At 43.5% G+C, this 72,089-nt stretch overlaps 2 protein-coding genes and 1 pseudogene across 4 annotated transcripts in view; all 3 read right to left on the reverse strand.

The window, feature by feature from the left end:
- Positions 1–2,132: 2,132 nt before the first annotated feature.
- Positions 2,133–7,590, reverse strand: LOC130857464 (interleukin-36 gamma-like; annotated as a pseudogene).
- Positions 7,591–30,814: 23,224 nt separating this feature from the next.
- On the reverse strand, positions 30,815–43,961 carry LOC130857465 (interleukin-36 gamma-like). 3 transcript variants are annotated; one of them, XM_057743153.1, is made up of 6 exons: positions 43,859–43,961; positions 43,486–43,600; positions 37,039–37,100; positions 36,463–36,570; positions 35,644–35,783; positions 31,941–32,895 (listed from the first exon to the last, which is right to left on the reverse strand). In XM_057743153.1, the coding sequence occupies exons 3-6, from the start codon at positions 37,079–37,081 to the stop codon at positions 32,653–32,655; spliced, it is 534 nt and encodes a 177-aa protein (XP_057599136.1). In that variant the 5' UTR covers positions 37,082–37,100; positions 43,486–43,600; positions 43,859–43,961; the 3' UTR covers positions 31,941–32,652. The 3 variants fall into 3 exon arrangements, with proteins under 3 accessions (XP_057599137.1, XP_057599136.1, XP_057599135.1); XM_057743154.1 differs by lacking the exons at positions 31,941–32,895; positions 43,486–43,600; positions 43,859–43,961 and adding exons at positions 30,815–30,923; positions 37,619–37,690; XM_057743152.1 differs by lacking the exons at positions 43,486–43,600; positions 43,859–43,961 and adding an exon at positions 37,619–37,690.
- A 22,190-nt stretch (positions 43,962–66,151) lies between these two features.
- The window catches only part of IL37 (interleukin 37), an 8,125-nt gene continuing 2,187 nt past the window's right edge, over positions 66,152–72,089 (reverse strand). Inside the window, 2 exon segments of the mRNA XM_057743361.1 lie at positions 66,152–66,400; positions 66,644–66,786. Coding sequence (XP_057599344.1) covers positions 66,152–66,400; positions 66,644–66,786 — 392 coding nt within the window.

Here is a 72,089-nt window from a genome sequence, read left to right on the forward strand (position 1 = left end):
GTCTAAGAAGTAAAAATTGATGTTTCATTGACATGAAGAATGATCCATTACAACCATCGCTCTCAGGGTTTGGGGGCAGCATCCTTAGTCCCCATGCCCAGCCGTTCATGAGTCAAGGGACAGTGTCTTCAGGAAACAGCCTTTGCCCTTTCAGCAATGCTGGTGCCAGATGTGAGCCCCAAAGCAGCTCGACAGGAAAACATCCCACTCAACTGTGTTCTCTGTACTTGTGATTTTGGTGGCAAGGTTCTTAATTCCCCCACTGGAATCCAAAAGGCCCTCTCCCACTGCATCAAGGCCCTCTGTGGGCATTTACTTGCTAAAAAGCCAAAGGAACTCACTCCTTCAATGAACATTGGCCTGGAGCTCACGGGACTCAAATGTAAGAGTATTTGATACAGCAAACATGTGACAATCAGGAGTGCACCAGGGAATCCTCAGAAAATGAGGTTGCTACTCACAGGGGCCTTCCGTGATTTCATACCCTGTGCCATGTTGTGTATGGCAGCTGTCCCCATCCTTTTTGGCACCAGGGACCGGTTTCATGGAAGACAATTTTTCCATGGCTGGGGTGGGAGTCGGGGGGGTGATGGTTCAGGCAGTACTGTTAGGGATGAGGAGCGACAGATGAAGCTTCCCTTGCTTGCCCGCCGCTCTCCTCCCGCCGTGTGCCTGGCTCCTAACAGGCCACAGACTGGTACAGGTCCACGGCCCAGGGGCTGGGGGCCCCTGGTTTGTGATATTGCTCAAATGTGACGGGTAAATGAGGGCTGCATAGAAGTCTGCTCTCTGGGTTCCACAAGCTATGAGATAATTATGTTTTCATACTTGTTTGCTGTTGGCTTGTTTGTTTGCTTGTTTGTTTGTTTTTTGGCCATCCCACATGGCATGAGGGATCTTACTTCCACGACCAGGGGTCGAACCCGGGCCCACAGCAGTGAAATTGCTGAGTCTTAACCAGTGAACCACCAGGGAAGTCTTTGTGTTTTCATTTGGATTACATGCTAAATGAGTTATCAGAATCTCTTCTGGATGACTAGAATGACCGCCTTACCCCTGAGCCCAACCACATGGCACCAGGATGCATATTAGACCTGTGCGTGAGTTCCTATACGTGCCAAGTGACTATCCAGGGTGTCATAGTGCCTGCATGAACAAAGATTTCACAGTAGAGAAAGGAGATGGGAAACCTGAATCATTACACAGCCTGGTACGATGCAGATGCCATAGCACTCAGAACCACAATCATGTTACAAGTAATGTGTCATCAGATCCCAATAGTCACAGCAATCGATAATGTAACAATGTAAATTGGCAGATGAGGCAACCTGTCACCATGTATTAGCAGTGAGTGTAGTACTACATATCCAATCACTAATTCCTCTATGTTATATTCCAGAACTAATTAGCTTAGTGCTCACTTAAATGTTGACTTTTGTAAACTGCATGCTAAAAATATATTTCACTGAAGAAGAAAACTTTTATGAATCAAGAAACACTGCAATGAATCAATGCTTACTGACTGCTAACTAATGTGCCTAGTAGAGTATGTGGTCTCATTGTCCAAAAGCTTTTTTAAAACATTTAAGTTATCGGTGCTATTTCGTTGACTGTATTTAAGCAAACATAATTTTCTGCCTTTGTAGTATCAGAGTCAAAATAAGAAATCTATGGGATACAGAACTAGATCTGACCTACAACGTTCCACAATTATACCCACAGTCAGTTATTTCATCTCATCAGAATATATCATGTGAAGCACGGCTGGAGGGAAACTTAGGCTCTCTGTTCCGAAAAAAGGCACATTTACTACAGATGTTTAAAGGCAGGGAGAATGTCTAAAAGGAAAAGAAAGAAAGCAAGGCTATGAGACTACACAGAAAGTAGTCAAATCGGGGTGCCCTTTTACATGCACTCTCCCTCCCACCACTCTATCACCATTGATAAGGGCCCTCCTCCCCTCAGCTAAACTCCAGGGACAGGCTCACCCACTGTGGTGTCCTCACTGAATTTCTCCTGCTAATTTCAGTTTGCTACTTGTTTCCTACTTCATTTTATATCTGTTTCAGCTTTCTTAGTGTATAAATACATGCAGTTTATATTTGGTTTTTTTGTTTGTTTATTTATCTATTTGTTTTTGGCTGTGGTGGATCTTTGTAACGGTACAAGGGCTTCTCGTTGCAGTGTCTTCTCTTGTTGTGGAGAACGGGCTCTAGGCACACAGGTTTCAGTAGTTGTGGATCACAGGTTCTAGGGTGCAGGCTCAGTAGTTGTGGCACAAGGGCTTAAGGTGCTCTGTGGCATGTTGGATCTTCCCGGACCAGGAATTGAACTCATGTCCCTGGCATTGTCAGGTGGATTTGCTCTTATAGTAACAGATTAGAATTAGACAAAGTTATTTAATTAAGAATTGTTTTACTTTACAAGTTCCTAACCTTTAAAGGGATTTATTACACTCCTTGCAGTATACTAGCAATGTATAGAGATTATGGGAAATAGAATCCCATTAGTAAAGGAAACAAAGCAAAACAAAAACAAAGATCAGCTCTGTGCTAGTCCCAGGATCTTGGGTAAGATTCATGGGCCCTGAGGCTTCTTCATAACCAAACCTGGGAGAGGCTCCAACTGTTCCTTGGGTCCCAATGTCATTGCACAGATGGCTGGAGGTATGGACAATTTCAGCTGAAAGGAGAGCCCACATTCTGCTTTTGAGTCCACATTCTATGCCTTGGTTGCCACAAAGTTATTGCTTCTTCTCCAATTCGTAAAATAAGATGAGAACAGCATCGATGTACAATGACATTCAGATAATACAGATGAAAGCACGCTGAGAACTCGAAATTATAAAATGAAGCTGCCACCTCTAGGCTGAGTTAAATCCTTGAAATCTATATGGAAGGCAGTATTGTACGTTGTCCCCAGCTCCGAAGTGAGAACGAGGGGCTGGCCTCTCTCGGAGGAGGTGATGAAGTAGCCGGGAAAGGCCACAGACTCAAAGCTGGAGGTACTGCCTGTCTGGCTGTGGTAGAAAAGGAAGGGCTTCACCGGCTCAGCTTCATTGTACAGATCCATTATGTTCTGGTCCTGAAACAGGACAGAAAATGCCAGAAGGAGCAGCACAGCCTGCTTGAGTAGGTTCAGGTTACTTATACAAAAGCAATAAATGTTCCAAGTTGGAGCAACCAACCCTCTGCATCTATTAGAGCAGCCTAGAAAAACACATTCCAAAGGAACAGCAGAGAGCGCACACATGAAATCTCACCTTTCTGGCCCCCATCCTCAAGTCCAGAGATGGCATGGAGTGACACAGGCACAGGTTCAAGAACGAGTAGCCACCCTTGAATGACAAATTGGAACTCCTCACCCTAGAGGCTGCGGAGGACCCATCACCCCTCCCTCAGGAAAAGTAAGGAGATGAAATTTGCATCAGGAAGGCAAAGTCCTCCCTCACCAAAGCTGCATCCCTGAGAGCCCCGCTCCGGCAAGAACAAATGCTCTGACAAAGGACCACCAGGGTGGAGAGTACAAGGGTTTCCAATTAATTGTCAAACACATGAGAGAGGGCAAAGCCATGAAAAAGGTACAACAGGGTCTAAAAAAATCAAAGGACTGGCACTCAAGTGAAACAAAGTGTATAGAACACTCAGAAAAGGTTTTCTATATTGTACATAGAAGTATATTTGTAGATGTGTATATTCATATACTCACAAATCATTATATTACATAAGATAAGTATTTCTAAGTAAATTACATTATGTCCACGATCTCCAAGGAGACACAGGAATGGTCCATAATTCAGCCACATTCCATCCTGAGTAGCAGGCCTTCTCCCAAAAGATTCCTTTATTCAGTCAATAGCGTCCAGATAGTCTATCCAATTCTTTGGGCAGCCAAAAACCTAGGTGTCATCCTTGATACTGCTTTCTTTGATTCTTCAACATCCAACCCAGCAGCAAGGCCTATGAACCCTATTTCCAAAATCTTTCCTGAATTGAGCCACTTCTCACTCCCTCCCCCACACCTGCTCCATCCCTACCACCCATTCTCCACAAAGCAATTGAGTGAACTGTGAACTGAAATAATTGAATAAATAAGATCATGTTACCTTCCAGCTTAAATGTCTTGAGTGATTTTCTTGGAATTATGACAAAATTCAAAGTCTTTAACAAAGACTGCAGGGTCGACATCATGCAGCTCTTGCCTACAGAGCTGAAAATGTACTGTGCAGTCCTCATCTTCTTAATCACACTCCACATTCACTCTGTCAGCAAAGCCCATTGACTCACTTCAAAATATTTCCAGAATCTGACTTTTTTCTTCCTACTTGCATGCTATCTCCATATCCGTCAGACCACACTGGTTCACCTCAAAGCCTCTGATGGGACTTTCCCCCTTGTCCTTCACACTTGGCTCTCAAGTAACAGCCAAAATAATCCCTGGTGGTCCAGTGGTTAAGAATCCATCTTGCAATGAAATGCAGGGGATGTCGGTTGGATTCCTGGTTGGGGAACTAAGATCCCACGTGCCACGGGGCATCTAAGACCAATCACCACAACTACTGAGCCTGCACACAACAACTACAGAGCCCACATGCAGCAGCTACTAAACCCGGGCACTGTGGAAGCCACCAGCCACAACTAGAGAGAAGCTGGTGCATTGCAAATGGAGAGCCTGCACACTGCAATGGACAATCCCACCTGCTGCAAATAAACCCCGACACAGCCAATAACTAACCAACTAAGTAACTAACTAAGTAACTACATACATACATGCATACATAAATATCTTTTAAAAGATCTGTCCATTCATGTCACTCTTCTATTCAAAACATTCTAACAATTTGAATTGACTGAATTATTGGTTGAAGGGTTAAAGTCCTTCTGAAGGTGGCCAAGGTCTTTCACCATCTGCCTTTCTCTGAACTCCGCCTCCTCCCCAGCTCACTCCTGGTCCTTGAACTTGCCCTCACTGGACACTCTGCTGGCTCCCTCCTTTGCCTCCTCTCCTGTCTGCTAAAATCTCACCTCTGCAATAATGCCTGTTTTACCCCGCTGCCAGACTCCAGCTGTTCCTGGCACTGCCAGCCTCTTTACCCAACTCTAATCGTTCTTTCCCAGGGAACACAACACCCTTTCACATGTCACAGATTCATCCATGATGATACTTCCTGTGGACCATTTCTCTTCTCCCTCTAGAATGCAAGGCCCAGGAGGGCAGGGCTCTTTCACATCCTATGCATTGAGTCACTGCAAGTGCCCTCAACAGTGCTGGAGGCCAGTAAGAACACACACATTTGCTGACATGGAGTATATTGGGTTGAATTAAGTTGAATTGCAGCAAACTGAAGTTTCAGAAACAAGTTTTTACCAACAGGCAGTTATAAAGAAGAAAAACACAAAACCAACTAGAGAGCTTGAGAATTAACATAGTAAAGATTGAATTTTCAGAAACTACAGGTGAAGGATAATTCAGCAGACAGGGTGAGAATTAAAAGGTAATCATGACCTGGAATACTGAACTAACAACTTCTCCCAGAACGCAACATGGAACAAAAAAAGGACAGAAAGTACGAAGAATTAGGTGAGATATCGAAGTGATATCTCAAAGTTCCAGTAACTGATGTGTGAGAATTTCAAAAGGAGAGAGGAGGCAGAACTGAAGAAACAATGGCTGAGAATGTCTCAATACACAAGACAGATGAGTCCTGAACAAGTGAGGGGCAAAATAAGTCAAGTTGAAGTCTATTGCATGCACATTACTCTAAAGGAGTGAGCGATAAGTGTGCTTAAGAACAGAAGGATATTTCTTTTTTAATTATAATATTAGACTTCCTAACAAATCAACTTCTTAGAAAAGAAACTGGGATTTTTCTGCATCATTTTTCATGTCACTCACCTTCAGCTGCAATTTGTGCTGTCCTCCGATGACCTCACAATACAGACACATTTCTGGATTCTGGATTCCCAAATAAACGGGATTCCCCTTGCCTTTCTTAAAAGAGTCTTGATGCTTGCATGCGATAACAGTGACAGTGACTGTTAGATAGTAGGGGATATGGTGTCAGTGCCCTTTTGAAGTCAGAAAAGACCAGGATCTTCCAGGCAAGGCTGGAAGAGACCTTAAGAGTATGATCCCTACCACCCCAGACCCACAAAATGGCCAGCCCCATATCCATTCACTCATTCATTCATTTACTAACATGAAGCAGCAATCACTGCGCTAGGAAATGCAGCAAACACAAAGAGTTAAACAGGAGGCAGACCTCACCCTAGAGATTTCACACCTCTGCTTGAACACCTGGAGGTGAGACGCTCCGACCCCAGGCAGCCCCTCTGATCCTTGGAGAGCTCTGTTCATTGGCAAGTGTTGCCTACTGTGAATCCGCCTTCCTGTGCTATCCAACCAACTAGTCCTCTTAGGACACCAGAAGAACAAGCTACTCCTCTTCCCTAGGACAGGCCTTCAGGTCACTGAAAGCAGCTCTCCTGCTCCTCAGAATGCCGCTCCACTCTCTCTGCTCTCTTTGCCCTGGTCCCAGACACCCCTTCCCAAGCAGGTGTGGAATTCTTCCCCCTCCAACTGGGCCCTGTTATAAAGCCACAATTTTAACCAAAGTCAGGGTACCAGCATCCCAGCTGCTCTGATGCCAAGGGGCTGCCTCCAAGGATCAACCACACGATGACCTCTCACCTACCTGGAACCACATTGTTGCTCCGTGGAACTGCCACCAGGACCTGACCCTGAAGGGTCCACACCTGCTGTCTCAAGTCAGAGACTTCTGCAACCCGAGGTTTATCCATTGCTATTTAAATAGAAAAGAAATGTGATGAAATATGATTAAGGTTGCTTTGCCAGATGCTAGGAGAGAGATCATCTACTCTAGCCCTTCCGGAAGCATGGCTCAGGGTTTACACATCAAAACCAGCAGCTCTCACATGACCCAGCCGCTGAGGCTTTATTTCCAGTAAAACTGTGGGCTCTGGTGAGGAGGACAAGGGCTGTAAGTGGTCTAAGAGGGTAAACCCTCATCCCCATAAGTACACATGTGTCAAGGTCCATCTACTGTCTTTGACAGCCACATTGTGCTTGGTCCCAGACCAGATCTGGAGTTGGAGCAGTGAATAAGAAATGGTCCTCATCCTCTCGGTCCAGTGGGAGATGGACAGCATTGGATGGTAAGATCCATATGCAAGAAGGAGCAGAGAAGTCTGGGGTGTCCAAAAGAGACAGGCATAAGCATCCCCGGTCTCCTGACCCCATCCACACATCACCTAATGGATGGATTCTTCCATGGTCTTTTGGAATGCCTGCCATAGCGAGGTTGTCTCAGCACCTGTGGGGACAGTGATAGGAGATGTGAGCCTCAGGAGACATTTCAAGACCCTCCAGGGACACTGGTTCTTAAGATCCTGATTCTGGGCAGGGAGCTGGGAAGCCTGGCCTGATACAAAGCCCTTGTCAGAAGATCTAGGCCACCGCCTGGGACAAAACCTCAAGGCAACCTCAGGGAAGGGCTATCAAGCAGAATTTTCCTCCACCCAGAGATCCAGCCAGGAACAGTATCCCCTTAGAGGTTCCAAGGCCAGGCATGACTTCTGACCTTCAATACCCCACAGCTCCCTGATGTCTGTGTCTCCTCTTCCCAGCAGCCTTCCCCACCAAATTCATGTGCCTGGGAAGAGGGGAGGGACCCAGGCCAAGGCAGCTCTGCCAGGATCCTAGCAGACCCCCAGTAAGAAGCAGCTACCCACACAGCACAAGACATGGACCTAGCCTGGCATGGCTCCACCCCTCACTGAGCCCTAAAGCACAGAAAAGATGGATGTATAAGAATCAAGGGACCTTTCAGCTATCCACTGGCAAGAACCTTTATCAAAAGTGCAGGGGACTGAATCGCAGCTCCAGTGGCTCCTTAGAGCAGTGACAGGCTTTGACAGAGAGGCCAAGATTTATCTGGAGAGCACAGGGAGGTGCCAGCTTCCTCAGTGGGGCGTGAGCATCTTATGACATGAAAGAGGAAAGCCAGATCCTCCTGCCTGAAGATCCCGTGAGGCTCAGATGAAGAATTCACAGCATTGGCATTAAGATGACCTGTCTGGGCTCCCCAAGAAGTAAGCATCAAGCCAAACCCCAGCAATGGGGTTAATGATAGACCTGGGTTAACCAGAAGGGGTGGCTGAGGGACATCCCCAGACCCCAGTTCTCCTGCTGTGTCCACTTGGGAGCTAGGATTGGACATGCAGTCTCTAAGTGAAGGGAACCCATGAACCCATCACTTGGGGCCAGGAAGCTTGACCACTGCAGTCCCACAAAGAGAGTCCTGTGATGGCAAAATGAGCAGTAGGCTCAGGCATGAGCCATCTGGCATTCCTGGCCACCCAACCATTCAACCTCAGGTCACCCCTGAATGGAGGGTTAGGCTAAAAGCCCACCCCCCCCCCACTCTTTCAGACTCTCAGAGATTCACCTCCATCCTCTTGGGAGCCACAGGCATTGAACTGACTGTATTTCTATGTTTCACACACACACGCACGCGCACACACACACACACACCATCTGCTGAGGTCACACGTTAAAAGTTTCTGAGACAAGTTAACTTGACTGAAGTGAATTTCAGAAAGCATACCAGAAGCATTTACAGCTTCATATTCACCTGGGGAAAAAAAGGTGCAAAAAATAAGGTAGAACCTACTAGGCAAGCATCTCCATGAGCTCCTGTTCCCAATGCTCAATAGAGTCTCCTTGCTCAACGTCTCAAACATTTCACCCCCATTCCCTTTTTGGCCTCAGAGGGACAAGGTCCTTTCCTTTTGAGGCCTCAATACCATCTTATTTGGTTTCCAGAGTGGGGTAATGAATTTAGACACTTCTGTTCAAAGCCAAGCTCAGCCAGTGTCACCTCTTGAGTTCCCCCCACCCAGCTAAAGAGTCTCTCCGTTATGCATCAGTCAACATATCCCCTTTCTTGGGATGCTGACCACAAAACAGCAATTGAAAATGTCCCATCTCTGGCCCCAAAAATTCCTTAGGTCTCTGTTTCAATCAGGATCCAGTCTGGAAAGCAGAACCCACACAAGCATCTGCAAACAAAAGGAACTGAACACAAGAAACTGGGAACACATGTCATAAGGCTGAAGAGTAAAAAGGAGTTGCTGAGGTATCCCAGATAGCACCCAATGTGGGAAGCAATCAAGAGGAAACAAAAGAATTTAGGAGCTCAAAGGAGGAAACTTGTAGGACTGATGCTTAGACCTAGGAGGTGTTCCTCTGCCAAACTGATGCTCAGACCTCGGAAAAGAGAGTGTAGTCTGCTGGGTGCATGAACCACAAAAGTGAAGATGATAGGTCAGCCCCGGAGATGCTCAGAGGCCCAAGGGACACAATACAGAGAGCTGCATTTTCATTGATTCAAAAGCCATTGGGAGCAGGTTGGTGCCATCATTCACAAGAGAGTAGCTGTCACTTAAAGAAGATTAGGCGGAGGAATTTCCTGGCAGTCCAATGGTTAGGACTTCATGGTCTCACTGCCAAGGGCCCGTGTTCAATCCCTTGTCAGGGAAAAAGATTCCACAAGCCACACAGCCAGAAAAAAGGAAAGAAAGAAAGAAAGAAAGAAAGAAAGAAAGAAAGAAAGAAAGAAAGAAAGAAAGAAAGAAAGAAAGAAAGAGAGAGAGAGAGAGAAAGAAAGAAAGAAAGAAAAAGAAAGAAAGGAAGGAAGGAAGGAAGGAAGGGAAAGAAAGAAAGATAAAGGAAGGAAGGAAGGAAGGAAGGAAAGAAGGAAGGAAGGAAGGGAAGAAGGGAAGGAGGGAAGGAAGAAAGGCAAGATAGAGGCATATTCACAGAGACATCATATCTTGTAACTATTATGCACAGAGTTTTAAAAAACTGTTATACGCATATCTAAGAAAAAAATGACACAAATAAGAATATTTTTCTAGTACAGCAAATTTATGAAAAGTGGAAAATTTAGAAGTCAAACAGTATCTCTTGTACTGTAAAACACAATAAGCAAAATACAATAAGCCAATATGTGTATTTGGCAACAGACAGCACACAACAGAAGAATTAGAGAATGATGTCATTAAGGTGGTGGTTTAGGAATTTCTCGGGCTTGTCTCTTCCCAGAAACATCAATTTGAACAACGCTCCATGCATGAAAATACCTTCACAAAAGCTAAGGATTCCAGGTAAGGGATTACAGCACTTGGGTGGAGCACAGAAATAGGAAAAGATGCATTGAAGAAGGTAGGAAAGACAGTTTTGCATTACTCCCATCACCCCTCCCCTTTGGAGAGAGACATCCAACCTATGGGAGGAGGTGAAGTAAGGACCAGATTTCACAGTGGACTCCACCACCAGTCCACCCCGGCACCAGACCACCTCCTGTGGCCCCAGGCTCTTGGCTGACCCCAGCATCAGGCCAGTTCTCATGGCCCCAAGTTCCTGGTGGATGTGCACAAAACCAGGCTACAAGCCCACCCCAGCACCAGGCAGGCTCCCATGAACCCAGGTTCCAGGCAGGCTCCTCACCCTCCCTAGCACCAGGCTGACTCCATGGACCCAGGCTCCCAGCCTACCCCAGCACCAGGATGGCTTGTGCAAACCTAAACTCCAGATGAGTTTTCATGGAACTAAGCTCTTGGCTTGTACCAGTGCAAGTCTGGTACCATTGGCCCCAGGGTCCAGGCAGGCTCCTATGGTCCCAGATTCCTGACTCACCTCAGCACCAGGCAGCCCCCAAGGCCTCAGGCTTTAGGCAGGCTACCCTGGACTAGGTTCTAGGTAGGCTCATATGGAGGCAGGTTCCCAGCCCAGCCCAGCATTTCACTGGCCCCACAGCCCCAGCTTTCAGACTGACTCCCATAGCCTCCAGCCCAACCTCCAGGCTGGCCCCATGGATTCAAACTCCAGGTTGACTCTATGATCCCTGGAACTATAGGCTATAAAATGATTCCTTCAACCTTCAGTTTTCAGGCTCACCCAAATGCCAGGGTGACCCAGGTAGCTCCAGCTTCCAGGCCAACTCCTGTGAACACAGCTTCCAGGTCTGCCCCAGCACCAGGCCAGATCCTGTGGACCCAGATGCCAGGCCCACCCCAGTGGTGCCCAGCAAATAACTGGCCTGCACAGATCCAGGATCAGGCCCACCCACAGAGATTCATGTTCCAGGCTTACCACCACAGACTCAAGCACCTGGCCAGCCCCTGTGAACTCAAGCACAAGGATAGCCCCTGTGAATCCAAGCACTAGGTATGGACACCTGCTGGCCTAGGCACCAGAGCTACCTATCTAAGGACTCCAGCAGCAAGCCCACCCTTGGACACCACCAGATGCTTCACTCAGAATCTCTGGGCAGGCGGACCTGGGAAGGGCTTTCCCTAACAAAACCAGACTGCAAAAAGTGGAAGAGGCACCTACTTCGTTTTTCTTTTTTTAAATTAATTAATTAATTAATTGGCTGCGTTGGGACTTCATTGCTGCACGCAGGCTCTTTCTAGTTGCAGCGAGCGGGGGCTACTCTTCATTATGGTGCCTGAGCTTCTCAGTTGGGTGTTTTCTCTTGTTGTGGAGCACAGGCTCTAGGCACAGAGGCTGCAGTAGTTGTGGCATGTGGGCTCAATAGTTGTGGGTCATGGGCTCTGGAACAAAGGCTCTACAGACTTAGTTGCACTGCAACATGTGGGATCTTCCTGGACCAGGCATCGAACCCGTGTCCCCTGCACTGGCAGGCGAGATTCTTAACCACTGCACCACCAGGGAAGTCTGCCAATTCCTTCTTTAAGTGCACAGACAACAATGAAGGCCACAAGGATCACAAATAATCATGAAAATATGCCACCACAAAGGAAACTAATAAAGCTCCAATGACTGGTCCGAAAGAAGAGGAGATCAATGGACTGACAAATAATTCTGAATAATCCTCAGAAGAAATTCAGTGAACTACAAGAACACACAGAATACAAAACAAAATTAGAAAAATAATGCATTTAAAAAAAAATGAGTCCAACAAAAAAACAGAAACCATTAAATATCCATAAAAGCAAACAGAAAACCTAGAGTTGAAGGACTCTTGGCAGAAAGAGGCAGAGACTTGGTGTCACCAAAAACCACCCTTAGACATGGCAATCCACACGTGGGAGAGATCTCAAAAGAATATGGAGATTTATCCTGAAGAGTGAGGGTTTGTGATCCACATCAGATACCACAAATCCTAGGGACCTATGCTAGAGAGATGAGCTCACAAAGCTATTGGCTTTGAAAACCAACAGGGTTTATATCGAGAAGAAACACAGAGGTGTAGGAAATGGAGAAACTACTTTTTTTTTTTTTTACTTTTTTACTTTTTAATTTTTTTTTTTTTTACTTTTTTAATTTTTATTTATTTATTTTTTATTTTTTGGCTGTGTTGGGTCTTTGTTGCTCTGCATGGGCTTTCTCTAGTTGTGGCGAGTGGGGTCTACTTGTCATTGTGGTGTGTGGGCTTCTCATTGCAGTGGCTTCTCTTGTTACAGAACATGGGCTCTAGGCATGCAGGCTGCTATAGTTGCAGCACATGGGCTCAGTAGTTATATGGCATGGGATTAGTTGCTCCATGGCATGTGGGCTCTTCCTGGATAAGGGATCAAACCTTTGTCCCCTGCATTGGCAGGCAGATTTTTAACCACTGCATCACTAGGGAAGTCCCAGAGAACCTGCTCTTAAAGGGCTCGTGCACTGACTCACCTGCCCTGTGACCTCACACAGCAGTGGCAGTGTGTGTGAAGGAAATCCACTTGCTTGTCTTGGGGTGACTCCCACACAGGCAGGAACCTGCTGAGACTCTCTCTGGGGATGGAGGCACTGGTGAGCATCATCGTTATGTTCTCTTCCTACCTTGCTAGTGTCAGCACTGGTGGGTGCCATTTTGGCCCTCTCCCTCTCACCTGCTAGAGCCATTAGGCACACCACACCATACCATGCCCCAGCTGTGACCCTGCTACATCTAGCAATTTCCCACAGCACACACAGGGATGTGCCTAGCTTGATTGCCTAGCTCTGGTGGCCAGGGAAGTAGTGCATTTGGGTCCCATGGGCCATCTCTGCATGAGGCCACTCCTTAAAGACTAGGAGAGGTGGCTGTTTCACATAGAAACAAACACAGAGAGACAATCAAAATGAGGAGACAGAGGAATATGTTCCAAATGGAAAAAGAATATAAAACATCAGAAAAAACCCTAATGAAACAGAGAGAAGTAATCTACCTGATAAAAAGTTGAAAGTAATGGTCATAAAGATGCTTATGAAATTTGAGAGAAGAATAGATGAATACAGTGAGAACTCTAACAAAGAGACAGAAAATATAAGAATGTATGAAACAGAAATCACAGGGCTGAAGAATACAATAGCTTAACAGAAAAAATACACTAGAGGGGTTAAACAGCACACCAGATGAAATAGAAGAATGGATCACTGAATTCAAAGAGAAGGTACTGGAAATCACCCAAACAGAGCAGCAAAAAGCAAACAGAATTTTTTAAAGTGAATATAGCTTAAGAGACCTATGGGACAACAGCAAGCAGAATCACATCCACATTGTAGTGGTCCCAGAAGAAAAAAGAGAAAAAGGCACAGAAACTTTATTTGAAGAAATAGTGACTGAAAACCTCTAACCTGAGGAAGGAAACAGACATCCAGGACAAGGCAGCTCTTTGCTCCAAATAAGATGAACTCAAGGAGATTTACACCAGCACATGTAATAATGAAAATGTCAAAATTAAAGAGATAATCTTAAAAACAGCAAGAGAAAAAACAATTTGTTACATACAAAGGAACTCAGCTGACTATCAGCTGACTTTTCATCAGAAACTGTGTGGGGCCTAAGGGAGTGACATGATACATTCAAATTACTAAAAGAAAGAGTACTCTACCTGGCAATGTTATCATTCAGAATCGAAGGAAAGATTAAGACATTTCCAGGTAAGCAAAAGATAAGTTTGTCACCACTATAATGTCCCAAAAAGAAACATTAAAATACTTCTTTAAGCAGAAAAGAAAAAGTACTAACTTGTAACAAGAAAATATATGAAGATCAAAATCTCACTGGTAAAGGCAAATATATAGGAAAGGTAGAGGATTAACCATTATCTGTTATTATAAACTATTATAAAGCTACTATGAAGGTTAAAAGGAAAAGGAAAGTAGTACATTAACTATGACTATAACAATTGGTTGAAGGATACTCAAAATAAAATATATAAACTATAAGATCAAATATACAAAATATGACATGAAAAACATGGCATGGAGTAGGGGATACAAATGTAGAGTTTTGAGAATGTGTTCAAACGTAAGCTGCTATCACTTCAAAATATATTAAGTTCATAGCAAATTCAGTTTGAACACATTATAATTCATATATACATATATATTATATACCTGTATATACATTTATATATAAAATATATGTACATACATATATATACATATACACTATATATATACATATACACTATACACACACACACACACACACACATATATAATATTACATGTGAACTTCATGGAAACCACAAAGCAAAAATGTACAATAGATATGCAAAAAGTATATGAAAGGCATCTAAACATTACACTAAAGAAAAACCCAAACAATGGAAGAGAACACTAGAGGAAGAAAAGGGCAGAGAGGAAGTACAAAAACCATTGGAAAACAATTAACAATATGGAAATAAATAAGTACCTATCAATAATTACTTTAAATGCAAATAGACTACACTCGTCAATCAAAAGACAGAGTAGCTGAATGGAGAAAAAAGCAAGATCCCTTACATATCTTGTATGTAAAAGAGTCACTTCAGATATAAGGACACACACAGACTAAAAGTGAAGGAATAGAAAAAGATATTCTATGCAAATGGAAACAAAAGAAAGCTGGGGTAGCTATCCTTATATCTGACAAAATAGACCTCAAAATAAACACTGTGATACAGGACAAAGAAGGGCATTACATAACAATAAAGTGATCAATCCAATGATAGGATATAACATTTGTAAATATTTATACAACTGACAGGGAAATGCATAAATATATAAAGCAAATACTACCAAACCTAAAGGGAGAAATTAGCAACAATACAATAACAGTAGGAGTCTTGAAGAACCCACTTATATTAATGAATAGATCTTCTAGACAAAGTCAGTGAGGAAACGTCAGCCTTAAACAACACATTAAGTCACATAGAATTAATAGATATACATAAATTCCATCCAAAATCAACAGAATACACATTCTTCTCAAACGCACATGGCGCAATCTACAGAACATATTATGTTAGCCACAAAACAAGTCTCAGAACATTTAAGGAGGTAGAAATCATATAAACATCTTTTCCTATCACAATGGAATGAAACTAGAAATCAATTACAAGAAGAAAACTGGAAAAGAGCGTGTGTCTATCATTTAACTCTATGGTAAAGGTTAAAGAGCAAAATTATTAAAAACAACTCTAATTACAATAATTTCTTAATGGATACACAATATAAAAAGATGTAAATTGAGACATCAAAAACATAAAATATTGGAACAGGAATAAAAGGGTAGAGTTTTGTATATTATCAAAGTTGTTAGCTTCAGCTTAAAATGGGCTATTGTATGTACAAGATGCTTAAGTAAGCCTCACGGTAACCACAAAACAAAAACCTACAATCAATGCACAAATGATAAAAGGAAAGAGTTAAATCATACCAGTATGGAAAATCATCAATTGATAAAAGAAAGGAATAAGAAATTATGAAAGAGCAAGAATATAATTAATAAGATAGCATTAGTACAGTCTTACCTATCAATAATTACTTTAAGTTTAAATGGATTAAATAATCCAATTAAAAATCATAATGTGCCTGAATGGACAAAAAAGTGAGACCCAACTAAATACTGTTGACAAGACACTCACAATAGTTATAAGAACAAACATGCGCTCATGGTAAAGGAATGAAAAAAGAGATTCCATGCAAATGGAAATCAAAAAACAGCAAGGCTGGCTATAGTTATATCAAACAAAATAGATTTTAAATGAGAAACTGTAACAAGAGACAAGGAAGGTTATTATATAATAATAGAGGGGTTAATTCATCAAGAGCATAGAATAATCAGATACACACACACACACACACCCAACATCAGAGTACCAAACATATTCAGCAAATACTAACCATTCAGAGAGAAAAATAGACCATAATTCAATAATAGTAGGGCATTTCAATACCCCATTTTCACAATGGATAGATGATCCAGAGAGAAAATCGACATGGAAACAGTGGACTTCAATGACAATTTAGACCAAGTCAACTTAACAGACATATTCAGAACATTCCATCCAATAGAAGCAGAATACACATTCTTCCCAAGCACACACAGATATTCTCCAAGATAGATCATATGTTAGGTCACAAAACAATCATGAACAAATGTAGGAATATGAAAATCATACCAAGTATCTTTCCTGACCACAGTGGTCAGGAAATCAATAACAGGAGTAAAAGTGGAAAATAACAAATATGTGGATATTAAACAACATGCATCTGAATAAATAATGGGTCAAAGAAAAAAATCAAAAGGGAATCAAACAAAAATGGAAACACAATATAAAAAAACTTCTGGGATGCAGCTAAAGCAGTGCTAAGAGGAAAGTTTATACTGATAAACACATTAAGAAAAGAGAAAGATTTCAAATAAAAAACTTAGCTTTGTATCTCAAGGAACTGAAAAAAGAAGAGCAAGCTAAGCCCAATATTCACAGAAGAAAGAAAATTACAAAGATCAGAGCAGAAATAAATGAAATAGAGACCAGAAAAACAACCAAAGAGCAATGAAACTTGTCTTTTGGAAAGGTAAACATAATTGATAAATTTTTAGCAAGACTGATTAAGAAAAAAGAAAGAGGACTCAAATCAAATTAAAAATGAAAGAGAAGACATTACAACTTACATCACATAAATACAAAGGATCACAAGAGACCACTATAAACAAGTATACACCAACAAATTTAACAACTAGAAAAAACTAGAAACATACAACTTGCCAACTTACCAAATGGTTTCACTGGTGAATTCTACCAAACATTTAAAGAGTTAACTATACAAACTCTTCCAAAAATATTGATTGAAGAGGTGGAAACAATCCAAAACTCATTTTACTATGCTAGCATTATTGTGACACCCAGATAAGGACAATACAAGAAAAGAAAACTATAGGGCCCAATACAATGCATTACCAAGGATGACTGCACAACTTACTAGTGACAGAGACCAAAGCTGAGCCCCTGATGTGGCAATATTCTTCAAGGAAACCAACTAATCTCAGGGTGGAAAGTTACTACATCACATCTCTTCCATCGTGGAAGGGCAGCTGCTTGTCCTCACAGGGACTGATATATATGCCTTTCCTGCCTTCAGAGCCTCAGCCATCACCACTATTATGGGATGCCTGATCTATGAGCATGGAATCCCACAGAGAGCATTGAAGCAAAGAATTCAATTTATATTCAAGGAGGGTCTAAAATAGGACCATGACCATTGAATCCACTCTATAGGTTGCTGGTAAATTTTTAACTATTGACCTCCTAGAAAGTCAACAAGCAAAACGCAAGCCATGACTTGTAGTATTTGTCCATTTCTATGGTGTAAATATTCCCACCCTGGGCAATTTCAACCTACCAACTGGCTTTCAAAATCTGAAAATGCAACATTGGGCCTTTGCAAGCCAGGATGAACCAACTCCACTCCTTCCCTGTATCCATTGGTCCATCAGGAAGTAGTCAACTTCATGGAGCATTGGATGGCCTCCTGAAGGTACAACTAATGTACCTCTAAGTGGCAATACTCTGGGAGGATGGGAAGCCATCCTTCAGGATGCAGAATATGCACAAGGAGGTAGTGTCTTTTACACACGAAGGCAGGGAGTAATATACTTGCAATACTTGAGGAAATCAGGTGATCTGCTTGGGTACCTCTTGGTATTCCTTTGCCTACTTGTAAGTGTGAATAAATAAATACAGCAACCTCAGCTTGAGAAGAACACGATTACCAAATAGTCAGACTCCTCAGGAATGAGGGTTTTGGTTACAACACCAGGAAAGCCACTGAGACCTCCCAAGGCAGCAGTCCCAACCTTTTTGACACTAGGGACCATTTTCATGGAAGACAATCTTTCCAAGGACTGAGGGTGGGGAGGATTGTTTCAGGATGACTCAAGCCCATTACATTTACTGTGCACTTTGTTTCTGTTATTATTACATCAGCTCCACTGATGTAATATCATCAGGCATTAGATCCTGAAGGTTGGAGACCCCTGTCCCATGTTAATAGCTGAAGATAAGGGGAATCTAGAATAGGTAGTAGAGAAGGGGGGCAGTGAAAACCAGTCACAGTCCTGTGACCACATGTGGAAATAATCATTTATGATAGTTTTAAGTATAAATACTCAGTTTTACAATCCCAAAACATAGATCAGGGAAGAATGAAAACATTTTGTCCCTCTCCATAGACTTGGGCATTAATGTAGACAACCTCAGGGAGACGTCCTGCAGGCAGAGCAATGGTATATCCTCTCAGTGAGGAAAAAAAAAGGGCCACTTCCCATCCTATACCTCCAGCACACTGGAATATTTAACAATCACAATTTGTTTAAAACAGAAAGAGCCCTATTAACAAAGGAAAAGTATTTTAAATTCAAATGATAAGGGTTAGACAACTGACAACATACTTGAAAACATTTAAAAATTTGTTTTATTGAAGTATAATTGATGTACATGTGTTAATGTCTACTGCACATCAAAGTGGTTCAGTTATACATATATATATATATATATGTATATACTAGGGTGACTCAAAAAGTATCCCCACTCCAATTATTAAAACTTCTGTTGGCCACGCTGCCTTAGTGCAGATAATTTTTGACTCACCCTTGTGTGTGTGTGTGTGTGTGTGTGTGTGTGTGTGTGTCTGTGTGTGTGTGTGTGTACATTATTTTTCATATTCTTTTTCACTGTATTTTATCACAGGATATTGAATAGAGTTCCCTGTGCTATACAGCAGGACCTTGTTTTTTATCCATTCTATATATAATAGCTTTCATTGAATAATCCTAAACTTCCATTCCATCCCTCCCCCACTTCCCATCCTCCTTGGCAACCACAAGACTGTTCTCTATGTCTGTGAGTCTGTTTCTGGAAAATATCATTTTTAAAAGACCATGAACACAGCCTGAGTTTTCCACATAGAAAAATAAAATTTGTCACCAGTCCTCTTAGCTCTGATCTTTCTACTTCCCAAAACAAAATTTTCTCCAAAATGGAGCCAGTGTTTTCCCAGGCCTCACCAGCTCCTAGGAAGGGGTCACACCAACGATGGTGACCCCTCTATGAGCTGGCTTACACAAAGGTATGGGTAGGGCGCGGTTCACCACTGCAATGCTGAGAGCTGGCCTTTCCTGTCCTCCCTGCCCACTCCCACTCCACCCCCAACCCCTGCAAATGACACGTGGCTCTTCCCCTGAGCCTGGGAGGGAGATTTGGTTACAAGTCCATAGGACAGAGTGGAATTTCCGAGTGCTAAGGGAAAGGCCCATACAGGGAACCCTGCCTCCTGATATCTCATGTACTCAGTTAAATATTATTTTACCTCTCTAGGACACAGCCCAGCCAATATGGAACCATGTGTTGGGATTTGTATTAAGAAATATATATATATTTGGTCTTTGTCCCCATTTCTAGCTCAGAGCTCCAAAAACCCTTGGAATGTCCTAGTGTTGAGAGCAATAAAGATGCCTTTTGTTAGGTTAAGGAGGTGAGTTTTACTGCTTTCCACGAAAATCAACTATTTGATTAGAGGGTTTGAAACTTTCAGAGCCACCTGCCCTTGACCTCCAGGGAGGGGAGAGAGGCTGGAGGGGGAATCAATTTCCAATGGCCAATGATCTAATCAATGATACCCATGTAATGACACCTGCATAAAAACCCCAAGAGGGACTTCCCTGGTGGCACAGTGGCTAAGAATCCACCTGCCAATTCAGGGGACACGGGTTCGATCCCAGGTCCAGGAAGATCCTAGATCCCACATGTTTTAGAGCGACTAAGCCCCTGTGCCACAACTACTGAGCCTGTGCTCTAAAGCCTGCCTGCTGTAACTACTGACCCCACAACTACTGAAGCTCATGGGCCTAGAGCCCAACTCTGCAACAAGAGAAGGCACAGCACTGAGAAGCCCCAACACCGCTACAAAGTTTAGCCCCCACTAGCCACAACTAGAGAAAGCCCGCATGCAACAAGGAAGACCCAACACAGCCACAACAAAACAAATACAAAACAAATAAACCAAAAAAAAATGGGGTTTGGAGAAGTTCTGGGTTAGTGAACATGTGGAGATATTGAGAGAATGGCACCCTCAGAGGGTATGGGAGCTCGATGTTCTGTCTCCATAACTTGCCATATGCATCTCTTTCATCTTAGGCATTGCTGTAAGCCCAGTGAGTTGGAATTTTGAGGGGAATGGGTTTAACTTACCAAATCTAAATTTTGCCCAAACACAAGAGATTTTTTGTTTTTCTTTCTTTTTTTTAAGCTCTTTATTGGAATATAATCACTTTACACTGTTGTGCTAGTTTTTGCTGTACAACAAAGTGAATCAGCTGTATTTATACATATAACCCCACGTCCTCTCCATCCTGTGACTCCCTCCCACACTCCTTATCCCAGCACTCTAAGTCATCACCTGTCATCCAGTTGATCTCCCTGTGTTATGCAGGAGCTTCCCCCAGCTATTTTACATTTGGTAGTGTATATATGTCAATGCTACTCTCTCACTTCATCCCAGCTTCCCCTTTGCCTCCCAACCCATGTCCTCAAGTCAGTTCTCTGCATCTGCATCTTCATTCTTGCTCTAACACTGGGTTCATCAGTACCATTTGTGGATTCCATATATATGAGTTAGCATACGGTATTTGTTTTTCTCTTTCTGGCTTACTTTGCTCTGTATGACAGGCTCCAGGTCTATCCACCTCACTCCAAATAACTCAATTTCATTCCTTTTTTATGGCTGAGTAATATTCCATGATATATGTGTGCCACATCTTCTTTATCCTTTCATCTGTTGCTGGGCATTTAGGTTGCTTCCATGTTCTGGCTATTGTAAATAGTGCTGCAACGAACATTGTTGTACATATTTCTTTTTAGATTATGGTTTTCTCTGGGTATATGCCCAGTAGTGGGATTGCTGGGTCATATGGTAGTTCTATTTTTAGTTTTTAAGGAACCTCCCTACTGTTTTTCATAGTGGCTGTACCAATTTACATTCCCACCAACAGTGCAGGAGGGTTCCCTTTCCTCCACACCCTCTCCAGCATTTACTCTTTCTAGATTTTTGATGATGGCCATTCTGACCAGTGTGGCTTTGCCTTGCTTTTCTCTAATGATTAGTGATGTTTTGCATCTTTTCATGTGTTTCTTAGCCATCTGCATGTCTTCTTTGGAGAAATATCTATTTAGGTCTTCTGCCCATTTGTGGATTGGGTCATTAGCTTTTTTGGTATTAAGCTGCATGAGCTGCTTGTATATTTTGGAGATTAATCCTTTCTCAGTTGCTTCATTGGCAAATATTTTCTCCCATTCTAAGGGCTGTCTTCTTGTCTTGTTTATGGTTTCTTTTGCTGTGCAAAAGCTTTTAAGTTTCATTAGGTCCCATTTGTTTATTTTTGATTTTATTTCCATTATTCTAGGAGGTGGGTACAAAAGGATCTTGGTTTGATATATGTCATAGAGTGTTCTGCCTGTGTTTTCCTCTAAGAGTTTTATAGTGTTTGGCCTTACATTTAGGTCTTTAATCCATTTTGAGTTTATTTTTGTGTATGGTGTTAGGAAGTGTTCTAATCTCATTCTTTTACATGTAGCTGACCAATTTTCCCCACACCACTTATTGAACAGGCTGTCTTTTTTTCCTTTGTATATTCTTGCCTCCTTTGTTAAAGATAAGGTACCCATATGTGCATGGATTAATCTCTGGGATCTCTATTCTGTTCCATTGATCTACATGTCTGTTTTTGTGCCAGTACCATACTGTCTTGATCACTGTAGCCTTGTAGATAGTTTGAAGTCAGGAAGCCTGATTCCACCAGCTTCATCTTTCCTTCTCAAGATTGCTTTGGCTATTCAGGGTCTTTTGCATTTCCATACAAATGATAAAATTTCTTGTTCTAATTCTGTGAAAAATGCTGTTGGTAATTTGATAGGGATTGTATTGAATCTGTAAATTCCTTTGGGTAGTATAGTCATTTTCACAATGTTGATTCTTCCAATCCAAGAACATGGTATGTCCCTCCATCTGTTTGTATCATCTTTGATGTCTTTCATCAGGGTCTTATACCTTTCTGCACATAGGTCTTTTGCCTCCTTAGGCAGGTTTATTCCTAGATATTTTATTCTTTTTGTTGCAGTGGTAAATGGGAGTGTTTCCTTAATTTCTCTTTCTGCTCTTTTGTTGTTAGTGTATAGGAATGCTGGAGATTTCTGTGCTTTAATATTGTATCCTGCTACTTTACTAAGTTCATCAATTAGTGCTAGCAGTTTTCTGGTAGCATCTTTAGGGTTTTCTAAGTATAATATGTCATCTGCATAGAGGGACAATTTTACTTCTTTTCCAGTTTGGATTCTTTTTTTTTTTTTTTTTTTTCTTCTATTATTGCTGTGGCTAAAATTTTCAAAACTATGTTGAATAATAGTGGTGAGAGTGGACACCCTTGTCTTGTTCCTGTTCTTAGAGGGAATGCTTTCAGTTTTTCTGTTTAGAATGATGTTGGCTCTTGGTTTCTCATATAGGGCTTTTACTATTTTGAGGTAATTTCACCTATGCCCACTTTCCGGAGGTTTTTTATCATAAATGGATGTTGAATTTTGTCAAAAGCTTTTTCTGCGTCTATTGAGATGATCATGTGGTTTTATCCTTCAGTTTGTTAACATGATGTATCACATTGATTGATTTGCATATATGGAAGAATCCTTGCATTCCAGGGATAAACCCCACTTGATCATGGTGCATGCTCTTTTTAATGTGCTGTTGGATTCTGTTAGCCAGTATTTTGTTGAGGATTTTTGCATCTATATTCATCAGTGATATTGGCCTGTAATGTTCTTTTTTTTGTGACATCTTTGCCTGGTTTTAGAATCAGGGTGATGGCAGCCTCATAGCATGAGTTTGGGAGTATTCCTCCTTCTGCTATATTTTGGAAGAGTTTGAGAAGGATAGGTGTCATCTCTTCTCTAAATGTTTGATAGAATTCACCTGTGAATCCATCTGGCCCTGGGCTTTTGTTTTGGGAGATTTTTAGTGACAGTCTCAATTTCAGTGCTTGTGATTCATCTGTTCATATTTTCTATTTCTTCCTGATTCAGTCTTGGAGGATTGTACTTTTCTAAGAATTTACCCATTTCTTCCAGTTTATCTAATTTATTGGCATATAGTTGCTTGTAGTGGTCTCTCATGATCTTTTGTATTCCTGTGGTGTCAGCTGTTACTTCTCCTTTGTCATTTCTAATTCTGTTGATTTGCATCTTCTCCCTTTTTTTCCTGATGAGTCTGACTAATGGTTTATAAATTTGGTTTATCTTCTCAAAGGACCAGCTTTTAGTTTTATTGATCTTTGCTATTGTTTCCTTCATTTATTTCTGATCTGATCTATATGACTTCTTTCCTTCTGCTCACTTTGGGTTTTTTTGTTCTTTCTCTAATGTCTTAGGTGTAAGTTTAGGTTGTTTATTTGATATTTTTCTTGTTTCTTTAGGTTGGGTTGTATTGCTATAAACTTCCCTCTTAGAACCACTTTTGCTCCATCCCATAGGTTTTGGGTCATTGTGTTTTCATTGTCATTGGTTTCTAGGCATTTTTTTCATTTTCTCTTTGATTTCTTCAGTGATTTCTTGGTTGTTTAATAGCATATTGTTTAGCCTCCATGTGGTTGTATTTTTTACAGTTTTTTCCTGTAATTGATATCTAGTCTCATGGCGTTGTGGTTGGAGAAGATGCTTGATGTGATTTCAATTTTCTTGAATTTATCAAGGCTTGATTTGTGACCCAAGAGATGATCTATCCTGGAGAATGTTCCATGTGCATTTGAGAAGAAAGTGCATTCTGTAGTTTTAGGATGGACTGTCCTATAAATATCAATTAAGTCAAGATGGTCTAATGTGTCAAAAGCTTGTGTTTCCTTATTTATTTTCTGTTTGGATGATCTGTCCATTGGTGTAAGTGAGGTGTTAAAGTCTCCTACTATTATCATGTTACTATCGATTTCCCCTTTTATGGCTGTTAATATTTGCCATATGTATTGAGGTACTTCTATTTTAGGTACATAGATACTTAAGATTGTTATATTTTCTTTTTGAATTGATCCCTTGATCATTATGTAGTGTCCTTCCTTGTCTCTTGTAATAGTCTTTACTTTAAAGTCTAATTTGTCTGATATGTGTATTGCTACTCTGGCTTTCTTTTGACTTCCATTTGCATGGTGTATCTTTTTCCATCCCCCTTACTTTCAGTCTGTATATGTCCCTTGGTCTGAAGTGGGTTTCTTGTAGACAGCATATATAAGGGTCTTTTTTCTGTATCCATTCAGCCAGTCTGTGTCTTTTGGTTGGAGCATTTAATCCATTTACATTTAAGGTGATTATTGACATGTATGTTCCTATTACCATTTTTGTAATTGTTTTGGGTTTGTTTTTGCAGGTCTTTCCCTTCTCTTGTGTTTCCTGCCTAGAGAAGTTCCTTTAGCAATTGTTGTAAGGCTGGTTTGGTGGTGCTGAATTCTCTTAACCTTTGCTTACCTGTAAAGCTTTTGATTTCTCTGTTGAATCTGAATGAGATTCTTGCTGGGTAGAGTATTCTTGGCTGTAGGTTTTTCTCCTTTAAGACTTTAAGTATATCCTGCCACTCCCTTCTGGCCTGCAGAGTTTCTGCAGGAAGATCAGCTGTTATCCTTATGGGTTTTCCCTTAAACTTTATTTTCTCTTGCTGCTTTTAATATTTTTTGTGTGTATTTAATTTTCATTAGTTTGCTTAATATGTGCCTCTGTATGTTTCTCCTTGAATTTATTCTGCATGGGACTCTCTGTGCTTCTTGGACTTGATTGACTGTTTCCTTTCCCATGTTGGGGAAGTTTTCCATATAACCTCTTTAAATATTTTCTCAGCCCTTTCTTTTTTTTTTTTTTTTTCTTCTTCTGGGATACCTATGATTCGAATCTTGGTGCACTTGATGTTGTCCCCAAGGTCTCTGAGACTGTCTTACTTTCTTTTTATTCTTTTTTCTTTTTCTTGCTTAGTGGCAGTTATTTCCACCATTATGTCTTCCAACTCACTCATTCTTCTGCCTCAGTTATTCTGCTGTTTATACCACCTAGAGTATTTTTAATTTCAGTTATTGTGTTGTTCATTACTGTTTGCTCTTTAGTTCTTCTAGATCCTTATTAAATGTTTCTTGTATTTTCTCTATTTTCTTTTTTGAGATTTGGGATCATCTTTATTATCAATACTCTGAATTCTTTTTCAGGCAATTTTCCTATTTCCTCTTCATTTATTTGGTCTTGTGGGGTTTTATCTTGCTACTTTGCCTGCAAGGTGTTTCTTTGTTTTCTCATTTTGTTTAATTTATAGTATTTGCTGTCTCCTTTCCCTATGCTACCTAGTAGTAATTCCTCTTGTTTCTCTTCTCTGCCCCTGTGGTGGGGTTGGTCCAGTGTCTTGAGTAGGCTTCCTGATGGGAGGGTCTGGTGCCTGCTTTCTGGTGTGTGGATCTGAGTCTTTTCTCTCTGATGAGCAGGGCCATGTCAGGTTGTGTGTTTTTAGGGTATCTGTGAGCTTAATATAGCTTTAGGTAGTCTGTGTGTTGATGGGTGGGTTTCTATTCCTGTCTTGTTTATAGTTTGTTGTGAGGTATCCAGCCCTAGAAGTTGCAGGCAGTTGGGTGAAGCTGGGTCTTAGACTCTGATAGAGGCCTCTGTGAGAGTTCTCTGCAGTTAATTTTCCCTGCGGCTGAGGACTCTCTAGTGCTCTGGCATCCTGGATTCAGTGCTCCCTCCCCAGGGCCTCCAACCTGACTTCTGGTCGAGGAATGCAGACTCCAGAGGTTGCTCATCTAGGCAATAGAGGGGATTAAAAAAGACTATCCAAGCCCCAGACTAATGCTAAAAGTTTAAGTCAAACAAATACTGAATCAAGGAAACACGTATACACACAAGAGAAACAAAAACAGAACCCAGTAGAACATAAAGCACTAGAACAACCTGACAGAGGAACCCCAGAACACAATCAGACAAGTAAAAGGAAAACCAACAAAAATTCAAAACAAAACACAAAAAACAAAAAACAGGCATATTGTGAAAACAAGGATATAACAGGGACCAAATAGAAACAAGGAGCAAATATAATAAAGATCAAGAGGACAACCAGATAGACTGAAGATCCCCAAAATGATATCAAACAATTATAATTAGAACTCAGATAAAAACAAAACCTAATAACAAAAGCCAATGCATTGTGTTATCTGAAGAATAAAGCAAGGAAACAGAGCAGACAAATAATATTGATTAAAAGTATAATAACATAAAATAAAAAGGGATAAGACAGAGCAACAGAAGAGTATAGTATGAGTAGAAATATAAAAAGAAAAAGAAAATAGAAATGTATTAAATGTAAGGAAGAAAAGAAGATGGGGTGATAAACTCAGGGCTACAAAAAAGCTAGCTATAAATAGAAATATATAAAAAGGCTAAAAATAAAAGTGAAAGTAAAAAGTAGAATAAAAAAATATGTTACAAAATGTGAACATCCCTTAGGACTAAAATCATAATTAAAAAATAAAAGCAGAATGGATCAGATCAATAGAATTAACAATAATAATTCTGCTTCCTTTGGGGTCTCAGCTGTAAGTGTTCGAGGGAGCCTCCCTTTGTTCATCGCAGGTGTCAAAAGGGAGGCTACAACAGTGGCTCCTCCCCCCTGCTTGTGACTCAGCAGTAGCGCCCCGCCACCATGGCACCCAGCTTTCCATGGTAGGCATTCTCCACTGTGAATTTCTTCCCTCCTGTTCCCTCAGTCTGTCTCCCCACAGCCAATGATGTTTCTCAGCCTGAACCAGGTCTCCAGTTCCCAGGTTCCAGCTCCCAGACCCCCTGTACTGCTGTGAACCCACGTCTCTTTCTGGAACACGCAGAGCCGTGGTATGGACCCTCTGTGTGTTTCTCACTCTTTCCCATCTGCCACAGATTGGCCGCTTCACCCTCTTTGGACAGTCCCACATGCTTCCCTTCTGACCCATCAAATTCCCCATTGGAGCAGGGGTTTCCAGGTCAGATATGGGGGGAGGGAGGTTCCCCGAATTTGGTAATCTCGCCTCTGTTTCAGTTCCCCCCACCCAGTGTGTAGAACCCACCCCTTTCCTTTCATCTCCTCTTTCTCCTTTTTCCCACTCCGTCCTACCCAGTTATGTTGGGATCTTTGCAGTGTTTTCTTGTGTCCGAGGTCTTCTGCTAGTGTTCAGCTGACTGTCTGTGGGAATTATTGCATCATTTGATGTGTTCCTGATGCATCTGTGGACAGAGATGCACTCCACATCCTTCTACTTCACCGCCATCCTTTTTTCCCAACACCTGAGCTTTTAGTTTACACCCCAGGTGATTCTCATATTGCTTCAAGGTTGAGAAACAGGTGCATGATAGAGCTCAGCACTAACGTCATTGCATAATGATGCTTAGGTGGCCAGGAGTGCTCCACCTGGGGTGGGTCATCCGCTGCTAGATAAGGACAGCCCCAATGATGGGAGTGAGGTGGCTCATATTTGCTGTCTTGCTGGTTTCTCCCATAATGTTTCATAATATCCCAACTCCAGGAGACAGAAATTGAAGGACTCAAAATCAAGAGTATCATTATTTCCAGTTCAAATGCTCAATGTCAGTGCCACCCTCAGCAAGTCACAGCCACACCATGCATCTTCCTTTCTTCACCCATAAAGTGGAAAGGCTAAAGGAGATGATGTCATTAAGAAAAACTATCCAATTCTTGGGAGAGGAGGCAGGGGAAGGTGAAAAAACTATTGTGTGCCGTTTATTTTTTTAAGCTCTTTATTGGAATATAACTGCTTTACACTCTTGTACCAGTTTTTGCAGTACACTAAAGTGAATCAGCTGTATTTATACATATATCCCCATATCCCCTCCCTCCTGCTGTTTATTATTAATTGAAATAGAGTTGATTTACAATGTTTCAGGTATTGAGGAAAGTGATTCACTTATATATATATATATATATATATATATATATCAGTATATCTATATCTGTATTTGGATATAGGTATAGATATTCTGTATCAGATTCTTTTCCATTATAGGTTATTGCATGATATTGAATATAGTTCCCTGTGTATACAGTAAGTCCTTGTTGGTTATCTATTTTATATATACTAGTGTGTATCTGTTAACCCCAAATTCCCAATGTATCCATCCTCCTTTCCCAGTTGGTAACCATAAGTTTGTTTTCATTTATTTATTTATTTATTTATTTATTTATTTATTTATTTGCTGTGTTGGCTCTTCATTGCTGCATGTGGGCTTTTCTCTAATTGTGGTAAGTGGGGCTACTTTTTGTTGCAGTGTGCAGGCTTCTTGTTGCAATGGCTTCTCTTGTTGCAGAGCACTGATTCTAGGCATGCAGCCTTTAGTAGCTGCAGCACATGGGCTCAGTAGTTGTGGTTCACAAGCTCTAGAGCCCAGGGTCAGTAGTTGTGGCACACAGGCTTTGTTGCTCCTTGGCATGTGGGATCTTCCTGGACCAGGGATCAAACTTGTGTCCCCTGCATTGGTAGGTGGATTCTTAACCACTTTATTACCAGAAAAGTCTCCATAAGTTTGTTTTCTATGTCTATGAGTCTATTTCTGTTTTGTAAATAGTTTCATTTGTATCATTTTTTTAGATTCAACATATGAGTGATATATAATATTTATTTTTAATCTCTACATCCAACTATGTTGCAGGAAATGGCATTATTTCAATCCTTTCTATAGCTGAGTAAGATTCCATTGTATACATAGACCACATTGTCTTTATCCACTCATCTGTTGATGGAAATCCATGATGCTTCCATGAATTGTCTATTGTAAATAATGCTGCTATGAATATTGGAGTGGATGTTTCTTTTCAAATTAGAGTTTTTATCTGTTCTGGATGTATACCCAGGAATGGCATTACAGGATCATATGGTAACACTATTTTTAGTTTTTTAAGGAATACTCATACTGTTTTCCATAGCAGCAGCATCTATTTACAGTGCCACCAACAGTGTAGGAAGATTCTCTTTTCTCTATTGTGTGCTTTTCAATGTCATACTAGAGCATTATCTACCAGGCCCACCCAAGCTTCATCTTACTCTCGACAAACAAAACTTTCTTTGACTCACTACTTACTATTAACTGGCAGAAAATAAAAAGGATATGACTTTTGACCAATGGAGATGCAAATGACATCAGTCTGATAGAAAAGATAATGTACAAAGTTTGTACTTCAAGAAAAAGAAGTAAAACATATACCTAGACACATCCAGGAAAACAGTAAAAGAGCCGCAAAAGACTTAGTTGCCTCATAAAATAGAAAGCAGTTGGCTCAAAAATGGGATTGAGGCACTAGAATATTGCTTTTAACCATAGACATGTACTATTTTGCTAAGAATCTTCTTTTAAGTAACTTTCTAAAGTCTAAGAAGTAAAAATTGATGTTTCATTGACATGAAGAATGATCCATTACAACCATCGCTCTCAGGGTTTGGGGGCAGCATCCTTAGTCCCCATGCCCAGCCGTTCATGAGTCAAGGGACAGTGTCTTCAGGAAACAGCCTTTGCCCTTTCAGCAATGCTGGTGCCAGATGTGAGCCCCAAAGCAGCTCGACAGGAAAACATCCCACTCAACTGTGTTCTCTGTACTTGTGATTTTGGTGGCAAGGTTCTTAATTCCCCCACTGGAATCCAAAAGGCCCTCTCCCACTGCATCAAGGCCCTCTGTGGCATCCAGTTGCTAAAAATCCAAAGGAACCCAATCCTTCAATGAACATTGACTTGGAGCTCGTGGGACTCAAATGTAAGAGTATTTGATACAGCAAACACGTGACAATCAGGAGTGCACCAGGCAATCCCCTGAAAATGAGGTTGCTTCTCACAGGGGCCTTCCGTGATTTCATACCCTGCTCCATATTGTGTATGGCAGCCATCCCCATCCTTTTTGGCACCAGGGACCAGTCTCATGGACAACAATTTTTCCACAGGGCGAGGGGGGTGAATGATGGTTCAAGCGGTAATATGAGTGAGCAATGGGGGAGATGGTTGAGGCGGTAATGCTAGTGATAGCGTGCGGCAGATAAAGCTTCCCTCACTCGCCCACCACTCACCTCCTGCTGTGTGTGCAGTTCGTTACAGGCCTCAGATTGGTAACAGTCTATAGTACAGGTGTTGGGGGTCCCTGGTGTATGGCATTTCTCACATGTGATGGGTAAACCAGGGGTCCACAAGCTATGAGATTATTATGTCTTCATTTTTGATTGCTGTTGACTTGCTTCTTTGTTTGTTTGATTGATTGTTTGTTTTTTGGCCATCCCATGTGGCATGCGGAATCTTACTTCCACAACCAGGGGTCAAATCGGGGCCCACAGCAGTGAAAGCGCCGAATCTTAACCAATGGACCACCAGGGAAGTCTTTATGTTTTCATTTTGATTACACTCTAAATAACTTATCAGAATCTCTTCTGGATGATCAGAATGACCACCTTACCGCTGAGCCCAGCCACATGGCACCAGGATGAATATTACAGCTTTACGTGAGTTCCTATATAAGCCAAGTAACAATCCAGGGCATCATAGCGCCTGCAGGAACAAAGATTTCACCTTAGAGAAAGGAGATGGGAAACCTGAATCATCACACAGCCTGGTACGATGCAGATGCCATAGCACTCAGAACCACAATGATGTTACGAGCAAATGTGTCATCAGATCCCAATTGTCAGATAGAGCAATCGATAATGTAACAATGTGAACTGGCAGGTGTAACAACCTGTCACCATGTATTAGCAGTGAATGTAGTACTAAATATCCAATTACTAATTCTTCTATGTGATATTCCAGAACTAATTAGCTTAGTCCTCACTTTAATGTTGACTTTTATAAACTGCATGCTAAATATATATTTCATTAAAGAAGAAAACTGTTAAGAATCAAGAAACACTGCATTGAAGCGATGCTTACTGACTGCTAACTAACGTACCTAGTAGAGTATGTGGTCTAGGTGTCCAAAAGTTTTTTTAAAACATTTAAGCTACCAGTGCTATTTCGTTGACTGTATTTAAGCAAACATAATTTTCTGCCTTTGTGGTATCAGAGTCAAAATAAGAAATCTATGGGATAGAGAATTAGATCTGACCTACAATGTTCCACAATTATACCCACAGTCAGTTATTTCATTTCATCAGAATGTATCATGCGAAGCACGGCTGGTGGGAAACTTAGGCTCTCTGTTCCAAAGGCACATTTACTGCATATTTTTAAAGGCAGGGAGAATGTCTAAAAGGAAAAGAAAGCAAGGCTATGAGACTACACAGAAAGTAGTCAAATCGGGGTGCCCTTTTACATGCACTCTCCCTCCCACCACTCTGTCAGCATTGATAAGGGCCCTCCTCCCTCAGCTAAACTCCAAGGACAGGCTCACCCACTGCGGTGTCCTCATTCGATTTCTCTTGCTAATTTCAGGTTGCTACTTGTTTCCTACTTCATTTTATATCTGTTTCAGCTTTCTTATTGTATAAATACATGGAGTTTATATTTGGTTTTATTTTATTTTATTTATTTATCTATTTATTTTTGGCTGCAGTGAGCCTTCGTTATGGTACATGGGCTTCTCACTGCAGTGTCTTCTCTTGTTGCGGAGCTTGGGCTCTAGGCACACAGACTTCAGTAGTTGTGGATCACAGGCTTTAGAGTGCAGGCTCAGTAGTTGTGGCACAAGGGCTTAAGTTGCTCTGTGGCATGTTGGATCTTCCCGGACCAGGTTTTGAATTCATGTCCCCTGTGTTGGCAGGTGGATTCTTAGCCACTGAGCCACCACGGGAGTCCCTGTATTTGGTTTCATGGTAACAGATTACAATTAGACAAAGTTATGTAATTAAGAACTGGTTTTCTTTACAAGTTCCTAACCGTTAAAGGGATGTATTACACTCCTTGCAATATACTAGAAACGTATAGAGATTACAGGAAATGTAATCGCATTAGCAAAGGAAACAAAGCAAAACAAAAACAAAGACCAGCTCTGTGCTAGTCCCAGGATCTTGGGTAAGATTCATGAGTTCTGAGGCTTCTTCATAACCACACCCAGGAGAGACTCCTGCTGTTTTTTGGGTCCTGATGTCCTTGCACAGATGGCTGGAGGGATGGACAGTATCAGCTTGAAAGGAGAATCCAGATTCTGCTTTTGAGTCCACATTCTATTCCTTGATTGCCACGAAGTCATTGCTTTTTCTCCATTCATAAAATAATATGAGAACAGCATCGATGTACAATGATGCTGAGATAATACAGATGAAAACACGCTGAGGACTCGAAATTATAAGACCAAGCTGCCACCTCTAGGCTCAGTTAAATCCTTGAAAACTATATGGAAGACAGTAATGTAAGTTTTCCCCAGCTCCGAAGTGAGAACGAGGGGCTGGCCTCTCTCGGAAGAGGCAATGAAGCAGCCGGGAAAGACCACAGACTCAAAGCTGGAGGTACTGCCTGTCTGGCTGTGGTAGAAAAGGAAGGGCTTCACCGGCTCAGCTTTGTTGTACAGATCCATTATCTTCTGGTCCTGAAACAGAACAGAAAATGCCAGAAGAAGCACAGGCTGCTTGAGTAGTACCAAGTTTCTTGTACACAACCAACAAATGTTCCAATGTTTGAGCAACTCTCTCCATCTATTAGAGCGAGCCTAGAAAAACACATTCCAAAAGAACTGCAGAGAGGGCCCACATGAAATCTTACCTTCCTGGCCCCAGCCCTCAAGTCCAGAGATGGCATGGAGTGACACAGGCACAGGTTAATGAACAAGCCGCCAACGTTGAATGAGAAACCGGAACTCTCCTCACACTACAGGCTGCGGGGACCCCCCACCCCTTCCCAGGTAAAGGAAGCGGATGCAAAATTGCAGCAGGAAGCCAGGGTCCTCCCTCACCAAAGCTGCATCCCGGAGACCCCCCCTTCTGCAACTGCTCTGGCAAAGGACAACCACGGTGGGGGCATATGGGTTTCCAATTAACTGCGAAATATATGAGAAAGGTCAAAGCCATGAAAAAGGCACAAGAGGGTCTAACAAATCAAAGGACTTGCACTCAAATGAAACAAAGTATAAAGAACAAACAGAGAAGATTTTCTACATTATAAATAGAGGCATATTTGTAGATGTATATATTCACATATTCACATATCATTATATTTAGGTAAGATAAGTATTTCTAGGTAAATTACATTATGTCCAGGATCTCCAAAGACACACAGGAATGGACCATAATTCAGCCACATTCCACCCTGAGTAGCAGGCCTTCTCCCAAAAGATTCCTTTATTCAGTCAATAGCGTCCAGATAGTCTATCCAATGTTTTGGGCAGCCAAAAACCTAGGTGTCATCCTTGATACTGCTTTCTTTGATCCCTCAACATCCAACCCAGCAGCAAGGCCTATGAACCCTATTTCCAAAATCTTTCCTGAAATGAACCACTTCTCACTCCCTCCCCCACACCTGCTCCATCCCTACCACCCATTCTCCACAAAGCAATTGAGTGAACTGTGAACTGAAATAATTGAATAAATAAGATCATGTTACCTTCCAGCTTAAATGTCTTGAGTGATTTTCTTGGGATTATCACAGAATTCAGTCTTTAACAAAGACTGCAGGGTTGACATCATGCAGCTTTTGCCTACAGAGCTGAAAATGTACTGTGCAGTCCTCATCTTCTTAATCACACTCCACATTCACTCTGTCAGCAAAGCCCATTGACTCAATTCAAAATATTTCCAGAATCTGACCTTTTTCTTCCTACCTCCATGCTAACCCCATATCCGTCAGATCATACAGGATCGCCTCAAAGCCTCTGATGGGACTTTCCCCCTTGCCCTTCACACTCGGCTCTCAAGTAGCAGCCAAAATAATCTGTGGTGGTCCAGTGTCTTGCAATGCACGGGGATGCCTGTTCTATTCCTTGTCAAGGAAATAAGATCTCACGTGCCCCGGGGGGCAACTAAGGCCAAGCTTCGCAACTGCTGAGCCTTTGCGCCAAATTAAAGAGCCCACGCACAGCAACTACTGAGCCCAGGCACTCTGGAGCCCACCAGCCACCACTAGAGAGAAGCGGGTGCATTGTAACCCGAAAGCCCACAGGCCACAATGGACAATCCCACTTAACGCAAATAAACCCCGACACAGCCAATAATTAACTAACTAAATAAATATTCTTTAAAAAATACATACATTCATGTCACTCTTTTATTCAACACATTTTAACAATTTGAATTGACTGAATTAATTCATTGAAAGGTTAAAGTCCTTCTGAAGGTGGCCAAGGTCTTTCACCATCTGCCTTTCTCTGAACTCCACCTCCTCCCCAGCTCACTCCTGGTCCTTGAACTTGCCCTCACTGGACACTCTGCTGGCTCCCTCCTTTGCCTCCTCTCCTGTCTGCTAAAATCTCACCTCTGCAATGATGCCTGCTGTACTCTTTACCATGCAGCCAGACTCCAGCTGTTCCTGGCACTGCCAGCCTCTTTACCCAACTCTAATCATTCTTTCCCAGGGAACACAACACCCTTTCACATGTCACAGATTCATCCATGATGATACTTCCTGTGGACCATTTCTCTTCTCCCTCTAGAATGCAAGGCCCAGGAGGGCAGGGCTCTTTCACATCCTGTGCACTGAGTCACTGCAAGTGCCCTCAACAGTGCTGGAGGCCAGTAAGAACACACACATTTGCTGACATGGAGTATATTGGGTTGAATTAAGTTGAATTGCAGCAAACTGAAGTTTCAGAAACAAGCTTTTACCAACAGGCAGTTATAAAGAAGAAAAACACAAAACCAGCTAGAAAGCTTGAGAATTAACATAGTAAAGATTGAATTTTCAGAAACTACAGGTGAAGGATAATTCAGCAGACGGGGTGAGAATTAAAAGGTAATCATGACCTGGAATACTGAACTAACAACCTCTCCCAGAATGCAACATGGAACAGAAAAAGGACAGAAAGTATGAAGAATTAGGTGAGATATGGAAGTGAGATCTCAAAGTTCCAATAACAGATGAATAAGAGTTTGAAAAGGAGAGAGGAGGCAGAACTGAAGAAACAATGGCTGAGAATGTCTCAATACAGATGAGTCCTGAACAAGTGAGGGGCAAAATAAGTCAACTTGAAGTCTATTGCATCCACATTACTCTAAAGAAGTGAGGGATAAGTGTGCTTAAGAACAGAAGGATATTTCTTTTTTAATTATAATATTAGACTTCCTAACAAATCAACTTCTTAGAAAAGAAACTGGGTTTTTTCTACGTCATTTTTCATGTCACTCACCTTCAGCTGCAATTTGTGCTGTCCTCCGATGTCCTCACAACACAGACACATTTCTGGATTCTGGATTCCCAAATAAACAGGATTCCCTTTGCCTTTCTCAAAAGAGTCTGAATACTTGCATGCGATAACAGTGACCGTGACTGTTAGATAAGAGGGGATATGGTGTCAGTGCCCTTTTGAAGTCAGAAAAGACCAGGATCTTCCAGGCAAGGCTGGAAGAGACCTTAAGAGTATGATCCCTACCACCCCAGACCCACAGAATGGCCAGCCCCATATCCATTCACTCATTCATTCATTCTTTTACTAACATGAAGCAGCAATCACTGCCCTAGGAAATGCAGCAAACACAAAGAGTGAAGCAGGAGGCAGACCCCACCCTAGGGATTTCACACCTCTACTTGAACACCTGGAGGTGAGACATTCCAACCCCAAGCAGCCCCTCTGATCCTTGGAGAGCTCTGTTCATTGGCAAGTGTTGCCTAATGTGATGTTGAAATCCGCCTTCCTGTGCTATCCAACCAATTAGCCCTCTTAGGACACCAGAAGTCAGGCAGAACAAGCCACTCCTCTTCCCTAGGCCAGGCCTTCGGGTCACTGAAAGCAGCTCTCCTGCTCCCCAGAATGCCGCTCCACTCTCTCTGCTCTCTTTGCCCTGGTCCCAGACACCCCTTTCCCAAGCAGATGTGGAATTCTTCCCCCTCCAAATGGGCCCTGTTATAAAGCCACACTTTTAACCAAAGTCTGGGTACCAGCATCCCAGCTGCACTGATGTGAGGGGGCTGCCTCCAAGGATCAACCACACAATGACCTCTCACCTACCTGGAGCCACATTTTCGCTCCGGGGAACTGCCACCAGGGTCTGACCCTGAAGGGTCCACACCTGCTGACTCAAGTCAGAGACTTCTATTGGCCGAGGTATTTCCGCTGCTATTTATACAGAAAAGAATAATAAAGAAACATGATTAAGTTTGCTTTACCAGATGCTAATAGAAAGAACATCTACCTCAGCCTTTCGGGAAGGATGGCTCAGGGTTTACACATCAAAAACGGCAGTTCTCACATAACCCAGCAGCCCAGCCTTTCTTTCTAGTAAAACTGTGGGTCTGCTGAGGAGGACAAGGGCTGTAAGTGGTCTAAGAGGGTAAAGCCCCATTCCCATAAGTACACATGTGTCAAGGCCCAGCTACTCTCTTTGAGAGCCACTTCGTGCTTGGCTCAAGGCCGGGTCTGGAGCTGGAGCAGTGAATAAGAAATGGTCCTCATCCTCTCGGTCCAGTGGGAGATGGACAGCATTGGGTGGTAAGATCCATACACAGGGAGATGCAGAGAAGGCTGGGGTGTCCAGAAGAGACAGGCATGAGCATTCCCGGTCTCCAGACCCCATCCCAACATCACCTTCCGTATGCTCCTTTCCGTGGTCTTTTGGAATGCCTGCCATAGCGGGGTTGTCTCAGCACCTGTGGGGACAGTGATAGGAGATGTGAGCCTCAAGAGACATTTCAAGACCCTCCAAGGACACTGGTTCTTAAGATCCTGATTCTGGGCAGGAAGCTGGGAAGCCTGGTCTGATACCAAACCCTCATCAGAAGATCTAGGCCACCTCCTGGGACAAAACCTCAGGGCAAACTTAAGGAGGGGCTATCAAGCAGAATTTTCTTCCTCCCATTGCTCCCATTGATCCAGCCAGGGTCTGTGTCCCCCTAGCGGTTCCAAGGCCAGGCATGACTTTCCACCTTCAGTACCCCAGAGCTCCCTGATGTCTGTGTCTCTTCCTCCTAGCAACCCTCCCTACCAAATTCATCCACCTGGGAAGAAGAGAGGGAACCAAGCTAAGGCAACTCTTCCAGGATCCTAGCAGACCCCTGTAAGAAGCAGCTACCCCACACAGGACAATACACAGACCCAGCCTGGCATGGCTCCACCCCTCACTGAGGCCTAAAGCACAGAAAAGATGGATGTATAAGAGTCAAGGGACCTTTCAGCTATCCGCTGGCAAGAACCTTTATCAAAAGTGCAGAGGACTGAATCGCAGCTCCAGCGGCTCCCGAGAGCAGTGGTGGGCTCTGACAGAGCCGCCAAGATTTATCTGGAGAGCATAGGGAGGTGCCAGCTTCCTCATTGGGGCATGACCATCTTATGACAGGAAAGAGGAAAGCCAGATCCTCCTGCCTGAAGGTCCCGTGAGGCTCAGATGAAGAAATCATAGCATCAGCATGAAGATGACCTGTCTGGGCTCCCAAGAAATAAGTACCAAACCAAGTCCCACCAACAGGGTTACTGATAGACCTGGGTTACTCAGGAAGGGAGGACTGAGGGACTTTCCCACCCCAGTTCTCCTGCTGTGTCACTCGGGAGCTAGGACTGGACATGCAGGCTCTAAGTGAAGGGAACGCATCACCTGGGGCCAGGAACTTTGATCACTGCAGTCCCACTTAAAAAGTGCTGTGATGGCAAAATGAGCAGTAGGCTCAGGCATGAGCCATCTGGCATTCCTGGCCACCCAACCATTCCACCTCAGGCCACCCCTGAATGGAGGGTTAAGCTAATGGAGGGTTAGGCTACAAGACCCTCCCCCCATTCATTCAGACTCACAGAGATGCACCTCCATCCTCTTGGGAGCCACAGGCACTGAGCAACACACCCTTAACTGAGATAATCTTGGTCCCTGCTGCCCTAAAATATAGTAGACTCCAGACCAGCCTAAGGACTAATGAGGTAGGTAGTGATTTCTCCAAAAACAGAGTCCCAGATGCCAACCTATCCCTCACTCTTTGTTCTAGTAATGCAGGACATTTTTAGGGTCTATATAAATGGTAAGTTATATTTATATATGTTTGTTACACTCACACACACATTTTCTGAGACACATTAACTTGACTGAAGTGAATTTCAGAAGGCAGACTAGATGCACCTACAGCTTCATATTCACGTGGGGGAAAAAGTACTAAGAATAAGATAGAACCTTCTAGGCAAGCATCTCCATGAGCCCCTCTTCCCAACCCTGAAAAGAGTCTCCTTGCTCAACCTCTCATACATTTCACCCCCATCTCCTTTTTGGCCTTAGAGGGACATGGTCCTTTCCTGTTGAGGCCTCCATCCCATCTCATTTGGTGTCTAGAGTGGGATAATGAATTCTGTTCAAAACCAAGCTCAGCCAGTGTCACCTCTTGAGTCCCCTCCACCCAGCTAAAGAGTTTCTCCATTATACATCAGTCAACATATCCCCTTTCTTGGGATGCTGACCACAAAACAGCATTGAAAAGACCCCAAATTCCTTAGGTCTCTGTTTCAATCAGGATCCATTCTGGAAAGCAGAACCCACACATGAAAATACAAACAAAGGGAACTGAACACAAGAAACTGGGAACACATATGTCAGAAGGCTTAAGAGCAAAAAGGAGTTGCTGAGGTATCCCAGATAGCACCCAATGTGGGAAGAAATCAAGAGGAAACAAAAGAATCTAGGAGCTCAAAGGAGGAAACTTGTAGGACTGATGCTTAGACCTCAGGAGGGATTCCTCTGCCAAACTGATGCTCAGACCTTGGAAAAGAGAGTGTAGTCTGCTGGCTGCATGGACCACAAAAGTGGAGATGACGGGTCAGCCCCGGAGATGCTCAGAGGACCCAAGGGACACAACACAGAGAGCTGTATTTCCATTGATTCAAAAGCCTTTGGGAGCAGGTTGGTGCCATCACATGCAAGAAAGTAATAGTGACTTAAAGAAGACAGAGGTCATTATGGCATTTTACAACTGCTCTGTGACCCTGGGAGAGACAGTGCTTTCTCTTCATTTCTTCAGCAGGCTTTATTTGTCTGTCCTCCCAGTCTAATTAATGGCAGGGCTGGTTTTTCCTTTCAGTCCTGAGCAAGTTTTGACTACTCTCAGATTTTGACCTTTTTCAGAATGGATGGGCCTGGGGGAGAAATAAAGAAGCTGACACTAAGATCTACTATTAATAAAAAATAAAAATAATAATAAAAAATAATAATAAAAATAAAATAAAAAAAAAAGATCTACTATTAATAGTTTTGCTACTTTTCACCTGAGTTGGTAAATTATTTAATTGGAGAATACATGTAAAACTGGGGAATTCTGAATAAGGCTTGTATTTCAGTTAATAGTACAAAATCAGTGTCAATTTCCAGGTTTTGACAACATACTGTAGCTATGTAAAATAAAATAATACAATATACATTTTTTAAAGCTTTTGGTAAAAAAGGGGGCATGAAGTGGTTAGGACTCCATGCTCTCAGTGATTTCCTGGTGGTGGTCCGGTGCTTAGAACTTCACACTCTCAGTGCCGAGGGCCCAAGTTCAATCCCTGGTTGGGGAATTAAGATCCCACAAGCCACGCAGCAATAAAGGAAGGAAGGAAGGGAGGAAGGAAGGAAGGAAGGAAGGAAGGAAGGAAGGAAGGAAGGAAGAAGGAAGAAAAAGCTTTGGGTTATAGCTTGGATTTTCTATGCCCAGATAAAGATTGCAAAAACCTATGTATAATGGTGACATGTGTCTTCTTTAGCTTCAACCTCTTATCCCTCTTGATCTTGACCTTTCCCTGGCTTCTCAACATTCAGAGAAATCAGTCATCAGCATCCATTCTGAAATCCCCAGTTTCAACTTCAGTGTGAATGAGTATCAGAGAAATGAGAAGGAGTAGGAGTGATGATGGTTAGAAGTGAGAACTGAGCCACTGGGGTGGATAACTGAAGAGCAGAGAGCCCATCTACTCAAGAAATGGGTCAGAACTTTTGTCTTAGAGCAGAATGAATGATTACGTGATCCCTTAGCTATATTTGAGAGGACTGTCAATATTCATGCTGGTTATAAAAAGTAAAGAATGTGGTTCTGTTATATAAACATAACCGAGTTTGCCAGATTCTTTCTATTAATGTTTTATTGTCAGCTTAGAACAATGAAAACTATGCACTGTTAAGTGTGCCTTGAATTGAATTCAAGTAAGTACTCATAAAGCCAAAGTTCCTAGACATGCAAGTAATTTGAAGAGATCACTAAATCCAGATTCTAATTTTCAAGTTCTAAGATATCATCATCCACGCTTGCTTGGTAACAAGTCCCACCAGTCTGCTCACTTAGCGTGTCCATAATCTTCATAAATTGAGGGAACATCAATGGAAACCAGCTAGGGTAAGAGAGCTTGATCGTTCTCGGCCAGTGGAATCTCTAGATCTGTTCATAGATGCACAGTCTCCACAATGACTTATTCATGTAACCAAGTTGACAAACACAAGTAACAAAGCATGAAGCAGTAGAGGTTATCTGGCCCCCACAGTTGGCAAATACACAGAATCAAATTAATAGTATCAATAGAACTAGGCTTAATCCAGGGCTCTCTGCTACAGTCCTCACCAGCACCGCTGGGGCTCATAAGAAGACAAAAACCACTGTAGCTTAGGTGCTATCATAGGCTACATTCAAGCAGGGCTGGCAGTCTGGGCTGGGCATTGCTGCTGGCAAAAAAAAAATGGGCACTCATTGTGGTTCAACAAATGCGACAACATGATGTGTATCACGAACCACAAAGAATAGCATGGGGCCTTTGGTGCTCTAGTCAATTTGGGAAAATGCCAAGGAAATTCCCAGGGCACCCTCTGCAGTACACACTTTACCCAACATGGGTGGGATGATGTGGTTGAACTTGCCCAAACCTCTGCTCCTCCAAGCAGCCCCAATCCATTGACTTAAGACTTGCATCACTGTGGACTGAGCCATCACATCTTCCCGAAGCTAGTTTCTCCATGAAAACCCAGGTTTTAGGAGTTGGGCCAAGATGCTATTTAACAGCTTCCTCTCTCTCTTGTGAAAATGAAGGACAAATGAACAAAAATAACCTCCAAACTACTCACCAGAGTGGTAGAAATAAGGAGAAGCATTAAAAGCACTAAGACAAAAGAACCAACTGCACAGGACCAATATAAAGGGGTATTTCTCTAAATTGAAAACAGCTATTGAAGTTGTACACTTACGTGCAGCCAAAAAATAAAAAGCAAACAGTAAAACCTTAATTGGATGGCTTGTGGTACAACATTTAAGGAAAGGTTATAGGTTAAATGCCTAAGGTTTGAAATTCCCAAAGAGCCAAATGCTGGAGCACTTGTAGCCTCTGCCCAGTGATCCACATCATACAAAATGGAAAAGCCATGAAAGAAAAGATGGTAAGTTGATCGTCATCAAATTATTAGCATTTGTGGCAAACTTAGACAAAACACACCATGGGAGAAAGTTAAAAGATAAGGTACCTGGGAGAAAACATTTGCAACGCATCTAACTAGTTGATAATTAATACCCAAAGTTTTTAAATAGATCCTACTATTCAATAAGAAAAAATGCAAATAATTCTATAGGAAAAATGGGTGATGGATGTGAAAAGCATTTCACTGAGAAGGAAATGTAAATATCCAGTAAGTGGAAGTAATTATAGTTAACCATACTAGTAATTAGCAAGATGCCAATGAAAGCAATAATGAGATTCAGTTTCCACCCATCAGGAAGGCACAAATTAAATATATTATAGACAATGGTGTGAAGAAACAATGGTGTGAAGAAACAGATTCACTCACTGGCTGGATGCATGTATGAATCAGGATGGGCTTTTTGGAAAGCAATTTCCCAGAACTCTAAAAGTTATGAACCCTTTGACCCATTTATTCAACTTATGATAATCTATTGGTTAAGTTACTTTCACCTTCAAAAGCTAGAAAAATCCAATTCAAACTGTCTATGAAAACAATAAAAAATACTTACTAGAGCACATAATTGTAAGCCCAGGAATACTGTAAGATCAGAGTTGCTGACCTGATAGTTCTATGACATCAGTAAGGATCGGCATTTTTTTTTTTAATTCTCTGTGAACAGACTTTCATAACTTAGGGGCATATCCTTCAAGGCTGGAAGATAATTCCCTGTGATGATCTGAATTGCATGCTCAGTCATTTATATCCTGCAAGAAAAAGAATGTCTTTCCCACATCAAAGTCTTTCAAGAATGTTTGGGTCAACTTGGGAGCCATCCTGTGTCAATCAGGTCCTAACAAGCAACACAGGACACATTCAAATTTGGCAATTTCAGGTAAATGTAATGAAGAAGCTATTTACAAAGATATGGGCAGAGTATAGGGAAATTCCAAGGCATAGTGCAGAACCCCAGGGCTGTTAACAGTAGGATACACCCCTTACCATCCACAGGCTTAAAGGGACAAGAGGAGGAAATGATTACCAGAACCCAGAGAGAGCTTTGTGGAGAAGGCCAGTTCATAGGAGTTATGACCTTCATCAAGAAAAATCAGGTCGGGGATGTGTGTATGGAAACAGATGATTGAACCTGGTGTACCCCCAAAAAAATAAAAAAAAAGAAAAAAAGAAAAAAGAAAAATCAGGCAAATTTGCAGCAACATGGATGGACCTAGAGATTATCATACTAAGTGCAGTAAACTAGAGAAAGCGAAATATCATATGATCTCACTTATATGTAAAATCTAAAAAAAATGATACAAATGAACTTATTCACAAAACAGACCCAAAGACACAGAAAACAAACTTATGGTTACCAAAGGGGAAGGAGGAGAGGGATAAATTTGGGATTAGCAGATACGAACTACTATATATAAAATAGATAAACAAAAAGGTCCCACTGTATACACAGGGAACTGTATTGAATATTTTGTAATAACCTATAATGGAAAAGAATCTGAAAAAGAATATACATGTAAAACTGAATCACTTTTCTGTACACCTGAAATTAAGACAACATTGTCTTCAATTTAAAAAGTCAGACTGGGTGACTCCAGAAGGGAGGAACCAGGGAGTAAATACCCTGACCTCACCTCTTCCAACCACCCAATTTCTTTCCAGTGGCTCTTGAGAAGTCATCCAGCATCATCCAAGCCTTCTGTCCCTCTGGTTCACGTTCTTCCTCCAGGGATGAGAAATCTGTATTCCCTATCCCAAGCGAAGTATAAAAAAAAATCAGCTTCTGAATCATCACAGGCTAGGTCAATGTGGTCATACCCCCAATGAAAACTCTTTTTTAAGCCATTCTCAGTGTTATTCATATAAGGTGGTTAGAGGAAAAGGCAGGCGTGGGGAAGAAAAAGTTAAGCAGTCAATTGATACACTCCTTGAATCTGTAGCTACTCGCCGGGTCTAATTTGGAAACCATGCCGCCTTCTTCCACCTCTCATTCTATGCTCCCCTTACCCTCTCCCTTAACTGATGCTCTCCTTCTCCGTGAGGATGAATCAAGCCTTCATTTCTGTGGAATCAGAGTTCTTGGTATTCTTTATTGTGTGCTGCAGTTTTCCATTGACTAAAGCTACTGGGCAAGGAAGCAATAAGACATGTAACGAGACCTGCTCCAGGAAAGCCCTTAGATTACAGACATAGTCCTGTTTTCCCTCACTGAGTAGCTGCAACCCAGTTTTCCCAAGTAATCAGGCTCAGTCATCCCAACCAGTGAGGTGACTCCTCTCTACCTGTTTATTCAGTGACAAGAGGATCCTAAATGGCCAGGGGGCACTCTTGGCGTCCAATTCCTCAGATCTCGTTTCCTCAGAGCCATGCTTGTTGGAGAGCCTAACATCAGACTTTAGGTCTCCAAGATCACACAAACCTTTATTCCTTCTAAAATTGGAGACCATAATGGCCTTCCAGCCTCCTTCACAGCAACAATGTGCCAATGACATGGAGATGATTCATGCAAGTCTAAAGGCAAGAAAGGAAGTATTTAAAGTTCAAGAACATTTGCTTTAAAAGAAACAGACTCACAGACATTGAAAACAAACTTATGGTTACCAAACGGGAAGGAGGGGAGGGATAAATTAGGACTTTGTGATTAACAGATACATACTACTATATATAAAATAAATAACAAGGACACACTGTATAGCACATGAACTATATTCAATATCTTGTAATAACCTATAAGGAAAAGAATTTGAAAAGAATGTGTGTGTATGTATATATAACTGATTCACTTTGCTATACAACTGAAACTAACACGACATTATAAATCAACTATACTTCAATTTTAAAAAAAAGAACACTTGCTTTTAAAGAAGGCCAGAAGATACAAGGTTTCTACCAAATCAGCTATTATAGTGAAATAATATGGCTCACTGAGCTAAAGAATATATATTTTTAAATTACTTTCATATATTTCCGTTTCCCTTAATTAATAGACTTTCATTTAGAGCAGTTTCAGGTTTATAGGAAAACAGGGGAGGAAGTACTGGGAGTTCTCATATACCACTCCCTCCGACCACCCCCTTACACACACAGCCTACAGAGTTTCCCCATCACTGAGATCTTGCATTATTGCTACACTGGTTATAGTTGATGAACCAATATTACATATATAACCATGTATAATACTGAGACATTATTGTTAACTAAAGTACATAATTTACATTAGGCTTTACTCTGTGCTTCACAATTCTGAGTTTTGACAAACACATAATGTCACATATCTGCCACTACCATATCATAAATGACAGTTTCACTGCCTCCCAAAATCCCCTGTGCTCCACCTATTCATCCCTTCTCCCTCTCCTAACCCCTGACACCTCTGATCTTTTTACTGTCTCTATAGTTTTGCCATATTCCGAAACGTCATATAGTTGGAATCATGCAGTATACATAGCCTTTCAGACTAGCTTCCTTTATTTTGCAGTATGCATTTAAGTTTCCTCTTTTTACAGCTTGATAGCTCATTTCTTTTTATGGCTGAATAATATTCCTTTGTATGGATATACCACAGTTTTTATGTCCATTACCCTATTGAAAGACATCTTGATTGCTTCAGGGTTTTAGCAGTGATAAATAAAGCTACTATAAATTTTCATGTGCAAGATTTTGTGTGGAGTGCAATTGCTGCATGATATGGTCAGACTGTGTTTAGCTTTGTAAACAAACAAACAAAAGAAACACAAAATGCCAAAATGTCTTCCAAAGTGACTGTACCATTTTGCCTTCTCATCAGCAATGGTTGAAAGTTCCTGTTGCTCCCCACCCTCGCCAGCATTTGGTGTTGTCAGTGTTCCCAGTTTTGGCCATTCTAATACGTGTGTGATGGTATCTCCTTGTTTCAATTTGCAATTCTCTAATGACATATGACATGGCGCATCTTTTCACATGTTCATATGTCATCTGTATATCTTCTTTGGTGAGTTGTCTGTTCAGATGTGTTGCTCATTTTTAATTCAGGTGTTTGTTTTCATATTATTGAGTTATCAGCAATCTTTGTACATTTTGAGTTTCACCTATTTCTTTTCACTTTTGTTAATATGGTTACTAGTAAATTTGAAATTCCATACAGGGCTCACATGTGTGGTTTGCATTGTATTTTTTGTAATTGGAGTGTAGTTGATTTACAATATTGTGTTAGTTTCAGGTGTACCGCAAAGTGATTTAGTTACACATATACATGTATTCATTCTTTTTCAGATTCTTTTCCCATATCAGTGTTCACAGAATATTAAACAGAGTTGCCTGTGCTATACAGTAGGTCCTTGTTCTGTTATCTATTTTATATATAGTAGTGTGTGTATGTTAATCCCAAGCTCCTAATTTATCCCACCCCTCTATGTTTCCCTTTTGGTAACCATAAGTTTGTTTTCAAAATCTGTGAGTCTGTTTCTGTTTTGTAAATAAGTTCATTTATATCATTTTTTAAAAATTAGATTCCACATATGAGTGATATATTTGTCTCTCTCTGTCTGACTTACGTCACTTCGTATGATAGTCTAAGGATGCAACTGTGTTGAGAGAAAGGCCCAGGTACAGCCTCATGAAGGGGCAGCCACTTACCCAGCCCGTGTGGAAGGACCAGGGGCTGAGAGGGCAAAGCAGAACATTTTGGGGTGACATTTTCAACACACTCATTTTACAACCCTGAAACATTACATTTCCAACTTTTTTGAATGAATTATCTAGTAATACGTGCAACTCACATGTTCATCTAATGACCTGATTTCCCTCTCCCATTCTCTGACCCAACACTGCAGGCCTCGGGGGTCTCAGTTCATCACCTGGGTTCCCAGTGCTGTCTGTTCATTGTTTGTTGCTCAAAACTCTCGCTGATTCAAGCTGTCCTGCTCACTTTGGTCAGATTTCTCCAGAACATACGTCTGCTCTTGCCACTGTCCTCTCTAAAATCTTCAGTGACTCCCTATTACCTGGACAGTAAAGTTCAAATACTAGCACAGGTCAAATCCTAGCAAGGGAAAGAGGTTACACTCAAAAGATGCAACTGGAGAGAATGCAATCAAAGAGGTATTTACAAAAGTGCAGGCAGGTCTGGAGGAAGTAACAGATGATGGTTAAGCTGCTGACAGCTGGAATCCACTAAGCCTTCCAGAGGAAAAAGGTCAAGGGTACCTGGCATGACCTGACCCAGGAGTGGGGAGGTGAAGGAGGTGGTCGTGCACTAACCAAACTATTCCCCCTCCCTCTGATCTCCCATTGCCTGAGCCCAACCAGGAGACAGAGGACAAGAGACCACTGAAGCAGTCCACGGGGTCAGTTTCACAGGCATGGAACAGGTAGAGATACGGGGCACACCCACCTGAGGCTCAGGGATACCACTTACCACTGGGATTTCTGACCCAGCCCATAACTGCCCACCCACCTCATGGCACCCCTGCTGCAGGCTGCCCACTCACTCTGGCCAAGAAATCCTTCTAAAATACAGACCCGATCACACCACTCCCCTGAGTAAAACTCTCCGCCCTGTCTACCCAGCAAATCCAGACTCTACAGTGAGATCCCAAGACACTCCATGAACCCCCCTCCTCGCTCACTTTAGCTTCAGGAATGCAAAGGTTTGGTCCAGCACAAACCCCTTAAAGAGCATCCTCAGCAACTGCCCCCTCCTGGATTCCGCTACAGAGAGGGCCTGACTGCCAGCAAATCCAAAGACCGTCCTTGTGGTCGCCCTAAAACACCTTCAGGGCTTCCAGGGACCCTGGCAGAGCTACTGTCAGAGCTGTGCCTTCTCGGACCAGCAGAGGACGTGGTGACACATAAGGACGTCGAAGACACCTCCAGAGACCACACCCCGGGCCTGGGGCTGCCGGAGCTCTGAGCTCAGCACTGGGCCTGCAGGCAGCACCATTGTCCAAACTGAGAAATGCACTTTTCAAACTTTTTTTTTTAATGCAAACCACAGCTTGAAATACATTTTACCTTGCAACCTAGTTCACACACACATGTATATTTACTGTTGACTTTTAATATTAATCTGCCCAAATCTGATTGCTGATGGTATTTCACAGTGATAAATTAGTAGTTGAACACAAGCAAATTTAGTTAATTGATTAAAGTGGAGCTTTGTACCTGTAAAAGCAGAGTTTTTTTTAACAGTTTTTATGGGACTGAAGCATTCATTTTGTGAAAGATTCACATTTTTAGTTATTGAATACATGAAATTATATGGTAGTACCTCTTATTTTCTTGCTGCATGCTTAATGTTTTAAAATTTTTTCAATGAAACTTATTTTGAAATATTTTTTAAAATATAGATAACAAGAAAGAAACGGAAAGAGAAGAAAAGAAAAGGAAATTTGAAGGTGTAAAGTCATAAGGGCCTATGGTCTCCTTAAAATGAAACATTTAATTTTCATGTGCTATGTATTTTCTGGGCAACAGTGTGCAGAACATTTTAATTAAAACTAGAGAGTTATTAGATTCACAAATCATACGCAGTTGTGGGGAAAAATACTTTGTCATCAACTCTTTAATATGTTAAAAGATAAACGGAGGCTTATTAACACTTTCGAGAGTTTATTTGAGCAAAAGTCCATTCAAACTAGGCTGCATCCAGTCTGGCAGATAGAAAGGAGCTCCAGGGACATGTACAAAACAAAAGATTTTTATAGGCAGAAGAACGCTGGAACAAAGAAGTGATAGTAGGTAAAAAAAAAAGTCAGGTTTGTTGTTACAAAGTTATTTTCCTTTTAGGGTATGACAGAAGTCTACCAGGCAGATGCCCTCACTAGTGTTGGTCACGTGATCCCTGATTTGGGGTGGGATGAACTGGGAGATGGGGATTGTCATATATACATTACTAATAAGAAAGATATCAAATTGTATACTTTAAATATATGCAGGTTATTGGATGTCAATTATATCTCAATAAAAGTCCTTAAAACATTAGACTCATCTCTTAGCAGAAAATCCAGGAGGGGAGCTCAGGTATTATTAGGAAGCTGTATCACCTGATGGTGCAGACTGTTTCCGGTTAGGACCGCAACCATATAGCACAGTGATTGTCCAGCCCGGCTGCACATTAAAATCACTGGGAAGCTTTCGAAAAATACCAAAGCCTGGCCCCACCCGATACCAACTGAGTCAGCCACTGGGGAGTGGGACCCAGATCTATCATTTTTAAAGCTCCTCAGGTGACCCCAAAACACAACCAGGGTTAAGTACATGGTCCGTGGATTTACAGCATTTGGTATCACCTATGAACTTTGTCAGAAGTGCAGCCCTGGGCCCCATTAAACACCTACTGAATCAGACCGCATTTTAACAAGGTCTCCAGGTCATTCCTGTGCTCTTTAAAGTCTGGGAAGCTCCTCCAGCCACACAGAATCACAAAATCCTGGTGCTTTCTGAGATATCACTGAAGCCCTTCTGTGTACCATGTCTTTGGGGGCCCAGAAATCTTACACAACTTACTGTGTCACCCTGAAAGTTGGTGGTGGGGCTGAGATGAGCACTCCTGTCTGGTGACCTCCCACCTGGTGCTCTGTCCAAAAGGGAATGACACATGATGGAACTGCACCAGAGGCCTGGATTTGAGCTCCATGGCTCTATGACCTTGGGGACGTCTCTCAACTTGTTTCTTCATCTGTAAAAAGAGACTAAAAATACTCATCCAATGTCCTTCGAAGTTTCATGGTAAGGATCTGCCGAGTCATGCACGCAAAAGGCTTTTACGCTACAAAGTGCTGTACACATCTGAAAGAGAACTGAGGTTGTGCCCCCCGCACCCACACTAGAGGCATGATTGTAAGCCTGCTCTGCTCCAAGGCACTAGCAGTTGAGCTTCTTAGAGCCTTGGTACCCAAAGCGTGGTGTGCAAACCAGCGGTGTCCCCTGAGAACTTGTTGGACTCGTAGAAACTCAGGACCCAGCAAACCTACTGAATCAGAATCTGCCCTTTAGCAAGACCCCTGCGCCCAGTGATTCCTGGGAATCCTTCCACATGGGAAACAAAATATGGCAAGTGGCCAAAAATAGATTGTCATTTGATAGGCAAACCACCAAATTGCCTCAGAGGGCTACAATCTAAAGAGAATTCTATTATGAATTGAAATGATCTGGTCCTGCGACATTAAAGCAACATTCCCAGGTAGAGACAAGGCAAGGTCCTGTAGGCATTAGGGTACTAGGTGAGGTTTCCTAGAGTAGGGAGATTTCATAATAACTATCCCCTGATCTTTACAGGTCTCACCTTCCTTCCAATTCTCCCATTGAGTTAATTCTCAGCTTGAACAGTGTGTTGTTTGGGTGGCAGCTCAGACATGAAAACTGACCATGAGGCCCATGAAGATGAGCATGAATCCCACCCAGACCCAGAGTGTAAGCGACATCTGCAAATCCATCATGGGAGTCAGATGGTTGTTGCCAAACAGGAAATGTGTTCAGTGCTATCTATGGAAATGGTTCTTCCTCCATCCAATTTGCCAAAGAACTGGGCTCCAGGGCTTTCCCTAGCACGTTAAGTGGACAGGGACAATTATGGAAAGTAGTGGAAAGGGACAAATTGTGATTCAGGACCCCAGTCCTATCATGAGTAGATACAATTTTCATACATACGCTCAGATAAAAAAAAAAACTTTAACTGCTTCTCCAGTCAACTGGTTTGCAGCTACTAAACTCCCTACTCCACAAAAGGAAAAACCAGGCTTGAGATCCTTCTTGTTGAAAGGCTTATTGAGAGCTCCAAACCCAAACTCAGAAAGGGGATCCCCTTTTCGGACTGGAGGGGGTCTAGCTAGGTCACCATTGGCAAAATCTTTTGTGATTCCTCACAAAATATTTTGAATAAATGGCTCTGAGAAGTCCCACTACAAGGAACCAGATTTAACAGTATTCAATCCGGAATCTCCCCAAATTATTGGACACAGAACCTCCTTAAGAGCATTAATGTGTTTCTTTGTGAGTGTTTTACAGATTGTCCTTTGGAAACTGCAGAGGTTAAGAATGAAATCACCCCTAAGCCAATGAATTTAAGTCCTAGGCTAATGGCATTGCATTTGCTAACTTGTCTTTGACTCCTACCATCAGCACGAGGCGCCCTGGCATCAGACCTCAGCCTTTCTTCTGTGGCTTCTGCCCACTCAGGTGATCTTCCAGGGGGTCCTGGGAGGAGAGGGAAGGGTGGTGAGTAGCTAAGCCTCCCCCAAGAAGCGGGGAACTTTCTCTTGGGGGCATCTAAAACCAGGGGTGAGTGGGTAGGTGGAAGTGGCACCCAGCCTTTGCACTTCCTGCTTTGAGAGAATTAGCCTTTGAGGGAAGAATCAGCCCAGGAAGTTGATACACACTTGGTGCTGGTGAAGGGCAAGGAACTCACATTTCCTGTCAAGTATACACCAAACTCCAGGCTGAGCTCTTTCCACAAGGGAAGGTTTAGTTCCCATGACAACTTTACTAGGAAAGTATTATATTTCCACTTTTCCAATAAAGACAGATCATCCAAAGTGTGAGTACAAGATATGCAGCTATAAGTAGCAGAGACAGGGTGACCAGCAGGTCTGCCTGCCTCCAGGTCCAGGGGTCTTTGCATCATACACCGTGAGATGATCTGAGTCCCAGAATGTTTCCATGGGTCCCGTACTTCCTTGTCTGTAAAGTGCTGTGAAAAGTCCAATGACAGAAAGAAAGTAAAAATGAGTGTTCACTACTGGCCCAGCAAGTGGTTGGCACTCCCAGTTTAGCTGTTGCAGTGGTGGTTTGGTTGGCGTTAAAAGTGTGGACTCCTATATTGGACTAGCCCCAATTCCTCTGGCTCTGATGTCCCTCAGAGAATAGGGGAAATGATGTATTGGAAGCTCCTCCCCCCCCCACCCCCAGCAGCACCCCCCAACCGCCATTCTCTGCTGAGATGCCCTTCTCCCAACCTGCCCCTGGAACCTGGGCTCTGATGTAAGACCCCTGGACATTGACTTTGGGTGTAAATCCGGTGTGCCAGGAACACAGTGGGGCCAGGCATAGAAGTTCCGGTGAATGCACACTTGTGCTCATGCAGATGAGCCTGGGAAGACTGTCATTCATCTTTCAGCAATCACAGGCTGGTGGGGGAGGGAGGGGAGAGACAGACCTCTAACAATAATTTTGATGTACTATGTATGGAAAGGGCTGTGGTAGAAGGTAGCACAAGTTGCTATGGGAACACAGGGAACCAGCCTGTGTTGAGGGGGTTAAATTGGGAGATATATCCCAGAGGAGGTGATGCCTGCACCAAATCTCAAAGAAGCAGTTGGAATTACATGGAGAATAAAGGCAGAGAGCAATTCCTGGCAGAGGGGAGAGCATAAACAAAGGTATGGAGGAGTGTATGGAAGAGAAGGAGCTTGGGACTGAAGCATGAAGCAAGAGTGGAGGAATGGGGAGGGGGGTGATGCCAGCTGAAAGAGTGAGGTGATGGAGACCTTGTCCACCTGCCTGAATGACCACGCCCTTGTGATGCAAGAGAGGGTTGGGTCCTGGGCTGCCTCATTTGGGCAGCCCTACCTTAGTGGTATCCAACTTGGGGTGATTTTCTTCCAGTGTGTGCCAACCATGTAGTGAATCATTGATGCAAGTTATGTAAAGGACAAGTTTACAGCTGTTAGCTCCATAGGTACCAGTTACAGTTGAACTATTGATTTTTTTTTTAACTTGTTTATTTATTTATTTATTTTATTGGCTGCATTGGGTCTTCGTTGCTGTGCGCGGGCTTTCTCCAGTTGCTGCAAGCAAAACCTGCTCTTCGTTGTGGTGAGCAGGCTTCTCATTGCAGTGACTTCTCTTGTTGTGGAGCATGGGCTCTAGGTTCGAGGGCTTCAGTGGTTGTGGCACATAGGCTCAATAGTTGTGGCTCGCAGGCTCTAGAGCACAGTCTCAGTAGCTGTGGCGCAGGGGCTTCGTTGCTCCGTGGCATGTGGGATCTTCCCAAAGCAGGGCTCGAACCAGTGTCCCCTGCATTGGCAGGTGGATTCTTAACCACTGCGCCACCAGGAAAGCCCTGAACTATTTTTTTTTGTAATATTCTAGTAGTTTTTGTTCCATGTTTTGTGTAAACCTATTTTTCCCCCAAAATACAATTTGAACTTGAGGATGCACGTAGACTGTGTCTTCAGCTACTTTCAACCCTCACTGCTTTATTCCCCAACAAAAGTCATAGATGGCAGGGGTCAGAAGAGCCCTCAGAAGCACACAGATCACTTCCTCCAGATCCAGAGAAGCCAGCCCGGTAAACTCCAACCCAATGCTGGTTGCCAAAAGCCCCACCCTGGGCCCCATGAAAAATATAGAATGAGTCAGAAATTAATCCCACACAAGCATGCCATACCTGCAGTACGAGGTATTGCCATACGGCCACCCTTCCCTAAGGGCTGGGCTGCGGCAGCTCTAAGAGGAAAATGTCTCTCCCATTAAGGGATTGACGGGGGGCGGGGGGGGGGGCTTCAGGGAGGAGGTGGCACGTGAGTTAGGATTACGGGATAGGGAGGAGGCTGACCTTAGATGACATGAGGAAAGTGCTAACCATGGGTTCCAGATAAAGTCATCATGTTTATAGAGTGAGTAGGAAGCCAGACCGTGTGTGTGTGTTGTGTCTGTATATAGTTACATAGTACAATTGCTACTCTACAAGGTCATTTATCACATTATCACATCTTATATCTCTTGTTCTAGATAGACTCAATCATCAGTCCTGTATATGGGCTTGTACCCTCCCCATGCAAAGCCTGAGTTCAGTCGCTGTCGAATGGTCACCTGCCCTATCAGAGGTGGCAAAGGGACAAGTTCCCAGTCTAGGTTCCCCCCTCACTGCCCCGCCCCAAGAAGGGCTGAGCTGACTGAATGCCCAGATCCGCCCAGATTCAGGGAAATCCCTGGCCACTGATGTAGCTGGTCCTCCCCATGCAGGCTCCACAAGGGCAGACACAGCCCCTCTGCATTTTGCTCAAAACTCTTGCCATCTCCATTCCCTCCCAAAACAAAGCTGCTGTTCTTGGGTCCTTCCTGCCTCACCTCATCATCTTCACCCTTTCACCTCCTTCACTGTTGGCCCCACTGGTGCCCAACACTGGAGATATCTGTGCACCCAGGCATTGCTGATGGCATGGGCCCCCAGGGAGATGGTGCAGAAAAAACGGCCATCTGTACTACCACGAATAATAAAGATGATGTATCATTAGTACTTTTGTGGATGTATCACTTTCTCATGATGTGTTACTTTCCCTTCATTTGGTTGAATCAAAACAACTGTTACTTATAATAATGATGACCTTTCAGTGAATGTTCCCAATACCACCACTACTACTAATAATGAGCTTTCATTGACTCCATCCTATTCCCCAAATCAACCCTGTGTAAGACAGCCTTTATTAACTCCATTGTTCTGGTGGGCAAAATGAGATTTGGAGAAATTTAGTAAGTTGTTCAGCTTGTAAATGACTGAAAAGGGATTGGATCCCGACTCAGTCTGACTCCAGGGTGCAGGGGTTAATCACTAAAGTTCCTTGATGGATGGATGGATGGGTTGGGATGAAACACCATTGAGAGGAATACATCTCGCCTGAGCCCACTAGGCAAGGTGGGGGCCTGAGGTGGTGAACGGAGGCTTGTTAATTTTTCGTAAACAACTGAGGCTTGTTAATTCTTCAAAACTGTTTTTCAGGTCTCAGAGTCAAATCTGTAACCTTTGAGAAGTATAATATTCAAGACACAAACAAGCAAGTCCTGGTCCTGGAAGGCGGGGTCCTCAAAGTGGTCCCAGATAAAAGCATCAAAACCGGCAGTGACTCTCGGCCTTGCTTTACTCAGCAGAAGAGGTCTGCATTCTCTCATTGCCCATCTGGCCTAGGAAGACCCTCCTGCATGGGGCAGCTCTGCCACCTCCACCTCTGGGACAGACAAAGGGCTGCCTCCCAGAAAGAGCCTCGAGGGCAGCTGGTGGTGGGCAATGGTCAGGATGGGGACATGGGCCCGAAGGGTCCCTGACTTTAAAGAAGTCTCCCTGGAAGGCCTGGGAGGCCGAAGGAGCCAGAGGCACAAGAAGAGGGAAACTCCAAGAATAGGGTCATTCTTGGCTCCTGGGCCAACCCAGGCTTGAGTATTTGATGAAATGGCTCAGGGAAATTGGGTGGCTGTACCCAAAATGTCAACAGAAGAAAAAAAGAGATCATTTGTCTCCTCTAGGGCTGACCCAGTTTCTGGCTTTTTCCAGAGACCTTTTATGTATCAACTTCACACTTCAGAAAAGCTACTACCGAGAAAAAACATGTTTTTTGGCTGTCTCTAAAGGAGAGCTCTGTCTCGACTGTGACAGAGTCCAAGAGCCAAGCATCCCTCTTTGCAACTAAAGGTAAGAGACCTGGGAATGAAATATTCCCTGTCCTCCCATCCAGGGACATGCAAAGCCTAAATGCTAAGGCTGAAAACCTAAAATTTGGCAACGATTGCCCTGATCTTTCCTTCCTTCCTTGCCGAAGTAACCTGGCTGCCTGATAAATTCTGCTTCATATTTCAGAAAAAGAACATTAAAGAACTGAAGTCACTGGTGGATGAGGGGCATCTCCCCTTTACCTTCCTCCAAGAACAGGTGAGTTCCTGTTTCACTCTGGAGTCCGCTGCGAATCACAGATACTTTATCTACATGTCCAACACACCCAGACAACCTGTGGGAGTGACCAAAGATCTAGGCAAAGAAAAAAACACTCAAATTGAATTTCTAAAGACTAGTGTGGATCTTGATACAGTACAAGACTGAATATACAAACTGACAATGGCCAGACCATCTATGACAATAGAATGCAACCCTCAACTTCTATAGCAACTGGCCCAGAACAGTCAGGACTTGGTCAATGACTGCCAGATTCTCTCTATTTGCTCCCACTTCCAACTCAGGACCAATCAGAAAAAGGCAACCATGTGGCCCAAACCAATCGCATAGGATGCCCCTCCCCTGGCTTCCCCATAGCAACAACTCCAATCGAAATACACGTGGAGCCCTCCCTTTCTGCCTGCCCTGAATCTCTGCCGAAAGCTATTGATAGTGGCTGACTCCTTTGCTATAGTCAGCTCTAAACAAACAGCGGCTGTTTCTTCTCATTTGAGTATCATCATTTATTGCCATAAAGAACAGCAAATAAGAAAATATCTTCTCTCTGTAATATGGCAGCTTCACCCAGCAAGCTCATGGGCTTGGCTTTGAGTGTCATTTGCCCCTTTAATGTGTATGGAGTTTGGGCTATAAAAAGTAGAGTGTGGTTAATTACAAAGTTCTAGGCTGAAATAAATTTCCAGGGAGTGATGAGCTCAGTGCCTGTGGGTTTGCTGCTTTCCTAAACACATCCAACTTCACCAGGGGGGGTTCTGTTTCTCAAGAGATAGGTAGGCCATACTGGTTATCTCCTTCAGGCGGGCAGCCTGCATAATGCAAATTCTACAGTTGATGTATGTGGAGGCTGGGTGAATTCTAGGGAAGCTGATCCATCTGCAGGTGCCAACAAAAGAGGTTCAGTGGGGTTCAGTGTCAAGGGGTGTGGCAAAGCACGGTCTGTGAGTCCTCAGTGCAGGAGGGCAGGACAGTGGGTGTGAACAGGTGGGGTAAGCCAGTGACAAAGGTCCTGAGCAGGTGGCAGACAGAAGCTGGTTTGTGGGAAGGCCTGAAGGCAGACATCAGGGCCTTTGTCATTTATTTGGGTTCAATTCCAAAGCATGGCAAGATCCCGGTCCTAAAGCAGGATCGGGGGCTAGGCAGGCAAACAGAACAGGAACTTAAGACCCAGGCACAAAGTCGGGGTAGGGGAGGTTGGAGGTTTCTAGGGTTGAAGGCAAGAGATCAAATGCTTCAAGTCTGGAGTGATCCTCACTCACTCAGAAACTGCCATCTGCAACTAGGAAAGCCTGGTGAAGATTTTGGGATCTGGAAGTTGGTGCCGCCTTTGCTTCTGTTACTCATCTTCCCTCTCTGCATCCTTTGGAAAGGCAACCCTGTTTGTGTCATCGTAAGACTAAAAGCCAACCATCTATTGAAACTCTTATTGTGCCTTTCTTTCATAATTCAACAAGCTATACAATTACTTTCTAACTGAAAATCTTGATGCTTACAAAATTAGCTTAATTACTCATTTGAGTTATCTGCTGATATAGAGTCCAAACCACAAGCTTGGTATTACAATCACAAATGACTTGATGAGTAACGACCTTGAACATTTCAGTGGTCTTTTTCCCTGACGACATCCCCATGAGAACGTACAGTCAAAATCACTGTGTGTTTGCAGTGCTCTCAAGAAGTCTCCATTCTCTGGAATATTACTCAGCCATAAAAAGGAATGAAATTGGGAAATTTGTAGAGACATGGATGGACCTAGAGACTGTCATAGAGTGAAGTAAGTCAGAAAGAGAAAAGCAAATATCGCATATTAACGCATATACACAGAATCTAGCAAATGGTACAAATCAACCAGTTTGCAAGGCAGAAATAGAGACACAGATGTAGAGAACAAACATATGGACACCAAGGGGGGAAAGTGGGGCAGGGGGATTGGGGTGGGATGAATTAGAAGATTGGGATTGCCATATACACATTATTAATAAGAAAAAATATCAAATTGTACACTTTAAATATATGCAGTTTATTGTATGTCAATTGTATCTCAATAAAAGTCCCTTAAAAAAAAGTCTCCATTCTCTATGAACATGTAAGCATTTACCTAATACTTCATGTGTTCTAACTCTGCATTTATTTGCATTTTGGGAGTTCATGCTAGGCAGTGGCGTGCAGCCACTGATCTGTGTTGTGAGAGGCCCCTGAAATGAATGATGCCACCTTGAGGTAATTCAGAATGGGCTCAGATGAGATCATAAATACCCTTAGTCTGATACTGGCTGGCACTGACTTGACCTAAATTTTAAGGGACCATGCTTGATATATTGGAATAAATACATCTTCTTTTAAATTGAAGTATATTGTGTTAGCTTCAGGTGTACAGCAAAGTGATTCAAATATATATATCTATTTATAACCAAATATATATATATTCATATATATATATTCTTTTTCTCTATTCTTTTCCATTGTAGTTTATTACAAGATATTGCACATAGTTGTCTGGACTATACAGAAAATCCTTACTGTTTATCTATTTTATATATGGTAGTATGTATATTTTTTAATTTATTCTTTCTTAAAGGACCATGCTTGATAAAGATGTGAGGCCTCAATCTTCTCTATACACTGTGAAAGCTGCCACTTTGCAGCTTCCATGGCCCATGCAATAGCAGCTGGCTTTCTCAGTCCTGCAGAGCTCAAAAAAAAAAAAAAAAAAAAAAAAGGGACTTACAGTGAGCTTAGATTTCAGGCTTCAGACCAGTCCCTTCCCTTAGCTAAGCAGGGTTTCTTTCCATCTTTGCTTGCCACCTGGTGGCCGTTGGTCTGAGTCTATCCTTCTCCTGAAGGGATTTGCTGACTGAGGCTAGCACACACCAACATTTTGAAATGTGCCGGCTCTTTCCTCTCCTCTGCAGCCTTGAGTAATATGTGGGTTCTGGCCATAGTTTCTGAAAGTGGGTCATGAGACAGGTTCTGCTTTAAGGTCATGTGAAGAAGCTTAAAGCAGTTTCTCTTCCCAAATTTCCGAGGAAGAGGCTTTGGGGGCTTCATGCTGTGCATGTACTCAAGGCCCATGTTCATTCATTGTCCTTCCAGCAACACTTGGTTCACCTGCCAGATGAGAAAAAACTTGTGTGCATGTCAGGAGACAGGGTGGAAGAGGGATGGGTGACAGGGTTTCCCTGTGCCTGTAAAGCACTGTCCCTTCCTTCTGCCCCCTCATAGGAAAGGAGGTGCCTAAAGGCATATAGACAGGGTATGATAAGGCATCCCTACCAGCTGTGGAGATGCAGCTGGCTCCATGGCATTCACGTCTCTCCCTCTTCTCCACCTTTGCTTTTTTCTGTATCAATAAGGGAAGCTCATCAGGACCCCTCCAAGGTGGCAGGAAGCTCTCCCACCTCGAGCCTAGCTAACACCCACTCTTCCTTCTGATCTTGCCCTGGTCTTGCCCAGGGAAGACCCTCTGCTCTTCTGATTGGGTTACGAACCCCACCCCCACCCCCCACCTCCCCCACCTCCCACCATGCACCAGGCACCGCTTCTCCACTTACACTTGTGTTGGCCTGATTAATGCCTGGCTCCTCATGAGACCACATGCGCCTTGAAGGCAGGGTCTGCCTCTGAGTCTACTCAACATTCCATCCCCATTGCCTCACACAGAGCCTGACACAAACACTGTGTAATGAGTGAATCAACTGGCAGCGGGCTCACCAGACCAACCCTCACTGTCCAAGCTCTGTGTGAAGGAGCCTCTCTCAGTGCTGTCTTCTACGGGATGCCTCCCTGCTGGGGACAGTGCACAGTCAGCAGATGGGTCAGGCAATGGGATTTCTCTGTGGTTCGGGCTCATGTCGCCTGGAGTAGGACATTCCTAGTAATTATGTTTAAGCTCAGGCTGAATACTAGTACTGTTGGCTGCTGGTACCCAATCACTCAGAAACACGTCTCAGCCAGAAAGGCACATTATCATTTGCTAATGAAATGTATGGGGAGGAGGCATCGTGGACCAGTAATTCTGAATCAGAATTACGTGAGGACTTTTTAAAAAGGCAGTTAGATAAAAAGACGCAGACTCACAGATAGGGAACAAACCGGTGGTTACCAGTCAGGGGAGAGGGGCCACATAGGGCTGGGGGAGTGGGAGGTACAAACCATTGGGTGTAAGGCAGGCTCAAGGATGTATTGCACAACACGGGGAGTGTAGCCAACATTTTGTAATAACTGTAATTACTGTAAATGAAAAGCAACGTTTAAAAACTGTATAAAATTTAAAAATTAAATTTAAAAAAAGGCAGTTATGTCCCTGGGCTACATCCCAGAATACCCAAATCAGAATCTCAGGGTGTGCAACCCCGAGAATCTGTATTTTTCCAGCTTTATGGAGATAAGATTGACATAGAATTTTGTGTAAGTTTAAGGTATACAAGGTGTTGATTTGATACATTTCTATATTGCAATATAATTACCACCATGGCCTTAGCTAATTCTTCTATCCCATCACATAAATATCATTTCTTTTTTGTGGTGAGAACATTTAAGGTCTACTCTTAGCAACCGTCAAGTAGATAATACAGTATTATTAGCTATAACCACCACGCTGTACATTAGATCCCTAGAATTTGTTAATCTTATATCTGGAAATTCATACCCTTTGACCAATAACTCCCCATTTTCCTCACCCCACCAGCCCCTGGTAGCCACCACTCTCCCCTCTGTTTCTCTGAGTTTGGCTTTTTTAGAATCAACATATAAATGATGTCACACAGTGCTTCTCTTTGTCTGACTTAGTTCACTTAATGCCTTCAAGGTTCATCAGAAGCTTCCCAGGTGATTCTTAAGCACCGTGACATTTTAAGCCCTCAGGGACAGTGCAAAGAGCTCTGTACTAGGAATCAGAACTTCTGGAAGTCTGCCACTTACAATCTGGGTGACTGGTCAAGCTACTTGTCTCTGGGTCTGTTTACTCCTCAATGAAATGGGCAGAATTCCCACCTAGCAATGCATTGTGAAAATTACCTCCCAGACCAGAAATCACCATGACTCTGAGAGTCCGGCAAACAATCCCCTCTGAATGCCCTGCAAAGAGTCTATCCCTGCCGTTGGTCAACTGGCCTCTGATCCTGCCCTGAGCCCCTGCACAGAGCTGCTCTGACAGGGTGCCTTCTGCAAAAGCGCTGTGGGGAAATGACAGGCAGTGTCGAAGGCTCAGTCCCCGAAGGCTAAGTTCCACTAGGTAGAATTTAGCATGCATTTTCTTCCTGAAAAATGCCAAGAGAAGCTGAGCTAAGTCAAACAAACAAACAAAAATAATGTTACTTCTGCAGTAAAAAACAGTTCAGACTTTTGTGAGTGACCTGGAGACCATCTTGCATTGCAGCTCTCTGATGGAAAGTGGAAAGTTCCAGAATGACTCAGGGATAAATGTCTGGGGCTGCAAACAGTCTGTGGCCTCTTGCCCTCTAGAATGGGAGTTAGCAAACTTTCTGTTAAGGGCCAGATAGTCAATATTCTAGGCTTTGCAGGCTGAGAAGCCACATGCTCTACTGTACAGGGAAGGTAATCATAGATGACTGGTGAGCCTTGCTGTGTAGCAAACTATTCGAAACAGGCAGTGAGCTGGGTGTTTCCTGCAGGCTCTGGTTTGCCAATCACCCCTGACTCTGCAATGACGATCTTAAATGGGCTGCCCTGGTGAGCTGGGCACGTTCATCTCAGCTTGTGAGAGCCCATTGTTAGTACCTATTCCTGCTGGCACATCCAGTGACTTCACGTGGGCAGTTTGAAGTCGGCTGTGCTGGGACTCCTTACACCATGGAAACTGGCAAGAGCTGCATATCACTGCTCCCACCCATTCCCACCTCCACCCCTCCACCCCAAGAGAACTGGTTGTTATGCATTTGCCAGCCCATCACTAGGTGTGTGTTTCCGCAGAGACTGGGGTGAAGAGGAGGGCTGAGAGAGACGACAGTCCATTGGAATGTGAGACGAAACTACTAAATGTTAGTTCCTATTTTATCTAGTCCTTAGAAATTGCCTAATTTTATATAAGTTTCACAAAATATATTGCCCACATTTCAAGATGTGTCCTCAATTTTGTTTAATTGAGTGGGGTAACTGGAATCAAAAATGCTTGGGGTGCAGCCCTCCTGAGGCTGTGTGTTATGCGCTGTGCTGGGTTACACACTCCCAAGCAGAGTGCAGGATGGATAAGGGTCTTCTCTTTCTAGTCCCTGCACAGTCTTCCTCTATCCCTCACCTGCTTGGCCCTGCCCAGGATGTTACATGAGGGCAGCAGGAATGACCAGCTGGGAAAGGACCCCCTGGATGGGGTCCTCCTGCAGGAGTTCTTGCTGCAGAGTAAATGCCATGAGATCACCCCTTTAAAGGCATAGAGTTTTTTGAGGCAAACAGCTGAAATGTTGGGTGTTATGAGTCGAATTGTGTCCCTTCACCCCGAAAGGTATGTTAAAGTCCTAACCACTGATACCTGTGAATGTGACATTATTTGAAAATAGGATCTTTGCAGATTTAATCAAGATAAAGTTCTTAGGATGCATCCTAATTCAATGTGACTGCTGCCCTTGTAAAGAAAGGGAACTTTGGACACTGACACACACAAAGGAGGATAGGAAGACACAGAGAAACAGGGAGAAGAAGCTCATGTGGCAATAGAGGCTGAATGATGTATCTACAAACCAAGGGATGCCAGGGATGGACAACAAAGCCAGAAGCTGGAAGAGGCATGGAACAGATTCAGAGCCCTGAGAAGGAAACCACCCTGACAACGTCCTTTTTTCTTTAAACGTTTTTTTTTTTTTAATTGAAGTATAGTTGATTTACAATGTTGTGTTAGTTTCAGGTATATACCAAAGTGATTCAGGTATATGTCTATTCTTTTTCAGATTCCTTTCCCTTATAGCTTATTACAAAATATTGAGTAGAGTTCCCTGTGCTATACAGTAGGTCCTTGTCGGTTATCTATTTTATGTATAGTAATGTGCATATGTTAATCCTAACCTCCTAGTTTATCCCTCCCACCACCTTTTCCTTAGGTAACCATAGTTTGTCTTCTGTGTCTGTGGGTCTACTTCTGTTTCGTATGTAAGTTCATTTGTATCATTTTTTTAGACTCCGCATATAAGCGATATCATACGATATGTGTCTTTTCCTGGCTTACTTCATTTAGTACGATAATCTCTAAGTCCATCTATGTTGCTGCAAACGGCTTTATTTCATTCTTTTTTATCCACCCTGCCAGCATCTTGCTTTCACACTTCTAGCTTCCAGAACTGTGAGAGAATGGAGCTCTGTTGCTTTAAGCCACCTAGTGGTTTTACTTTGCTACAGCAGCCCTAGGAAAGGAAGACATCGGGATTCTCAGGTGTAATATGTACTGGACTAAACTTTTTCACGGAACACCCAGACTCATGATTACAATGACAGTTAGGAAAATAAAATCCAAATCACCTTAGTTGGTTTTATACAAGTTTTCCAAAATGCATCTGCTTTGCAGGGGATGTTATATTAGCTGCAGTAATAAGACAGTCATTAAAATAGCAATCCTTCCCTCTCTCCCTCCCTCTCTTCTTTCCTCCCTCTGGTCTTTCTGCCTCTTTCATTTACTCATAAAAAATGAATAAATGAGGCAAACAGCTGAAACGTCTACCATGTCAGGCGTTATGGTAGGTTCTTGGGATACATCAGAGAGTAGAGAACTTACATCCTAGAGGAAGATGCACACATTGAACATGATAAATAAGCAAATTATATAAATAGTACTTTAGAAGGACAGAAAATAAAGCCAGGTAAGGCAAGGTTAGTGGTGCTGGGGTGGGGAGCCGCTCATAGCACTAAGTGGGGTGGCACACCTGTGTGATCACCTAAACCATTCCTGAGATTCCGACAGTGAAGTCAGAGCACGTAGGAATCTTGTGCTTCTCCAAGAGGCAAGTACCTTTGTGATCTCAGTGCAGCCTCACAGGAAGCCCACATGACGTGCTACATGCACCACAGCAATTTACTTCATGTCACCAGGTTGGAAGGACAGGTGGAGGAGGATGGAGCCCGGGCTATGCCTGTCTGCATTTGGCCCACGTGATCGACCTACTCAAGGTCGATTACAGTTTCCCTCCCATTTGGGAGCCAGAGTCCTCACTGTTAGGAGACAGCCCGGCTCAGAGACAAATTTGAATAGTTACATCTTGGTTGCAAAGATGGTCCATGATGTTATGAAGAAGACACACCCTCCCCCCCCCCCAACCCCACCACGCGTCCCGCACAGGCATCACTGTAACCTGCACACATTTTCAAACGCTGAAAATACTAAATACTTTTTTTATGGCTGGCCTGGTGTTGGTCACCAGCACCCTCAGATCAGAAACAGAAGCAGCTGACCTTGTCAGAGATCTTCCCTGGGGCCTCAACCCCTTGACCCTCACAGACTGGGGTACTGTCACTGTCCTAACTACAGCTGAGAGGACTCAAGGAGGCATCGCTTTGCCTGGCACCCACACGCCTTTATCCTGAGATCAGCTCTCCAACCTGACTTTTAGGATCCTCACTGGCCTCGTCGGAAACATAAGGGGATATCTTGTAGAGAGTTTGATCAAGATGTGCTGCCTTTAGCTGACCAAGGAGCAGACACATGAGCCAGACTAGGGCAGTCACGTGCTCTCCTTGGAATCTGAATCTTTTCCTTACCCATCTGAGTGGTGGGGCCAGAGCTTCCGTAGCTCCTGCCATTTTGAACCAGCTGAAAATTTCTGACTCTGGTTTTTTAGCAGGTCCTTCATGAGCTAGACAGAATAATGGCCCCCATAGATGTCCACATCCTAATCCCTGGAACCTGTGAATGTGTTACCTTACACGACAAAAGGAACTTTGCAGATGTGACTACATTATGGATCTTGAGTTGGGAATTACCCTGCATTATCCAGAGGGCCCGATGTAATCACAAGTCTTCTTATAAGCGAAAGGGGAAGGCGGGAGTGTCAAGCGATGCAGCATGAGAAAGACTCAACCAGCCACTGCTGACTTTGAAGATGGAGGAAGGGGACACAAGCCAAGGGGCGCACGTGCCCCTAGAAGCTGGAAAAGAAAGGAAATCAGTTCTCCCCTAGAGCTTCTAAAAGGAATGCAACCTGGCCTGCACCTTGATTTTAGCCCAGTGAGACCCATTTCAGACTGACCTCCAGAAAGGCAAGATAATAAATTGCAATTTTTTTTTAAATTCTATATCTGTTTTACTTTATTAACTACTCATAAGCCACCATTTGGTTATGTAAGAAAATGATTACAATAATAATAATAAAATATATTGTTTCCAATATGGCAGTAACGGTGCTGTGTATTTTGAGCATGGGGCATCATCTGACCTCCAAATAAACATACGCATTTTTATTATTATCATCTCTTTTTATACATTCTAAGTACCTGAAACCTATTAAATGTGTTTCTAGAAAATAAAATCTGATAGGATAGCTAATATTACTTAGCTTTGATGTCGCTGGAAATGGGGCTTATACAATGTAGGAGACATGCTGTTAGCTACTTTGTTTGTCATTCTCCTAAAGGTATTTTGTAAATTTTATAAAGACATGTCTTCTAAGTTACACATATTATGTTTATGATCATGTCACTCATAAAATAACACAGATTCTTCGCTTAAAACATCCATTCTACCCAAATAAAATCAGCCTCAATCTTAGATTCTTTGAAGAACATAGAAATTACCAATTCCTAAACATAAAAGGTCTTTGTGAAAATATTTAAGTAACTGCAATGTTTTTAAACCACTGAGTTTGTGGTCACTTGTTACAGCAGCAATAAGAACCAAGAGCACCCAAAATCCTCCTAGTAAGCTCCAGTTGGTTTTAATATACTTTCTGATCAAGCAAGCCTGACTCAATAATTGTTGCTTGTAACTGATGACCCATACCTAGGAGACAACTAATTTCCAGGTCTCCCTCCCCCGTGCCCCATCCCGGCTCTGTTTCCAGGTCCTGGGTTTCTGGTCGGCCAGCCCTACTATCACTCCTTCCTGGGATCCGAGCTCAGCTTAGTGGTGGGAACTTGCCTTTGTTGACAGGCCTCCCAGATGCCAACTGGTTGCTCACCCAGCCTCCTGGCTGTCACTTGACCCAGATTCCTTGTGTCTGTGCCTCTCCCATATTTGGGGTCACCCTGCTCCTTGTCTGGGACCCACCCCACCCCTTTCCACTTATCACTTGGCTGGATGGAGACTTGTTGTTGCTTTTCTTCCCTGTGACACTGCGCCCTCAACACAGACTAAACCACTTCCCTCCACTTCAACATCACCACCCCCAGTGCCTCTCAGACCCCAGTAGGAATGGCTAATTCTGAAGCATAGGATGAGCCCAGCTGCTCCTTCCTGGGACAAGCCCAGGCTCTGCTTGGCCAAATCATGTGATATGAGACCACTGATGGATATCTGATGGTTCAGAATACCCACTGCACAGGGAGAACTTTATTTCACCTAAGAACTCTACAACGAAACAATCCTTCCTTCTATGATCTCAAGGTACGAATTCTCAAAGTACTAATACGAAACCAAAGAGGTTAATGAGTAGCTTCCACGTTCTTCTGCAATTGGTAAGAAGTTAGAGAGAAAAGGACAGGAAGGCACCTGATGGGGCCATTTCTTATTCGCTGACTTCACTGGGGGTCATTATAGATTTGCAGACTTGCCGAAATGAAAACTCAGTGTGTTTCCTTCTCCCACGAGAATTTGCCATTCCAATCGGTTACCCTGGATTGCAGGAGGGGCAGACAAACCCTCCAAGGTGGGCAGCTGACTCCAAGGGGTTCCGGGAGTCCACCTCAGCCTTATAAAAGATGAAGGGCAGACATGCTGGTTCCTTCTGGGTAACCATGTTGGAAAGTTTCAGCTTCTAGGAGGTAAGAGATTAATGAGACAGCACAGCCTCTGAGATGGAGAAAACCCAGCATGTGTGCTCTTGGAGCCCAGAACCAAAGAGGAGGGCAGAAAAACCTTCCACCCAATGTTTCCAGAAAAGTGGATGCTCCTGTTATATTGGCCAAGATGAGAATTAGTGGAGCGTGAGAGGCATTGAGGACCTTGACCTTCCACTTAGGGTGGCTGAGGGTAAAGGTAACTGGGTTGAAACCCTCACCTTCAGCTGCAGGGATGGCTGGCTTTGTCCTTTGTTCATGTCACAGCAGAGATACAGCTCACCTTTAGAGATGGCCAAGAGAATCGGGCTTACTCTTTCCTCACTAGCTGACTGAACATGGGAGGCTAATACAAAAAAGGTCTCTGGAAAAAGACAGAGAAATGGGTTGGTCCTCAACATAGGGGAAAGGCGCTCTTATCTGCTGGGTTTCAGACAAGATGTGTAGCCAACCCTCTTCCCTTGGCTCTGGGTCAAAACCCTTCGTTCACTCTGGTCCAAGCTACCTCTTCTTCCACAGCCTGGCTCCTTCTTTCAGAAGGCGAACTTTCCGGAAAGACTGCCTTCAGATCTGGTCATTTTTACAGATTCACCATCTAATTCCTAGCGATCCTAGTGGTTCCCAGGGTCCTCCACCCCACAGACGCCCAGCGGCTGGAGCTGCAGATGTGGTACAGCCAGACTGAGCCCCTCAGAGAAAGGCCTTCTCCTGGCTGCAGGGATGGAAAACACGACCGCTCCTAAGAGTCACCTGGGAGTATGTAGGTTTTATAAAGAATAGCTCTGAGGGTCTCAGAGTCCAGGACAAATACTTTGCAATCCCCATCATGGATGGCAAATTTCTCCAGGCCTTTGGCCTTCGCTCTTGGACCTAGATCAAATTAACCAGATATCAACACTTCACACTAAGCGCAGAAAACTCAATCCTCCCTTGCCCATGGCTGATGGTCCCACCCCAGCACCCCCTCATCCCCCGCCTATGGACTCAGCCATCAAGCCCACTGAAGATTTCTCCCACCCCAGACAAGCAATTTAGCATGTACGTAAGCACTTGGGTCCTGATTCTGACACATGGGTTCAAATCCAAGCTCTGTCACTTATTATTTTAGGACTTAGAAGTTACTAAATCTCTCCAAAGCTCAATGTCCTCTTCTATGAAATGGGCGGTAATAACAGCACCTACTTAAGAGCAGTGTTGAGAGGATTAAAATGCTAATTAGATGAGTAACACTTAGTCAGGTACCTGAGCTACAGGAAGAACTCTGTACAAGTTAATCATCACTTTTCTTAACCCTCTTTCCTGCAACCTCACTGGGGGCGTCACGCCACCAGCAATGCCTGGGCTGGGGCAGATGCCTGCACTGGCTGGGCCGATGAAGGGACAGTGACAGAGCAGGGAGTGAGAGATGGAGGCAGGAAGCACCCAGGATTGAGCAGGGTTGAGCTGGCACTGCCGGGCTTCCAAGAAAAGCTACAGGGATTATGCCTGGCCCTGGATGAACCTCTCTGAACAGGCAGGACCAGTCACAAGAGTGACCAGGGGACTTCCCAGTGCCTGGCTCCTAGGGACACATTCAGGGCATTCCTGCCTAGAGGTGGGGACACACAGGGAAACTTCCTGACTGGGCTTCAGACCAGGTAGGTGACCCACCCCTCCATGAGGAACTCAAGCCCTTGTTGGATGAAGGGCAGGAGCCCACATGTGGGCCAATGACCATCATGGATGGGTGGCTGTAAAATGTCCCAATGTGACAACACAGTAACCTCTGCACAGGATGATCCTGTAATATAATTATCTATCGTAGGCAATGATAACAAGAGACGAAATCTAAGGTCACATTCTTCTTGTCTGCAATCAACTCAAAGCAGACCTCTGGCTGGTCTCAGCATGAATGTCCTCCTGGTCTCCTCCTGCCCAAGAATGGGGAGGGCTCCTGCTGGGAAGTCCTCCTCAGACCTTCTGCATGGGCCGGCTTCCTCTCTGGACTCACAGCTCCTTGCACACATCCCTGCAGCACAGGTGTCCGAGTCCTTGTCTCATCTCCCTGCAGTGCTCTAAGTCCCCCAGGAGCAGGTCCCCTGCCTGACTCACCCACCACCCTCCTCAGCCCCAGCCTAGAGCCCCAGGCATCACGGACACTTGGCGTTGATGGAATGGATGACTGGCCCCGGCGAGATACTAAGTGGTTTGCCGTGATGTGGGGTCAGATGACATCCCTGGTTCTCAGTTCTGCTCACGTTAGAATCTCCTCAGCAGCTGTTCTGGGCCCCAGACATTCTGAGTTCACGGTATGGATGCATGTTGATTCAGAATCATTAAATTGGATTAAACTGTCCAAGCCTTTCAAACATTAACCAGACCTGCAGACTCTGCCTTAATACAAGCCCCAGGTGCTGCTGATGCTGCTGGGCTGAATACCACCCTTTGAGTGTCACTATCTAAGGCAGTGGTTCTCAACCTCAACTCTACCCTGGAAATCACCTGGTGGGTGACATTTAAGACCAAGGTTGCCTGGGCCCCACACCCCTGAGATTCTGATTCAATTGGTCCAGGGTGAGACCCGGACATACTATGTAAGTTGCATTTCTAGCACTAATCCTGTGCTTTTTTATCTCTTCAATATTTCCTAAATCTGCCCTTTTTTATTTCTGTTTCCCTCCTATCACTCCCTCCTGGGTCCCCATCATCTCACACCCAGGCTTGTGCAGTATCCTCGTAACTTCTCATATTATTCCTGACTCCAAATCCACTCTTCAAACTTCCTTCTCAAGGCCATGATAGACATGCCAGTGGTTTTAAGGTGCTGGTCATTTTTCCTTCCCGTGTATCACATTAACCCAGATGGCTTGTTCAAACATGGACTCTTGAGCCTCAAACTCCAGAATTTCTGATGCAGGAGGTCTGTGGTGGAGCCAGAGAATTTGCCTTTCCCACAAACCTCCAGGAGCTGTTGCTGCTTCTGGTTTGAGGAACACACATTGAGAACCTCTGCTCCCAGATCTGAGGTGGATCACAACCCCAACAAGGAGAAATCAGAACAGACCCAACAGACGGGCTTGGATGGTTGGTGCCACCCAAATCAGGCACAGTGCAGATCAGGAGCCAGAAGGCTCCCACATACAACAAGACCAAAGCCAATCAGAGCACTTGCAGCTGCAGCAACAATGGTAGCAGTGAAGCAGCCTCTCCTCCCAGACACTTGGAAGTAGCCCCTGCACCTATGTACATCTCATCATATTTGGTGCCCACTGCCATTTTACCAGTAAAGAAAGTGAGGCTCCAGGGTTCACATACTGACCTGCTGAGGTCTCCTGAGTCTGCCCTGTGCAAAGGGTATTGATAGGAGCCTGAAATCTGACTTGGGCAGACCTTTAAATTCCAGTATCTCTTACTTACTACCTGTGTCACCTGGGACAAGTAACCTTCCTCTCTTCCTCAGTTTCTGCCCTTAAAATGGTGATATTAACAAAGTGGTGATGTTACCCATTTCCTCATGGGGTAATGGGAGGTTCCCATGGTAGCCTGTGAGAAGGGCTCTAGGTCAGTGGGGCCACCACGGCCCTCCGTGGTGTGGGTTCCTGAGCGCCCCCTGCTGGCCACGCTTCTGGTTTTCATAAGCACTGGGAGGAAGGAGGTCAGGGTTGCCAGCCTCATGACCATAGTCAGGGGGACCACCAGGCCCAAAACCTTTCTTCTCCTGCGCTCCTCAGCAGCTGTGTGTTACCTGCACCTCTATGGAAAGGCAGAGGCATACCTTGGGCTCATTTTTCTTACCCACCTCCCTGATATTTGCTTCTGGAAAGCAAAAGCCTCAGTACCATCCCAGCACCCTGAGGTGTTTGAAGCCTCTCCCCTAAAAGCGCCCAGCAGCCCAGCCCCCATCCCCACCCTCACCCCTCACAACCCTCATCAATTCACCCAGGGGCCTTACCCGAGTGGGCAGAACTCATGGAGGTGAGGCTTGGGCCTGGCTCCAGGGCACCTCTGGCCAGGTCTGGAATCAGATACAGTGAGGTTAGCACTTGCAATTGGAATTTTCAGGAGCATCAGGGGCCGTTCACTGCCTTATTTCTTTTGCGTGTATTTTGAGAAACACTGAAGCAGAGAAATATTGATAACATTATAAAAGGTTTCCCTGGTCCAAAATAGTGGGAGACAAAGATGAAAGAGCTTCTGAATACAGATCTTCCTAAAGCCCTTACTTATTAGAAGCATTTGCATTGCATTCATTCGGGGGAGATAGTATACCTTGCCTGCATTACTTTGAGAATAATCTGGAGCAGGGGTCCCCAACAGCAGGAGGTAAGTAGGGGGCAAGCGAGCAGAGCTTCCTCTGCCACTCCCCATCACTCCCCATCACTCACATTACCGCCTAAACCATCCCCCCTACCCTCCGCCCCCATCCATAGAAAAGTTGTCTTCCACGAAACCAGTCCCTGGGGCCAATAAGTTTGGGGACCACTGATCTGGAAGATTCTGCCCCATAAAATATTGTTTGAGAAATGCCTGGTTGTAATTCACACAACTCTTGCACATTGAGAGCACACAAAACCTATGGAAGAGGAAAATCCAAACCCTGTGCTCTGGTGTGAAGGTTCTACCCAGTCTTGTCTTTACTACTCCTCTGCTATCTGAGACAACTCTGCATGCCACCACTCTAAGCCTCATCCTCCCCATCTGTCCCTCCAGCTCTCACAGTCCATGCTTCCAAGAAGCAGGAGGGCTGTACCTTGGTGGGGAAGGATGGGAGGGAGGCTGCTCAGATAGAAGCCTCTCCAACATTGTGTGGGAAGCAGGACATGTGTCTTCCCTTCCCAAGCAGCAACAAACAGAGGCAGCCCTCGAACGAGGTCTCAAGGTCACCATTCTGAAGCTTCCTGGCATTGGGGAATTTCAGTATCTGGTGCCTGTGCCCTGCCAGTATCCGCTCCCCACTGTCTCGGGGACAGAATGAGCATGGTGGTCTCTACGTCGCCCAAGTTCCAGGAGCAGGAACCTCTCTACTGTCACTGTTAGCAGATGCACATTCATCACCAACATCCTGGTTTTTAGCTTTGGAACTCTGAAAGCCACGTGTGAGTTGAATGGTCTGGGATGTGGCCTCTGGCGTGTCACAGGCCTCTCCACAGTCTGTGCAGTAGACAGTCATTTGGGTCAAAAGCCTCCTCTTATTGTCCCCCAGGAGCCAAAGCCCAAATGCCTTCCTCCAGGGGGCACTCAGAAGTCCTGAGCAGCGGTCCTTTTCCCAACCCAGACACAGAGAACCCCTTCCGTCACAGGGCCTTCTCTGCCTGGGCTTGTGGGGAGGAAAGAGGTGCATTTGGAGTATTCAAAACCATCCAGGTGGTGGGTCAGGACTTCAGAGCCCCGACTCTTTGGGTGAAGATGAAGCGTTTATCTCCCCCCTGCTGCACCTGCACACCTACGGCCAAGCTGCATTCTCCCCTCATGGATATCTCTTGTCTAATTCACTTACCAGGGAAGTTCCCCAAACTGCAAGGTCAACAGGGAAAAGCTGGGTCTGTGCCCAGCACCTCGCAAGGTCCTGCTTTAGGAGTTACTCTTAGGCCCTGGTATGGATTTTTATAAGAATCTTACCTTCTATCTCAAGAATCTACTTCCTCCACTGCAGTCTTGAACCCCTGAAAGTCATCCATGAGGATTAAC

Source organism: Hippopotamus amphibius, chromosome 7 (genome assembly GCF_030028045.1).
Source record: "Hippopotamus amphibius kiboko isolate mHipAmp2 chromosome 7, mHipAmp2.hap2, whole genome shotgun sequence".
Lineage (NCBI taxonomy): Eukaryota > Metazoa > Chordata > Mammalia > Artiodactyla > Hippopotamidae > Hippopotamus > Hippopotamus amphibius.

Excerpts from the sequence above, each read along its gene's own strand:
- LOC130857465 (XM_057743153.1), bottom strand. The coding sequence starts at position 37,081 with ATGGCAGGCATTCCAAAAGACCACGGAAAGGAGCATACGGAAG. Across the intron at positions 36,571-37,038 it reads CGGAAAGGAGCATACGGAAG|CAGCGGAAATACCTCGGCCA; the intron begins GTGATGTTGGGA and ends CTGTATAAATAG. Across the intron at positions 32,896-35,643 it reads AGCACAAATTGCAGCTGAAG|GACCAGAAGATAATGGATCT; the intron begins GTGAGTGACATG and ends GTTCTGTTTCAG.